This window comes from Neurospora tetrasperma (genome assembly GCF_000213175.1).
Source record: "Neurospora tetrasperma FGSC 2508 unplaced genomic scaffold NEUTE1scaffold_2, whole genome shotgun sequence".
Classification (NCBI taxonomy): Eukaryota; Fungi; Ascomycota; class Sordariomycetes; order Sordariales; family Sordariaceae; genus Neurospora; species Neurospora tetrasperma.
Window position 1 is genome coordinate 5,478,969 of NW_009799100.1, and position 66,759 is coordinate 5,545,727.

Below are 66,759 nucleotides of genomic sequence, written 5' to 3' on the forward strand. Positions count from 1 at the left end.
ACTGTCTGTCTCAGAGAGGTTTCCGTTCTTCCCTCTTTCTTCTTTGTTGTTGTTGTTGGTTGGTCGGTACCTGTAGCAATTCTTCACAGAGGTCCAGTTGATCCCTCTTTTCCTGTACCCTCTCTCTCAACGTTCCCCTCCCTTTCCGTAGAACACCAACCAACCCTTCCTCTGCCAGGACATCTACTTGGTCCTGACAATCTTCAACTTCTTGGGGCTATACAAAAAGTTGTTGGCGTACGCCTTGGGCGTAAAGTGGCGCTGGTTCGGCTCCTGCACAAAGTACTCGTACCCTTGCTTCTCGGCAAACTGAATGGCCTCCTCCTTGGTGCGGAAGGTCAGGTGCGTGCCCTGCACAAAGTCGCCCGACGATTGCCAGCCCATCAGCTCGTTTTCCCAGCGGTGGCCCTTTTCGAGCACGTCCCAGTCCATGCGCCAGAGGACGCGGCTGTTGGAGGATTGGGTGGCGGGTTTGGAGGGGAGGAAGATGCTGGTGCTTGGTTAGCCTGTGTTATATGTACGGAAGGAGAACTGTGGTTAAGGGGGAGTGGAAAGATGGCATACCGAACAGTGCGGGCTTGCAATTCCATGGGAGCGCCCGAGACGACGGCGGCTGGGAGGATGCCTTCCTCGGAACCATTCTGGATGTGTTTGGGGACTGGGGTCCAGGTGCTGCATTTCAAGCCATATTGTCAGCTTATGGACCCAAAGCTACATTATGGTTTCGTCTGAAGAATATGCAGCCATGGTGGTGGGTTGGTCCTCCATTTTCGGTCTTGCATTGTATGCTTGTTTGATAAAAGATATATGGTGTAGTATTTGGTGTCATTCATTATGGTGAAGACCGGGGCAGCGCATACGAAGTGGCTTTGTCAATGGGAACATTGTAATCGGGCGAGTTCCGCTTGGGCGTGGCCAGAGGCGAGTCCTCCTTTGCAAGCTTCTCGGGTACGCGGGCGGACTCGACAGAGGGCACGCGGGCGGGTTCGGCAGAGTCGCTGAGTGCTCGACGCTGAGCAGCACCCATGACAGAAGGCATCACGGCATTCGAAGTGCGCAACATGCGCGCCGCCGAGGCGGTGGTGATTCGTAGCGCAGACATATCGTGGGATTTATCAACTATACCGAGCGTCGGTATCGATGGAGTCGGAAGAGGAGTACACGGTGGATTCGGGGAGGGAGCTTGTCGTCCAATTCCCACCGCGAAAAGAGGAGCCGCAATTGATTGATTGATTGTGACGGACTCGGAACTGACGATATCCCAGTCAAGCAACCGAGAGGTAGGTAGGGAAGTCGGGGAGACCTAAGCACTGACCACCTTGGCTTTACTGCTGTTGCTGTGTCGTCGCGGGTTGACGCTGGAGTGTTGCTGAGGCTCTCTCAGAAGTCGAAGCTGTCCGTCAATGCCAAGCCCAACCCCCACCATCTCCCCTCCAATTGGCTAGCCGGAAACAACCGCGCAAGAACCTTTCCTGCCGAAGAGACTCACTGCAGTCCCCTCTGTGTTTCCCAGACAGTGCCAGTGGCAGACGCTGAGGGCCCGTGCACGCACCCAGCAGAGACGGCAGCCCGGTTCAAGTTCGCCAAAAGAGAAGGTCCTTGCGTTTTAACAGCTCAAATCCGTGACAACATCGCCAAACCCGGAACAACACCTGTGCAAGTGCTGAACCACCCCCCGACCGCCAAAATGAGCTTCGTCACCCGCCGTGCGCTCTCTACCCTTATCCCCCCCAAGGTGAGTTGTGTTGTTTGTAGGAGCTGGGTGAAAAGTGGGGAGGTTGGTTGCTGACAGAAGCTGTGTGTGTGCTAGGTCGCCTCTCCCAAGGTACGTTCGATTTTGATGAACCTGCGATTCCGACGAGACAAGAGACGATAGACGAGATGGATTGGGCAGCGCCGAATGCGACAACTGCTGCGATGGGCAGTGATGGGGGAGAGAGAAAGAGCAAGGAAGATTGGGAAATCCGGCAATGGACGAGACATGATGGGGAAGTGCGACAACAATGCGGACACAGCCAAAATCCCGGCTCGGATCATACGGACACGACAACAACGAAATGGAGAGGACTAGAATCAAAGCAACACGAGCAGGAAGACCGGATCGACAGCAAGGGAGGGAATGTGAAGGAGCAGGATGATGCGATTGGCGGCGATTTACAGAACGAGGAGGTCCAGTGGCTAACTCGACAACCCCCCAAATCCAGGCCATTGGCGCTGCCCCCGATGCTGTCGTCATGAAGCGCGTCGTCTCGTTCTACGAGAAGCTTCCCCGCGGCCCCGCTCCCGAGATCAAGCCCCAGGGCTTCTGGGGCAAGTACCAGGCCAAGCACTTTGGCAAGAACCCTTCGGCTAAGCGTACGTCTACCATCATCTACATGCTGTCCCGGTCCGAGAAAAAGCCTGGCAAAGGTCCCAAAGGAGGAAGGGGACGGGTCAGGAAGGAAGAGAGAAAGAGAGTGGGAAAGATGCTGACAGAGGAAAACAGCCATCGTTCACGCCATTGTCGGTCTTCTGATCGTCGGTTATGCTCAGAACTACTACTTCCACCTCCGTAAGTTCAACATTGCCCTCTGTGAAGATGGATCAGAAGAGAAAAGGGGACAGATGCTGACATGTGACAAAAAGGCCACCACAAGAACCACGCTCACTAAGCGGGCGGAACATAGTTCATGAGATATCCCTTTTCCCTACTTGGCGATGAACAATCAAAGAAATCAGCCGTGTACATAAGTGCTATCTAATAGATGGAATGCCGTGGTTCCCAAGGTTCCTCCCGACGGCGGATGATGATTTAACGTGGTACCAAATGTGGCTTAATGTGAAACGAATTATATTCAGCGGTGTGGGGTTGAATTCACCAACGTCAGTTGAATCCACCAACGTGAAGACATGAGGAGATAGAAGTATGGGGAGTCAGCCGGAAAATCATCCACGTGGAAGCTGGCGCCGGCTTGAATTAATCAGACTAAGACAGCATCCTAGATCATGCCATGGCATTTCCAGATGAAAGATACCCGGGGAGTCTGCGAAGTCCTGAGTTTGTCAGTTTCGGTCCAGTAGTTTATAACTGAACAAGCTCGAGGAGGGGTTGCGAGAACCCCAAAGACTGGATTCAACAATTATCATGAGCCATGTAGATTGACTCCACCGCACCGACATGGCAATGGCAACCTGATATCTCACGGATATGTCATGCTCACGAGCTTTGCATGACGCATGGACGTTACTTGTAGTCGAGGGGTGTGGCTGTTGTTGATGTGAAGAGAACCCCTGGTTTCTTGCTTTGTAGCCTTGCCATTTGATAATGTCCGTGCCGTGTTGTGGTCCTCAGTCTGGAGAAAGCGGGAGGTCCAAGCTCCCTTTTGGTGCGTGCGGGTCGCGGGGGGGGGTGGTGGCCGGCCGGGTCTGCGCTAGGCCGGAAACAAAAAGGAAGCATGGGTGCCACCTGAACAACAGGCAGTGAGTTCCCCGTCTCTGCAGTGATCTTTCGACGGCACCTCACACCCACTCAACTTTCCACTGTGACAGACAACCGCAGTCCACCCCTCGTTCGTCCAGTCACTGGCTTTGTGAACTGAACCCAAGCAAACGGCGAGACTGTGAATAATCAATCTCCTCCCAAGTCCAAGGTGAGTAAGTACCTAGAGGTAGTTTTCTCTTTTTTTGTTTGTTTGTTTAACGAGGTAGAGTCAGAGACACTTCATCTCAACAGTTGCTTGTTTCATTCTCGTTAGAGCCACGGCAGTCAGTGCTGTTTGGTCGAGTCCCCTGCCACATGAGAAAAAAAAAAAAAAAAAAAAAAAAAAAAGAAGGACGACTCAGCAGGAGGAGGGGACCTGAAACCCGACTGCTGATGATCGCTGCCTCGCTGCCGGCTACCTACCCACCAGTAGTCCCTCTGCTGAGTCGTCTCAGCCCAGTGACCTACCCAGTGGCCCAGTGACGGGGACCAGACAGAGTGCGTGGTCAGCCAGTGGGTGTGATCCACTTCCATTTTCCATCTTGTTGCACCTCCATCGCCTTCACTGGAGTAAAAGTCCCCCCCACGGCATCCCGTTACTCCTCCCTACCGAAACTCTACCTACCTCACCCTCACAACGAGCCACCACACAACCTCAACGTCTCCGTTGGCGTTTCCTTCCTCACCTCCTTACCTACCTACATTTTCCCTTTCGTTCCCTCTCCAACGACACGGCAACTCAGAGGCTCAACATTACATTGTACAGTAGTACCAAGTCTAGAGACTCGACACTCAGCTGCCTGCTTTCATTCAGTTCTGTCCCCAAAGCGACATCAAGGAGGGGTACGTACCTACACCTGCCTACAACTTGCTGGCCCCTTCTTGCACTTCACCTCACCTTAACCTCGCCTGCCTGTTCTCTCCCTCCCCCCTCCCCTCCGTCCTTCGCTTCCCCCCGCACCCTTCTTTCACCTCCGTCTCAGCTCTGTCTGGTCAGGCCTCTTGTTGCGCAAAAAGTCGCATCGCATATTCGGCGCGCGCTCTTTTGTCCCACGGCAACATCCAGTACATATTCAGCAGCAATACTGACGGAATCTTCACCCCAAACAGTCTACCACCGACTTACCCCACACGACAAACGACGTCTTTCTTTAATCTCGAGATACCCCGGCGCATTACGCGAGCCCTTGCGATTCCAGTCCTCCCCCCTCGTCGTACCGACTATTACCCGAAATCTCACAGCGTATGATGGCCGCTGAGGTAGCAAAGGACCGATCTGATGATGCAACACACGTAACTTCCGAGGCCGAGCCTGTGAGTACCTTGGCCCAACGCTCTCCGAAGCCCCGCCTCTCAACAACTGCTTCACTTCACTGACCCGCTCACCCTCTCACCAGACGATCAAGATCGATGCTCCGGACGCGCAGAATGCTCCACTCGACCAGTCGCAACTAACAGGCGAAAGTGCCACCCCTGCTGCTACGGAAGAGATCGAGAATAAGCACATCTCCGACATCGCGAATGAAGTGGTAACCTCGGCCGAAGTCAGTGTTAGCGGAGGATCCGACAATGAAGCCACCAAGAGCAAGGACGACAAGCCCCGCAGTTCGTCAACCGTTAAGAAGCCCATTGCCTTCAAGGCCATCAATGTCAACCAAAAATTTCTCACCACAAAGGCCACTACGCCGGCCGCCCCGGCCAAAGTCGCCGAGAAGCCTGCGGCGACAACGACCCTCAGCTCTACACCTGGAAGTCTGACACCGCGGCCCAGGCTCATTGCGAAGACGGGAAGCGGGTCGGTCAAATCGGCCACCGGTGCTAATGGCAAAACGGGTAGTGCGCCAGATCCAAATGCCGTGTGGAACAAGAACAGACGTGAGCATATATCCATGCCAGACGAAACGGACTTGTGGATGGCTAACTAGCAGGCAGCTGTCCCACCTCCCGAGCCGAAAAAGTATACCGACGAGGAGCTAAAGAAATATGGAATTCACATGGCGAGCCGTCTCCAACCCGAAGACACCAAGGGTCAGGCGAATTGGGCCGACATTGACGACGACGACGAAGATTGGGCACCGGAAACGATCACATGGAAGGATGGCACTAAGATTGCTATCCCACATACCGAAGAGCAACCCCCGGCACCCCCCACGCCAGCGCCAGCGCCAGCGCCGGAACCGGAACCCGTTCCAAAACCTGTCGAAGCCATCAAGGAAAGTGTGGCTGCGGAGAAACCGAAATCACCTGCCCCAGGCCACGCGTCTATCATTAAGCCTGGAGTTCTAGGGTCTGGAAAGGGTCTTATTCTCAAGGGTGCCCCCGAAAAGCCTACCCTCGTCGCAAAGCCTCCGCCCCCGCCAGCGCCCGTCAAGTCACCCTGGGCACCGATACCAAAGGTGGAGAAAGTTTCTCCCATGGTCGTTGAACCGCCGCCGCCGAATCACCATGCACCGAGGTATCCCCCGAGAGATGGGCCGGCTCAATATGCTGGTTTTCCTCCTGCGGGGCCGAAGGAAATCGCCGCGGATGATTTCAGCAGAGGACCGTGGAGAGACGGGCCAGGTGGTGGTGGAAACAGAGAGCTATATAATTCACATTCCGGACGCTACGAACCCGTTCAGGACCGCCGTGGATCAATACGCCCAGAGCCGCAGTACGGCAGACAGCCTTCTGTCTTGCAACGCCCTGCCCACAACGATCACCACGGCCCGGCCGAACCCTCTGCCGCTTTCCAAACACATAGGACTAGCGACCAACATGTGCCCTACGGCCGTAGGCGCGGCTCGTCCAACGTTAGTGGCGTTAGCAGCGGCTTCTTGAACCGTACCAAGGGCTTTGAGCAGCCATTGCAACCCCCCGAAATTCTCAACGCCAGGCGCGAATCCATGACGGCCGGTAGTGACGGCCCTGGGTCACCGAGGAACTTCTCGCCTTCTGGCATGCAGCACGGGCCTCGTCACCCTCACCCTCACCCTCACCCTCCCCTTCACCCGCACCACCAGGGCTGGCCTCCGCGGGTTTCCCCAGCCGTGAGTCACGCAGTACCGGCACCACATCATCACGGTCCCGATATGGTTGGGGTGCCCCCAGTTGGCCCGCCGCCGCCTGTCCAGGAACAAGTGCCGTTGGTTACGGATCAAGAGATTGAGCTGCAGAAGAGGTTGATGCGTGAGAAGGTAGAGGCTGCTCGGAAACGGCGCATGGAAGAAGAAGAGCGCGAAAAGGCAGCTCGCGAGGAGCGTATCCGGCTCAAGTTGCAGGCGCTGGGTCCTGCCCCCAAATCCAACAGTGCCAAGAAGGCTGCAGCGAAGGAGCAACCTGCTTCTACAACGGAAGGTGCCGCCCAGACAGGCGCGGCGACTGACGAACAAAAGGCTGTCGAGAAGACCGAGGTGAAAACCCCGCCTACCACTCAACCTGAAAAAGCTGAACAGCCACCAAACGGTGTGCCTCTACAAATCCTACCGGACTCTGAGCCCCTCGAAAGCCGCCAGCCTCTTTGGTCTAGCAGCAGTGCTAAGCAACAACAACAACAACAACAACAACAACAACAACAACAACAACAACAAGGGCGGTACACAGCTACTACTTGGGGTTCGCAGACATCAACCAAGAACGTCTGGGGTCCTCCTACCAACAACCGCACTCTAGGAAACGGCACCTTCAACCCCGACCTAGGCACATCACCTCCTCCGGTTTCGAACAAGCCCGGACCCGGCCCAATTGCACCTCCCAGCCGGAACACCACCACCATGGCCACCAAGACCAATCTGTTCCCTGACGGTGCTCCCGCTCGGCTGCCACCCATTGCCCCTCCTAATCACTCCAACGCACCCAGCGGCACTTTGTCTACAGGCGAACGACAGGCCAAGGCGAATCAATGGGTCAGTGCTGCGCGTCTCAATGACGAGGCCTTCGAGAACATGCTCAAGGACAGATTTGCTGAGCAGGACCGTCGCCGGGCTGAAAAGGGGCTCACGGCTGAAGACATCCAGCCTGTGGTCAAGGATGTCTGGCGTCCCACCAAGCTTGACGAGAACGGCATGAGGATCGAGGCTGGTCCCCGACAAACCGTCCGGGTTGGCAAGGAGAACCCGTGGGCTGCCTCTCAGCCTTCTCAGCAGACACAACCCCCGGCCGCGAATACATCTATGCTCGGTAATGCCGGCGCAGCACCACGGACCTCATCTAGGTTCTTCCCTAGTCGCCAGCAGACCATCGCTGCTGCGGAATACCAACGCCCTCATTCCCCTTCGCCTCCTCCCCCCGATACGGAGACGACGGGTCATCCGGCATTCGACGGCGATGTCAAGCACCCCCACGTCTGCATTCCTACGCCCAGGCCCCAAGTTCGCCTACCACCCCCCTCTCAGGCGAGAGAGGAACCAAAGGTACAACATCCAGAGGCTCCCAAGCCGCCAGGTCCGTCCTTCTCGTGGGCTAACACGGTTGCGTACAAGGGCGAGGAGCGTTCACCAGCACCCAACCCGGGTAGTCCCTGGCAAGCTCGGATCGACAATCTGCTCGGAGCTCGTAAGCCTTCTCAAACACAGCAGAAGCCAGCTGCGGGAGTGGACTCGACGAGCCGCGCTGCCTATGAGCACCCAGAGACGTCTGTTACGGTGTCGCTTACCGCCGCTATGATCGCCGAAGCATCTCCTACAACGAAGGACATGGATGAGGACTGCTTTGAGGAGCAGGAGATGGGTTCCTTACCTACTGTCCGGATTCCTACTGAGCTTCCGGAGATGGCCTGGTCGCCTACATCCGCACCGCCACCCAAGCCTCTCCATCGGAAGTTCTTCCCCCTGACGACCAGCGCCGAGCCAATCCGCATCGACACCAGCTCGAACGGAATTGGCAGCGTCATTCGCATTGCATTCCCCGGGACTGACCGGCACCCGCCCTTCGTCACCGCGGTGACTATTCCTTTCAGCAGGACTCGCAGCAACCCTCGTCGTGGCGGCGGTACATCACGCGGCGGTCGCCATCCCGCGGCACCTCACAATCAGCGCGGCATGCCTGGAGGTCGTGGCAGTAGTAGAGACGCTTCTTCACCCAATGACCAAGGACCCACCGGTCCTCCTACCGGACCTAACGGGTCGCACCAGCAGAGTAGGGGCCGAGGTGGTGGCTACAGGGGTAGGGATAGTGCCTGGTCGAGGAGTGCACCAACCGCTATTCAGACTTCCTAGAACGGGGTCCGGTTGCTTATAAGGCAGAAATCGCGAGAGCCAACAGTCGATTCCTGGGTTGAGGATCATGAGGTCAGCTCGGATACCTGTCTGAAGGAGAAGAAACCTTCGGCGGATAACATCCGGAAACTGGCGAGGCAGTTGTCTGTTTCTCTGGCTTGTCCGGGCGGCAAGAAACCGAAGGCCAACAAAGTGAGAACGGTTACGTTGTAAGCACATATTTTATTTCGGTCTGGAAGTTGGTCGGCATGGTATGTACCCAACTGTTCTTGACTTGCGCTCAAGATCGGTTACAGATCGAATTTTTTGTTATGGAATCAGCCAAAGCATGTGAGGAGCCAAAGTTCTATGAGGAAGTAGTCAACATGGGAGTTACAAACAAAGTGGAGGAGGAGAAGCAAGCACGGCTTGAACGCAGGTGGAACAAGCTACAATAGCTAAACAGGGTGACAGTAACACGGAGACACATAAGGAGAAGGGAGGCTCAGTATCTAGGCTTCACTGCAGTCAGCGAACGGGCTTCAAAAAGCGGCTTCCACCACTTCACTCCCTACCAAGCATAAGGGAGAGCGGCAAGAAGCGCAAAGGGTTAATACGATCACACGATACGAATGGAACGACAAAAAATGTCACAATTCACGCAGGACTTTTTGTTTGTTTTGTGAACGAACTGAGATGGGGAAAGACAAATCTTTGATCTTTCATCTTTTTGTCGTGTATTGATGGGGGATTACCTAAATCCACATGGAAGCTAGCTTAGTGCATGCATGTACACTATGCAAATTCGCGTGTGCGAACAAGTAAAATGAAAGCAAACAATGAGATATATCTTGGTCCATTCTTGATGGCCGTTGAACGTATCGTAGACGTTGTGGGGGGCAAGGGGTTTTTATCGAAGAAAAGGTTGATGTTGCTTTTGATGCTTGCCTGCTGACGAAGTGTGTAGAACACAAGAAAGATGATGCGGGGACTACCGGTTGCTCTCATGGTTGTTGCTTTCACTTTTTGTTTCCTCCTTTGCTAGGCTGAAGAAAAAGTGTTCTTGTTTCTCTTTTGACATGGAGTAATATCTTTGAACAAGCAAGTTATGCAAACGTATAACTTACATCTACCAGTTATTGCAGTTTCGAATTGTCCGAGTAGAGAACCAACCGCATTGCTATGTTCGTTCTGGTCTGTACAACTACCTGGGCGTTAGACTGGTAGTGTCACGAACAATTTCTGCATCTGTAAAAGGATAAATTCGTTTCCGTTCAGGCATTCAAAGCAACAAAAAAAGAAATATGGCTAGTTAATGAACTGACAAACTATGTAATCTACTCCTTCAATCACCGGTGAGTTTATTCAAGATTGACCAAAATTTGTTCCATATTGCATTAGATCTTGATCAAAGGTTGGCCAATTCCATCTACTTTACTGCTATAAATCTGTCTGTACCGGAGGATGCATCACTCTGTTATGTGATCTGGGCGAATGACCCAGTGAGCGTTGAAGTATGAGATCGGGGTACTAATCCAGACTAGGTTGTAGTCTATGTACACGGCAGTATCATGAACTGCCACAATTAAGTTGACTTGGCATTCGAATCGCCCTTCCGAGGTAAACGACCACGGCATGGACGATACCTGCACCAGAACACGCATGTGTAACACATTCAAGTATTCATTGACTTTCCCAAATCAACGCTATCCAAACCAACCCAACAAACCATCAATCCCTCACTTAAACGCCTTCAACCCCTCCCCCCCGGCCTTCTTTACCTTCCCCCCCTCCTTCGCCTCCTCCATCATCCTCCTCAACACCCTCCCCAGCCTCTGCACCCCCTCCACCAAATCCTCCTCCTCCTCCCAACTAAAACACACCCTCAAATGTCTCGGGAACCTAATCCCCCCTTTTTCTTCCTTCGCTACATGTACTCCCTCCCCACTAACCTCCGCATTCTCCCCCGGACTAACCACCAGTCGTTCCTCTTCCAGCGCCCGCTCCGCCACTTCCTTCGCCGTGAACCCCATCTCCTCCGGCAACTCCAACCACAAAAAGTACCCGCCAAACAACCCCTCCCTGTTTTTTTCCTTCTCGGCACCAGTCCTATTATCCTCAATCACTCTCACCCCCAACGGCCCCACTAATTCGCGCTTGATTGCTTCCATCATCACTGCATGTCGCTTCTGAAGTCCGGGGCGAACTACCTCACTTAAGTGCTTATCTAACGCGCCAGACTGGATAAGTTCGTGAATGAGCGCCGCGCAGAACTGGGACGGGGCGCCGCCTGAGCGGGTGCTTCCCGTCTGGGAGAGACCGTAGGCGAAGGCAGGCGTGGAGTGTGTCCAGCCTGTGCGGAGACCGGGCGATAGGAGTTTAGAAAAGGAGCCGTTGGAGACGGCGTGGCCGAAGTGGAGGGAGGAGATTGTGCGGGTGGGGAAGAGGGGTTGCATGTCTTTTTCCTCTTGTTCGTTGGGGATATCGGAAGGTGAAGAACGGGTGTAGTGTGCGGAGAGAGATAGGTCGTGGAGGGAGGGGCCGAGGGAGATGTCGATGTCGGAGAGGCGGGGGAGGGGGGTGGGTAGGGAGAGGGGGTTGGAAGGGGAGGAGGGGGAAGATGAGGAAGAGGGGAGGACGGGCCATTGGAGAAAGTCGTAGACGTCGTCGGAGATGATGAGGGCGTCGTATTTGCGGGCGAGTTGGACGAGCGCGTGGCGGCGGGCGAGAGAGGTGGTGATGCCCGAGGGGTTGGCGGAGGTGGCGACGAGGTAAATGATGTGTTTATAGCATTTGCGGTGGGGGCCGGGGGTTTTGTAGACCTGGGTGGTTGTTAGTTGTGATTCTGAATGGGGGTATAAAAGGTGGTGATGAGAGGGGTGGGAGTGAAAGTCGGACTGAGAGTGAAAGTTTTGGGGATGAGAAGCAAGGTAGAACAGTAGAGTGAGAGCAAGAAATCCGAGAAGAGGGTTTCTCTCCCCCTTTCTCGATTTCCTCCCGCTTACTCCATATATTCCTTTCTTTGCTTCCTCATTCCTCACTGTCATCCCCTTCCATCCCTCTTCTTCCTCCCCTATCACCCTTTGCTCCCATTCCCTAAATCAACAACAGAAGACAAAACTCACCGGCTTCCCCGGCCATTCCCTCCCCCCCTCCACTTCCAAAATCCCCCTCTCCAACTCCTCCAAATCCACTCCCTCTTCATCCTCCCTCACCCCCTTCAACTTCCCATTCCCCACCGCAAACCCCGCATCCTCAAAAATCGGCACCGCCAAAAAATAGCACGGACTAACCGCCCACACAGCCCTCGTATACGCCGGGTCCGTGAACCCCTGCAGAATATTCGCCAAGTTCTGGCTCGCCCCGCCTGTAATACAAATCTGCTCTGCCGTTGTCAAGGTGGGAAATCCATGGGACGGATACGTCTCGTGGGCGGTATAGTTGTTCGTCAACCAGGCTGCTAGGGAGTGTCGGAGGGGTAAGTAGCCTGGGTCGGCACCGTATTGGAGGGCGGGGACGTTGAAAGAAAATTTGGATGAGGGTGGTTCATCTGGGGGAGGAGAGGTGAGGAGCGAGGTGCTGGCGGAGAGAAGGTGGGAGGGGGGAAGGAGGTGGGGGGAGGGCCAGCCGCGGAGGAGGTTGATTTGTTTCTTCATGTTTTCGCCGGGTTGGGAGAGAGGGGTTGGGACGTCGGGGTCGGAGAGGGCGGGGGGTGTTGAGGGGGGCATGTTGGCGGTGGTTGTTGTTGCTGTTGTTGATGTGTAGATGTTGATTGTGAGTGATGAAGACGTTGGAATGTTGACTTGTTGGTGGGATGAGTGGAATCTGGGTAAGGTCGGTAGTGGTTTTGGGACCATAGCTTTGCTATCAATATGGCGGGTGATTTTTACATGCCGTGGTGAAACCATTTAGTTTATGTATATCAGCCCAACCCATTTGTCCGTCGTGATCGCCGTCGTGAGTGATGTCGTATTGCGGGGAATCTAGGTTGCGGGGCCGGCCGGCCGGAGGTGTGGGGCTGGACGGGGCTGAGGTGACGTCTGGAGGTCTCACTACCGAACACGGCCCGGGAGATCTCCGACGACTAGCCGGTATAACCATTCACAAGCTTCAGTTGGCGAAAGCGGTCTGTAAGATCGGGGAATACACCCACGTTTGATGACGCCTAAAGCAGCCATGCTCTAAATAGTAAAGTCGGGGAGCTTGAGCTAAACTTTCATCAAGATTTTGTGTTATATCAAACAGGCTTTTTCGCTGATCATGAGTAGAGATTATGACTAGCCTCTACTTCGCTATTCTGGTAATTATATTCCTAATCACTTGAGAAGAAATGACAAACTATTCTGGTGCTTTTGGCCGTAATAGTGATACATATGGTGTACCTTTTTACCCCTCCTGTAAGCCATTTTCCCCAAGTACCGTCCAAAACAAAAACCAACGCCATATCATACTAACCAACCCGCTTGCTACCCATGCAATCTTGTTCTCATGACTATTACAACGAGAATAACACAGACGTCCAAGCAGAAACTCTCGCTCTCCAGATATAAAATGATATACCAAGACGACACACCACACGTAGTCATGACCCAATAAATTAACGAAACCATAGTAAAAATCCAACAAAGTCAAGTGCACTTTGCTACCATTTTAATGCTCCCTGTGTTTCCATACACTACTGCAGGATTTCCAATATCTAGTCGATCCAGATATTGATCTTCTTTGGTTGGCGCAATGCTGATAGTTTCGTATTTTTATTGGGTCATGAATCTGTGTGGTGGTGTCACGAGTGTGTCGTCTTGGTGTATCATTAATATTTGGGAGGCGAGCGCAACTACCACCCCCACGTCCGATTAAGCGCCGTGAAGACCGGCGGCTTCCACTGGATCCTCTCGGGATCAATCAACCTCTTTTGCTTCGCCTTGCTCTTCTCCCTCTGCTTGATCAGCTTCTCCGGCACCACAATCTTGTGCTCGCCCTTGTGGTACACCTGCATCTTGAGCGCCTGCAACGTATGCTCCACATCCTGCGTCGTCATGGCTAGGGCCACAGCAATGTTCTCAATCGTGCAAGCTTCCTTTCGCTCGTTATACCCGAGCAGGATATCGATAATGTTCTCGGACCAGTACTGTCTATATGACAGCAGACCCAGATCGGACAGGGGCTTCTCGGGCGAGCCGAGCTTGCCTTCGATTTTGGACAGTTCGTACGAGAATTGAATGAGCAGGCGACCGTATCCCTTGCGTTGGTACTGTGGGAGGGTCAAGATACAGGCGACGTTGTACCCGTCTGTAGACTCTTTCTCTTTGGAGAAGTACCCGATGATGTGGCACCCCCGGTCGTCGCGGGTGGTCATGACGTAGAACAAGAACGGGTCGACGTCGTAGTAAAGGGTTTTGTGGTCGAGAAACATCTTGGACAGCAAGCAGAGGTTGCGACACCAGGTGCGCTGACGTCGCCCGTCGATTTCGAAGAAGGAGACGTAGTCGTCCCGATAGATTTCGTTTCCGGGCGGGTGGTGTAAAGTGCACTTTTGTCGGTGACGCACAAAGGATTTCAACTCGCCGTAGTACGAAAGACAGAACTCGCAGATGTAGATGCAGTCTTCTTGGTCAAAGATCTGCGGGTAGGGGGAGAAGTACCACGGGAAGAGGACGTAGCGGCCGAATTCCACCTTGGAGATGTTTCGAATGCGCGAGATTTCCGTGGGGTTCTGGGTCATGGAGCCAGATGTTCGCAGCTTCTCAATCTCTTGTTCCCTGGAAAAAGACGGTTGGCGTTGTTTCTTAGCGGCTGGTATTTCGTCCTCATCCATATCGATCTCGTCGGCCTTCCTCTTGACTCCCTTGTCCCCACCAACCTCCAAACTGGCGTTGACGTCGGTTCCATCTTCCGTCTTCCCCCGTTGCCTGTTATTCTTCCCTGGCTGGCTATCGACAAACTCGGTCCATGGGTGTGGTGTCTGCCCGTCCGATGCGACTGACTGCTCCCTCTTGCTGGCCTTCTTCTGGTTGTTCTTCTTGGACGGCTGTTTCTTGGATACTGTCGAGTTGTTCTTCTTGGTCTTGGCGTCCTTCTGCTTATCCTTGTCCGGGTTGGGCCACTCGACGTCCTGCTCAAAATCGATTCTGGCGGCCGGCACCCATTCGTCGAGACGCTTGTTGAAGTTGTCAAAGTTGCAGTAGAATTGCCGGCCGGATTTGGTGTCCTTGATACTGAGGATCTCTGCTCGTCGTAATTGGCCTTCTTTCATTACCATGGCAATACATCCCATTCTGTTTGGGGGTGTTAGTACCAGGTTCTTCAACGACGATGGGGGGTGCCGTGGACAATGATGGGACGGAAACATACTTGATGGTATCGGGCGTCGCCTTGCCCTTCTGTCGCTTCTCGTCGGAGCCGACAGTGGCATCGCCACCTGGGGGACTCATGATGGCGGTGTTGTTGTGTTCGATTGAATAAGGTTCGGTCAATAAACTGCGATGGTTTGCAACAAGAATTGATGGTTGTGGACAGTGAGCGATTGAATGCGATCAATTTAACGGGTGACGCGCGAATGTCGGTCTTGACGTGTTTTGGAGTGTTCAGCGACTCTTTCAGTGGACGCTTCCCGAACATTTTGGAGGGGTCCTTCAGTGGCGAGCCCACGTGTTTGGGCCGTCATTTCAGCGGGGATGCGATGGGACACAGCGGCAGATCCCTGCATGGCTTGTCTACCCTGTCAATCGCCCAGGAACCGATTTCCCCAGTTGAATTTTTGAGTGAACACCAAAGTGGGGCCCATGTTCAACATCCACTTTCACGTTCATACAAAAAGTTATCACCTTCTGGAAATCTTCCGCTTATCTCAACCTTTTGTTTACTTTCTCTCACTCCAAAAAAGAATTCAGCACCAATTGGACTTCACATAACCTCGGCCGACATTTCTCAATCGGACATACCACAAGTGACTCCTCATTGACAGTGACACCCTCACTTGTCTGTCTTCACTCAGAACTTCACCACCACCACCACCACCACCAAAACCACCAAGGCAGGAGACCCTCCTGTCACCAACCATGGCCCCGGAACTCTCCTCCAACTGGAAGAAGTTGCAAGAAAAGCTCAAGGCCCCTCAACCAACCAAATCAGCTCCCATCAGCCAAGAAGCCGCCTTCAAGCAAGCCATTTCCAAAAAGTCCATCTCTTCCGAGACCCTCAAGCGCAAGGCCGAGGAGAGCCAACAACAACAGATTTCCAACCCTTCCAAGAAGCCAAAAAGACAAAAGTCCCAAACCCAGTCTCAACCCAGCCAGAAACCAACAGAAGAAAAAATGGGCGGCAACGTCCAATCCAAGCCCACCACCTCCTCCTCTCCAAACAGCACCCTCCCCTCCCTCCACCTCTGGGCCGACGAACAAGGCATCTCCTCTGAATCCCTCGCCGAAGCATACAACCTTGGTCTCCGCAGCACCTCCTCTTCATCTTCACACATCCCTCTCCTCTCCACCCTCCCCCCCGCCATCCCCAACGCAGGCCTCACTCTCCCCGGCCAATCTTCTTCTTCTTCTTCTTCTTCTTCCACCTCTTCCACCCCAAGCAACAAAAATGGCCTCCCCTTACCAACCGACCTTCCCTCATCCCTCACCCTCTCCAACGGTCTCACACTCGACACCTCCACCACCACCGACCTCGCTCTAATCCTGCAAGCAACCAAATCCAACACGCTCGGCAAATACCTCTCCATCGACTGCGAAATGGTCGGCACCGGTCCTTCCGGCGTCACCAGTGTCCTAGCGCGATGCTCCATCGTCGACTTCCACGGGCACCAAATTTACGACTCGTACGTTCGCCCCACTGCTTTCGTAACCGACTGGCGCACGCACGTATCAGGCATTTCCAAGCGCCACATGGCGTCCGCTAGGTCGTTTGAGTCCGTACAAGCGACTGTGGCTGCCCTTTTGAAAGGTCGGATATTGGTGGGTCATGATGTCAAGCATGATTTGGAGGTGTTGGGGTTTGAGCATCCGCATCGGGATATTAGGGATACGGCCAAGTACAGTGGGTTTCGTAAGTACGGACATGGGCCGAAGCCAAGTTTGCGGGTGTTGGCCAAGGAGGTGTTGGGCATCGAGATTCATCAGGGACAGCATAGTAGTGTGGAGGATGCGAGGGTGGCCATGTTGTTGTTTAGAAAGGAGAAGCATGGCTTTGATATGGAGAATAGTAATCGGTATGAGGAGGGGCAGGCCAAGAAAGGAGGTAATGGTGGTGGTGGAGGAGGAAAGAAGAAGAAGGGCAAGAAGTGAAGAGATGGAAGGAGGGAGGAGTCTATTAGGTCTAAGGTGCCTATCCGCCTTTACCTGGATATCATGTTTGCATCCCCAGATTCTCTTGTGTAGGTATACCCATTCCTGCTTTCTTCAGCTCTTCTCATCAGCAACTGATCAAACAGCAGAAAGCAAAATCTATCTTGTCCTTGACATCGATCGTCGTTTTCTTGCTTCGCATACAATCCGAGTGAAACTAGCAAACGGACGCCTAAAACTCACAAGATGCCATGCCGCGGTCTATATGTTGCTGCCCGAAACCATCTCTAACGATCACCAACACCCGCCCTTTCCTTACTGGTCATGATTACCACAATGCTTTGCTGTACACGAAAATGGAGGTAAAATCATCAGCACTGCGATCCTCAGTAACGATCACAACGGAATACCCTCCATCAGCTCAAGCGCACCCTCCCTGCCAACTGTGATAATCACGTCTCCTAACGTCTTGGTCAGGAAACCGGCCTCACTATACGAAAAGTAGTACTGGGCCATGTGTCAGCTTCGTCAACTCCAATCACCGGAAGAATAACTCACCTCCCACTTCCGCTTGAACACTTCAACGTCCGTCTTCGTCATGCCAGGATGATCCTCCATCAAAGCAGGCGCGATCCGGCTGTCGAACTTGTCCATAAAGGCCTCCCTCCACAGCCTCAGCGCCTTGACATAATGTGGGCCGATGTTCTTGATCTTTTCGACAATGAGCGTTCCGTTGGACTCGGCCGTGATGTGGTTGATCAACTGCGTGACCGATGGGAGGTATCCTCCAGGGAATATGTAGTGGTTAATGAAGCTACAGCCGTTAGCTGATGATACACCCCACAAGGGACCGACGACTCACTCTTCACGCTTCGAATAGCCTTTATGTCGTCCCTCCGGCATGGTGATGCACTGGAACACGGCAATCCCTCCGTCTTTCTTCAGCAGCTTGTCAACGCGCGAGAAAAACGTGGCTAGAAACTTTTCGCCCACGGCCTCGATCATTTCGCAAGATATGATTTTGTCGTAGGGGACCTCCGGGTCAGGCAGCATTCGGTAGTCCAACAGATGCACTGCAATCTTGTCCGAAAACCCCGCTGCCCAGATCCTCCTCTCAGCGAAGGTCTTTTGCTCCTGTGACAGGGTTATAGTCGTGACGCGGCAGCCTGTCTGGCGCACGGCTTCAATAGCCATGGTGCCCCAGCCGGTTCCAAATTCCAGGACATGGTCGGTTCGCTTGATTTTGGCTGCTTCAATGAAATAGTTGATCTTCCTCATCTGAGCACTTTCCAGACTCTCCTCCTGTTTGGTGCGACTGTTGGTCGTGTGGTTCCAGATGGGACACGAATACATCATATCTGGCGACAGAAAAGCAGCAAACATGCCGTTGCTGACGTCGTAATGCCTGACGATGTTCAGACGAGCATTGTCCATGGTATTTGCCAGGCGAGCGAGACCGGCGATGTGGGAAAATAACCCAGAGAACAAAGTCGTGCCGTTGTTCAGCTGTTCACGGTTCAAGATGAATAATTGGAAGAAGGACGTCAGATCATCACACTCGAACTCGCCGAGCATGTACGACTCTGCAAAACCCATGTCGGTGAACAGAAGTAGTCGCAACCAGAACGCGTCGTCCTTCACAACCAGCTCCGCACCAGGGAGATCGGTGGCCTTACGCTCGTCCTCAGATCCGGAAGGGCGGCGGAGGCAGAGGACGAGGTTGCCGAGCTCGTCAGGCCCAGTGCCGAATGATTCGCCGTGCACAAAAACCTCGTCGGACACTTGGTCAACGAGAAGAAAGGTGCCAACTTTGAGGGAAGCGAACGTGGTTTGGGCCATGTCTTTGGCGAACTGGACGGCGGGACCCCATGTCAAGCTACCTAGCTTGTAGCGCAGATGCGCAGTGCCCAGGTAGATGATCTCCGTGAGACCTTCGTGAATGTTGGCAAGATGTTGTAGAGGGTGTATCTCTCTGAACTCCAGGCCTCTTGCGAAGTGATCCATGAGACTTTCTGCTTTTTCGTGATTCGATTGAGGATAGATGCGCTTGTGGACTGCCTCAGGTTGGTTCCACTCGTACCTGGAAGAGGGCCGGTGGTCGTTAGTGCAAGTAGGGGGGAGAGAAAGTTGATGAGAAGCGCCTACTCTTCGGGATCCTGTTCCTGGGAAGCTATGAGATCGGGAGTTGGCAGAATTTGTATCGAGGAGGAAGCGTTGGGAGCTAATCTGAGTCACCAGAAAAGGTTGGAGTCTGGGCTAGATTGGAGGCCGCAAGTCCGAGTGAATAGCAGACGCGCTATTGTGTCTGACGCGCGAATCTGCGCAGGTATATCAGAAAAGGGGGCTTTCAGGTTTGCAAGAGTTGGGACGAAAGAGTGTCAGGTCCAATTGGCAGGTCAACAATGGAGCGCAGCCAACGGCAATAGGAGAATTTGAGTCGGCCCGGAAGGATGAGGCCGAAGACGAGAATCACGAGTATAGGAGCATGAGCAAGGCTATCACGGCCGATGCTATAGGATGGGAAATGGTCAAGTGAAGTGTTGAAAAGTGCTGAGATATCCAAATATTTGTAGCGCCGTCCGGCAGAGATGTGAATCGGCAATCTTTTGCCCCTCGAGAGTCTCCAAGTTGGCGGTGAGGACTCCAACCAAAGTCCAGACTTGAAGGATCTTTCTTGTGCGAATACGGAAGGCACTTTTAGAAGCGGGAGACCGCGTCACTTCCACTTTGGTCGCTACAGGTGCGGTTGCGGCAAGCCTTTCATAGCCGAAGGACTGATGAGCAACTTGAAACCGCAAGAGCGACCTCTCTCAGATGCGGCAGGTACCTGACGATACTTATCAATCACTCGAAACCCCAAAGACAATGGATCACGGGAACCTCCGTGGTAGATATTCTCTGTATGCTGATGCCCCTGGAACTGAATGGATCAGACAGGGAAGATCGTAGGGCATACTGGTCCTTGTGAGATTTGCAAGACCTGTACTGATTACGCCGCTCGCTGACCTTGTACGGACAATACCGGGCAAGCCAGGCTCTTACTTGAGTCCTCACCATGTGTGTCGAAGCGCGGTCCGCCAAGATTCGATGATCAGACTTGCCTGGCGAACCCGGATCAGACACTCCGAGTCTGTTAACCATCGAGTCGTCCTTTCCAAACTGAACTGAAGCATCAGCGGACATACTTCCGACTTGCCTGTGTTCTGCTCAATCCATCAGCAGGAACTGGAAGTACTGAAGTCAAAGGAAATGTCGTGCTTGCCATAAAGTGCCATTTGGCGAGGAAATGAAAATCACTGCAGCCACTCGACTGCACCTCATCAACCCGAGTCTCCAGCTCTTCACAACAACCGACCACTTGCCCAAATCCTCCCCAGAAGAGGCAACAATCACTCTTTCTTCTCCTCTCTCCCCCAACTCTTCCTTCTCGATTTCTCGATTTCTCGTCCCCAACCCATTCCCGTTGCCCATCCCTAATCCATCCCAGCATCTGGGGCCAGCCAGTCCCAAGGCTATATAACCCCCCTCTCCCCTCTCACTTTTCCTCTCCTCTTTTCCCTTTTCTCTCCACGCCGACTTAGAGAGGCTGACTGCGCGGGAGCTCAAGATCCCTGCGTAGTATGGCGGCGGCAGCTCAATGAACAGTGCACTGCATATGCGAGAGTTGTCTGCTGTCATGTATCTCTGCTTCGGAGGGGATCCGGCCATAATTTTTGGCTACTCAAATTGAGCCCAAGTCAAGCTCTGATTGACTTTCTCTTTTTTTTCACTGCGAAGACTGCCTGAGAGGTGGTGTCGTGGGGAAGAAAAGTGAACGAAGGCGTTGAGGTTGGTGGACTTGTACATGGCTGTTTTTTGACCACGCAGTGTGACGACAATGACTTTATTTGTTAACTTGTCTGCCTTTCTCTTTCAATTACGGTCATGCAGCAGCGACAAGCAAGGCGACCGGTCTTGACCATGTAATCATTGAGTGTCTCCCTCCAGTTCTCGTCGCTGACGGGGTTGAGCACGCTCCCTACTAGGCTGCGATTCAACCCGTTAGAATGACTGTGTCCCATTCTTAACACCCAAATGTATCGAACTTCGCATGGCCTAACATGCTGAACTGCTAAACTTGGCGTCAGTGGTGCATGTTTCACGCTCACTACCAGTCACCAGAATCATCATTCAACACCACGACATCCAAAGCTTGAATCCACCCGACGTCTTCCCAAGGCCAAACCACCATTCACACCTACGCGGAAGTCTCTCGCCGGTATCTGAACCCTGGATCTAACACCAACTGACCCTAACCGTCAACCCTGATACTGACTGCCCTGACGCAGGCCCAAGGTACACAGTTGGTTAGAACCCAGTCCCGCTAACAGACTCGGCTATTCAACGAACACCAAACTCGCGAATCGCGATGCAGTCTCTCCTTAGAAAAGCAAGCGCCAAGTCTAGCGACATGTTCAGATTCACGGCCATCAGGGTTCAAATCGCGGGGTTTTCAACATCAAGAACCCGACCGATCTCAAGGTGAGTTGCACTCCAGATCTCGAGTCACATCATCATCAACACGTGGGATAAAGAGAGAAACTGTCCTCCGTCGGAAGCGACATGGGACAATGGCAAGGGCTTAGAACACGACAGAAGCCTCTTATTTGTTTCCTGTTATGCCTCTTTCCGTCCCCTCAAGGCCTTGAAGACTGGACGATATGCAGTAAAGCTCTAAACACCACACTAATCATGGCTTCTATCGCACAGTTCTCCAAGAAAGCCAGGATCCATCGCCCATATCAGAAATCCCTGGCCCCTTTCAGAGCAACAGAAGAAGATCATTGCAAAAAATCCGCTCGGCGGTACTCTTGACAGCGTTCGCGAGAAACTGCGCGACTCTAACGAAGCCGACAAGACGCATCGAAAAAATATCGCAGACCTTATACAGGCGCTTTGCGGTTCTTCAGCGGGTTGTGAAATTCTCATTTCCGACGAAAAAGGTAATTATGATGGCATTCCATATTTGCAACTACTGCGTCTGCGATTGGAAGTGCGAGATGGGAAGAAGAGAGCAAATCTCACCTATTTCGCCCTCTCGTCCGAGTTGTCGTTGACGACAATACCAACGACAATGCCATTTGGGCTGCCGTCTTTTGCCTCCTCGACCCGCGCGCCACCATCTCACAAACGCCTGTTGATACCAACTCGAGTTGGGGCATCCAGCTACCGCCGTTGACAAACAAGGACAAAGACCTATGGGAAGAGAAAATCTATAACTGCCTCGTCAGCCCACCAGCCGGGCATGTTATCAGCAGGTTTCGTACAGTCAAGCAACTGCTAGAATCGATGCGAGATGCAATCAAGGCGCACCGATATCTCTACTTCACCCGCAATATTCTGCACCGCAATATCTCTCCAGACAATATTATTATAACGGACCCCAGTATTACAAATGGCCTCAAGGGCATACTGAACATAGCGGCCAAGGTTTAGAAGGACGACTAGGACCCGAGCGGACAACCAACAATTAACATACTCCCGTTTATAGCGATTGAAGTATTGCGCAAGGTTAATTATATATACTATCACAATCTCGAATCGTTCTTCTACGTCCTACTTTGGATATATGCGCGCCAATCGTAGTCTAATGGATTTTCCGGCAAAGACGAGCAAATACCTGGGAAGAGCTTTCTTGATCGATGGGAAAACGGCAATTTGAAGAATATTGCTTTGAACAAGAGAGGTGACATGTCGTCCCAAGATACGCTTGGAGACCTGATGGTTCAGTTCCCAAAGTCGTTGGGCCCTGTGAAACCGCTTTGTTTCCGTATCAGGAAGATTCTTTTTGCCCCGTATGACCAAAAGGTACGAATGCTCTTGGGAACACCCGAAGGAAACCCGGACCAACTCTACAGGCCTATTATAGAAGCTTGTGATGAGGTTATTGACAGATTGTAGAGATTATACAGTGATGAGGGGAAAGGCGATGGAAAATGTGGTTAATTCTTTAAGTTGTTGTTTGTAGAAGATGTAAAGAGAAGGAGGAACTCAGTCTAGAAAGAAGGGCAATTCGAAGTTCGATGAATTTAGATGCCTGTTCAGGGACAGTCGTTTAAACATGGGACACAGTCATTTTAACGGGCTCGATCTTGGTTGGCCATTTCAGGGCACGGGTATCTCCTTGTTGCTACTAAACGCAAGCACTTAACCAAGTGATCCGTGCGTTCCCCTGCATTTGATCCTCATCCGTCGCGTTTTCCACTTCAACATTCGCGTCTCACTCATTCATTCATCACCAACCATCAACTTCATCACTCTGTAAAAACCACCTCACGAACTTCCCGAACATTCAACAACAAACCCAGCTCAGTGAAATTCTCCAAAATAACAAAACACCCAATCAGAATGACCCAACAACCCATCCTCGCTTTCACATCCTCCTCCAACTCCCCACCAAAAACCACACCCAACCTCCTTCCCTGCCGCATCCACCACTCCGGGTCCGTAGAACCTACCGACTCGTTTTGGAGCCCTCATCATGAACAAGGTACTTCTCACTCCCACTCTACCTGTTTCTTCCCAGTACCCAGTAACCCTGAAACTAACACCCTCACCTAAGATGGTAATCTCAAAATAGCCTACTTCCGCGGCCGCAAACTCCACGGCAAGACCCTCCCTCTACCAGAAGGATACAAGGGTGTAGTTGCTTCCAAGGTCTCCCCTAAGCAACAAACCCAAAATCAGAAACCAAGGCTAGCGCATGAAATGTCTTTCGTCATGGAGAATGATGAACCGGAAGTCATCGACCTCGATTCTGAAGCTGGGAGTGGTGGGCAAGAGCCGGAAGTGCAAGTGCAAGTGGGAGGGGCGATGGAAGTCCAAGCGGAGTTTGAGGAGGTGGTGGTTTGGGGACATGAGCATTTGGCGGATGCGGGCGGGGATGCGTATGTGAGGGGGGTGGAGGAGTGGGTTGGGTTTGCGGAACGGGTTCATTCTTTTTAAACTGTAGGGTAGGGGAAGGGGGAGGGGGGAACACAGGAAGAGGAGGGGGAAAGGGGGAAAAAGGGGGGAGAGAAGAAGTGAAAAGGGAAGATGGAAGGAGGGGAAGTTGTGGGAAGAAAAAGATACCTCGTTTGGATGATTACAATCAGACAATGATGCATACCATTCATTACTCTAGATATTCCATTCGTCATTACTATTCATATACTTTTTGTTGGTGCTAAACAAGCCTGCTGCTGCCGTCTAATGTGTCTTCCCATGCCTGTCCCCGTCCGTCTCCCATTCACCTCTACAAAATAACAAACCCTTGTTAACCAAACCCACCGTCCTTCCCATCTTTACTCTTATTCTCATCCCTCCCGCTCGTGCTCGCCAGCCTCGCGGGAATTAACGGCGGCAGCGGCGCTGCTGGCTCCAGATCCGCTGACGATAATACCCTGGATGTTCGAACGGCCATGCTTGCCTTTCGCGGTCGGGTGGGACTATGTCCGCTACTGGGCCCACTGGTGGGAGTCGCGTCTTCGAAGCCTTCTGGTTGTTCATCACCTCCTCGAGTTGTTTCCGGTGTTGGGGACTTGGAAGACGCGGTGGGTGTGGGTATTTGCGGCGGTCGTGATGGTAATTGTGATGACTGTCCGTTAAACCCGCTTTGCTCCACGTCCACGTCCACGTCCACTTCCGTCTGCGTGTTGTTGTGGTCGGTAGATGCTGCTGCTGTCTGGTCGTCGGCCTTGGGTCGGATCGTGAGGTTACTGCTTTCGTCGAACTGCAATCCCAGCCCCAATCCCTCTTCCCCTTCTCCTTCTCTATTACCACCGCCCTGAGAATGTCCCCCCTCAGCCTCCAATGCCTCGGCGTACTCCCTTGTCACCCTCAACCCCTCTCTGGCTGCCTCGTTCAACCCTGCCAGACACTCGCTGGCTCCGTTGAAACCTTGCACGCCCCACTCGCTTGGCAGCAAAGAGTACATCCTCCTTGCATCAGCCAAACACTTTTGTGCCTGCAAGTACTTGCCCATGCTTACCCACGCCTGGGCGGCAAGCACGCTCCACATTGCTGACTTGCGTCGCCTGCTGCCCCATAGCTGGGAACCGGTGCCTCGCTTAGAGGCATAGCAGACTGCGAGTCGTTCACGGAGCAAGGCGTCGCCGACGGGACCAAAGAGTCGCATTTCGAGGAGGCGCGTGCCCCAGCGGACGGATTCATCTATCCCGATGCCGCCGCGGAGTCGGAGGAGCTCCAAAGAAAGGAGCGTGGCCCGAACGGCTCCGTAAAGAGATGAGCAGCGCGTGTGGTAAGAATAGAGAGCCTGTTCGACCATGGGGTTAATGATTTCCACTCGGTTCTTGGAGAACATGGTCTGCGGCATGATAAGCAGAGACAAGGCGGCCATTTCGTTGGCTGAAGCGTGGTATTTCCACGCTTTGTCGTTTTGGAAGTCGGTCCTCAGCAAGTCGTAGGTGGACATGGCCAGCTTCCAGTCGCGCAGCATGAAGGCAAAGTCGGCAAGCCGGCGCATGATGGCTTCGGGCGTGTCGGGGCGGTAGTAACCTAGGGTCTCGAAACCGTTGTTTGAACTGCTGGTGGAGCTGCGCGAGGAGGAAGAAGAGGAGCCAAAGACTGTGAAGCGTTTCGACAAGGACATGAAGCGCCCAGAGATACCGCGACGCCGGGACGCGACTTGGTCATTCCATAGTGAGACGTTGCGCTCCATGGTCGGGATGATCGATTGGATAACCATTTCGCGGATAAAGGTGCGGATGGCGGTAGCGTCGGACTCGAAGATGTACCGGTTGAAGAGGTGCGGGTCGTCATCGAAGGAGTCTTGGAGCTGTTCGGACCGTTCGATGTCGGCGAGCTCTTCGGAGGCGGACATCCAGTCGGAGCGAGGGAGCGGGATGCTGTCGTCGTCGGTCTCGGCGGCTTGGGAGGAGCGGATGCGGAGTAGGTGGCAGTGTAGGCCAAAGTGGCGCTTCATTTGGTCAAACAGCTGCATGGACTTGGTGATGTCGCTGCGTTCTTCGTCGTGTACGAGCACATAGTAGCGCAAGAAGTCCCCATCTACCCACGGTGGTATTCGCTGCTCGGCGGGGGTAGTTTCGCTGTAGAGTTGCCGGAGGGCTTCGATGGGGGCGGGATGTCGCGAGCTGATGGCGATTACGCAGGCGACCGGGTGAGAGAAAGTTTCGTGGGAGGCCATGGGGATACCGGATAGTAGCCGTCGGAGGTAGAGTGCGTAGTAGGGCGATGTAGTGTCCGTGTCGAGACCTTGCCTTGTGGGCGTCGTCGGTGTTGCTGCCCCCATGCTTGCCTCCTCTGCGAAGCCCAAGTGCTTCTCCACCACTTGTTCGACCTGTTGAACCAAGCTCGTCTTCTTCCTCGGCATGTTGTATTGTGGTTGTCCGTTCGGTGGAGGTCCCCTCAGTGAGCGGGGATCTGGCAGCGTATCTGGATCCTCGACCGCTTCGCCGAACCGTGTAAATCGGACTGAGAAGTCGTCCCACGTGCGCGATGCCCCGTTGCTGTCGCGAATGGTAACCCTTCCCTGAACGCGCTCTCCGAACGGGCGGAGCAGCTCAAACAGACCTCCTTTGAAGCCCTTTTCCTTGACCAAATGTTCGACATCTTGCGAGTCATGGATAGCAATGTGGGGGACGAAGCTCTTGAGGATCAGGTTGAGAGGATCGCCCGGGTTCTCGGCGGCCGCGGTGTCGAGGAGAGATTGCTTGAAGCCGCCGCTGCCAAAGACGGAGCCGGTCAGGCTGCGGGCTGGGGACCCCATGGGTGCTGGTGACCCGGAGCGGGAGCCCGGTGGTGTAAGTGTCGACCTGAACAGGGAGGCAGCCGAGGGGTTCGTTCGGCGTTCGCGGACAGGCGTGGTCGGTTGGGCTTCGGGCTGGGAATGGGAGCGGGAGTCGAGGACCAGCGGCTGTCCCCGTTGCTTGGAGGGTAGGGGTTTCATGGTGGGGTTGGCCATGGGCAGCGACGCGAGGGGGTCGTTGGGGGGCGGCGCATTGTTGGCGGACTGCATGAAGGAGTGGAAGTGTATGCCTTCCTGTGAATAATATGTCGGGGTCGGCGTAGGTAGTGGATCAGCTATGCAAGGTACGTTGGTGGTTGCTGTAAGGTGGTTGTGATTACGGGTGACGGTAGGTATGTTTCGACGGGCGGGCTGTTGTTACGGTGCAAATGCTGTGACGACAACAAAGTGTCTCTGTAAGCTAAGTCCGTAGACTACTGTGGTGGACAACTACTAGTAGCAGGGTGTGGTAGTAGAGGTATCCGTCGGGTGTCCGGCGTGGAGCACGGTAGAGGTATCGGCGTAAGCAAGGTTACGGCGGCAGCAAGCGGGTGGACTTGTGACGGCCTGCGGAAGATGGACGGGGACGGAACGGGGAAGGTGTGGAAACAATCAGTGAGATCAGTCGGCGCCGCGGCCCTGAAAGCGACGTTAATCTTCGGGGCTCCGCGTCCTCCGCCATCTGACGTCTCGGTGGTCTGTGCTTCCATCTGTGTTTTCCTATCCTCTTATGCCAGAATACTGTAACCTATCACGTGGAGCTTGTCATGATACCCAAGACGTCCTTCATCTGCGGCTTTTCCTCTTTCATCCTTCCCCTGAACAAAGTAAACAATGGCAGCCCCACCCACGTTCAAGCATTATCCGATTTGCGGAATACGGTGACGCCTGTTGACAACATGCCTCCATGGCGACAATGTCACGGACACTCACAGACGGTGGCTCATCATTAGCCATCTCGGCTGAATGTTCCGGTTGGCTATAGTGTCAGGCCGTGTTCGTTGTGGCAGGGTTGGAAGTGATCCCTTTACTGCACTACTGCCACAACGAACACGGCCTCAGTGGCCAGCCAAAGGTAACGTTGACTGCCATGTTGTGGCCTTTACGGAAAACCGAGTCAACATGAGAAGCCAACAACGGCTCGATCCGACATGGTACCTGATCTCCGCCGGCCTCTATCACCGCAATGCTACCCCCGGCTGCAAGCCAAGAACACCTCAATATCAACCTCATCAACTTCCTGGAACATACATGCCGAAAACGTTCCCCTCTTTGGTATATGAAAATGTCCTCATCACTCTTCTTTTCTGCGGATTAAATCCTACCCTCTTCCCGTTCCATATACTAGATCCTCATCTTTCTGGAGGCTAAACATGTCAACTCGGATCTCACCTCCATTCGGGTGCTCATGTATCTTTCCGCTCACCGGGCCTTGCATCGGACCTCATCCTTCACCAGCCTCGTCACCAACCGACTGAAGCTAGAAAACGCGCTACAGGTCCATGATGCTTCTTGAGCCGAGTGGCTTGAACTTCGGGTCGAAAGTGCTCGATTACACCATGCTATCGGTATCAAAAACGAACACAACATCCAGGTCCCAAGTTGAGACTTGCAGGTACAGGAAGAGCTGTTCAGCTCATATACTACCTTATTGTTACATAGCATACACGAGCTGGCCAGTTCCTGGTTTACCATGGGCAGTAGTGCCACATGAACCGCGGAACACTGCATCGTAGGATTTTATCCCTTTTCTTTCATTCCAGTCTCCGCACTCCATTTACCCAACCTCGGGCGTTGGTTGCGTAATCCCATATGGCTGTTCTCTTCTTAGCAATATCTCATACAACGGTCGCGGAAGCCATGGCAATTCGAGTGACACGCGCCCCAGTCGGGTAATATTGCATCCTCGTGGTTGATCACTCCTGAACAGAACGGCCGGCCCATGTCCTTATGCTTCTCGACCATCAGATCCGAAAACACATATAACTCACTGCACGCAGTCATGGCCTATGTCGACAGAATGGATTGTAGCACCGATCTTCGGAGAATTGACTGCCATGTTGCTCGATCGCCGTCTTGTAACCGTGGTTTCTGGTCTGTTAGCCGTCTCCACGGTCAGCGCTGCCTGCACCGACCTCCTCATCGACGACTTTTCCAAATGGGTTGAGGGAACAAACAATCTAAATTGGCCCAATGGAGGTCAGTCACTCTTGTACATGCAAAACAAAGCAAAGAAACCTGTAACTAACACAAACAGACGATGGATCCATGACCTCGATTGCTGCCGCTGCGGGCAAGGTTCAGTTCATTCCCAAAGACGGTGGATCGTACTTTTACGAATCCTTCTCATGCCAACAAGCCGTCACCCTCGGTTATGGCGGAATCCAGTTCACTCTTCAGGGGCCAGCTGGAGGGTCTGTTGCATTCGAACTACAGACATCTGCGAGTTGCAACGCCAGTGACACAGGCAATTACACCAGCTCCTACAATGTTATCAGCGGCTTGACGGGAAGCCAGCAGACCATCGACTTGCCACTACTGGGCTTTGACAACAATCCCAACTATGATGCCATCGTTGGGCTTGTCTGGTCCGAGTTCTCTCAGACGAATGCCATCTGGTCCGTCGGCAACATCAAGTTGACTTGCGGAGCTGTGGCTGTTCCAACCACCACAGCTGCCTCTACCACTACACGTATATCTTTCCTACCCCTTATGTTTGGCTATGAACACTAACGAGTAACGACTTCATCAGTCTCTTCCACAACCCGTTCCATAGTACCAACCTCCACCACTCGCTCTGTCATCACAACGGTCACTAGGTCATCCGCCAGTCCGACAGCTACTGCCTGCTCGAACTTGCTGATCGATGACTGGGAGTCACAATCCCGCCTGACCTTCCTGGGCTACAATGCCATGAATCAAGCCTCGAACGATGACGGCACCATGTCCTCCATCGTGGTCAGTAACCACCGCGTCCTGCTGACCCCCAAGAACCAAGAGTCGTACTTTTACAGCCAATTCGGCTGTCTGAACACTAACGACAAGTACGGCGGCATCTCCTTCCGCATCCGCGCCGCACGCGGCACCACCTTTACCGTACAAATGTCCTATTTCGCAACCTGCGGCTCCAGCACCGGGCGCAAGACCATCTCCATGACGTCCACACAGCTCAAATGGACCTTTGACGGCACCGAGCGACTCTACTGGTTTCCCTTTTCCGTCTTCACCGGCCTGGACACGACAAAGCTCGATATGATCTACTTTTCGTCCTTCAACGCCGCCGTGATCCTCGGCCCCATGTCCTTCTACTGCGGCAGCACCGCCTCCGAATGCATCCTCCCTTCCCTCCCGCCGCCTGCCAACACGGGCGCGTCCCCGACCGTGCCGGCCCCTTCCTCCAACGCCAAGCCCTTTGTCATTGACACCTTCGCCAACAAGGACACCAACAGTCTCGGCCAGTGGCACGGTGGCGACGACGGCATGACAGTCACTTTTGGCAAGAACTCCATCACCATCCGCACCAACGACTCTGACCTCGGCTGGAACACGCAGCTAGCAAGCACCTGCTTTGACATGACGCCCTATTCCACCGCCTATCTGCACGTCGCCTACAGTGGGAGCAACAAGTTCTCGATTGCCCTCCAACAACACAATGCCCACTGCGACGACTCCATCAAACCCTACCCAGAAACCTGGGACTCGCTCGAAGCCGCGCGCTACTCCTTCATCACCACCGGAGGTAAATCCGACATTTACATTCCCATCTCCCACTTCCACATCAACCTAACCCGCACCATCGGCTTCAACCTCCGCGGCTTCTTTTCCCCTTCCGAATCAACAACCATCACCCTCCTCGAAATCATCCCCTCCATCCCCTCAGGTATTTCCATCCCGCACAAACTCCCCTCCGGCACTCTCGTCTTCGCCTGCACGCGCCCCAACTCCTTCGCCTTCGCCATCGACGACGGCGACCCGCACCTCGCTCCCCGCGTCATGTCCATCGTCGAAGCCGCCCAAATCCCCGTAACCTTTTTCACGGTGGGCCTACCCCTACTAGACCCGTCCACGAACTTATCCAAAATCTACCGCGACATGGCATCAAAGGGCCACCAGATCGCTTTACATTCGTATACCCATCCGAAAATGGAAGGGTTGCCTACCGTACAAGATATAGATTGGGAATACCAAAATGATATAGGGGCTGTGCGACAGACGTTTCCATCTAGTAAGATAAGTCCGTATTTTCGGCCGCCGTTTGGGACTGAAGGGGCGAGGATGCGGCAGCGGTTGGTTGAAAACTTAGGAAATGAAAAAGCGTATATAGTGGGCTGGAGTGTCGATGTGGAGGATTGGTTGTGGGCGGAGAGCGAGACGCCCGAGAAGCAGCTGGAGGCGTTTAAAAGAGATTTGAAAGCGGGGGGAAACTTGGTGGTGATGCATTATTTGTATGAGAGCACGGTGGGGTATTTGGAGGAGTTTATACAGTTGGCGAAGGCGAGTGGGAAGCGGTTGATGAGGGTTGATCAGTGCATGGAGGATCCAGAGGCGCCGCCTTTGACGTGATTGTGTAGGTAGGTATTGGGTGAGTGGGAGTAAATGCTAAATTGTAAGGAGGGGAAGTGGTGTCCTTGTCTCTGTGGTATTTGTTTCCTATCGTATAGTAGGTTATCTTGATGACATTGATTGGCTATGTCAATGTTCGGTTATGCATTGAATCAGATGTGTGTAAAAAGTTCATTGTTCATACTCTGGGGTAACAATAAGCTATACTCCGGTTTTCCTGACCTGGTAACGTAGGTAATGACCTTCATGAATGCCACGATACAGACCCCCAGTCCTAACCTAACATCTATGCAAAGAGCCGTCATTCAACCCTCCATAATGAACATGAACCAATTCTCAGCCTAGAAAAAAAATGCTATACCCTTTCCCTTCCATTCCAATACCGCAGCCTTCTCATCCGGAAGTTAACGCTGCTGGTATAGAAGCCCATAGAGGTAGCCAACTCCAACACTGAATATGTGCAAAAGAATAGTCAATACAACCTTCCCCCCTGTCATACTCCATTATCATTACCCCAAAGTCCTTCCCAATCCCCAACTCCATCCTCCCTCCTTCCTCATCCTCTCCCTCGCCTCTCGGTCCCTACACACCTCCTCCTCCGTCAACCGATCCTGACCTTCCCAGTTCGCGCTGCTCGTTCTGGCCCTGAACCGGTGATGTCTGCTCTTGTCCTTGCTAAATACCTCCTCCATGTTCAGCGGAGCAGGTGGTCCAAAGATAACCATCGGATCCAGCTGCTCTTGTGCCAAAAGCTGCGCCTTGAGGTAAGGGCTGTCGGTCCAGTTGCCACCATTCAGCGACGAGCGGAGGTTGGGGTTGGAGGTGGATGGACGGGGCGTGTCGACCCCGTCTTCGTCGTCCGTTTGGATCTCAGGGAGCTCGATGGAGTCGCCGGCGGCGATGGCGGCGAGGCGGGGAGAGGTGCGAGTGGGCTGGGTGGCGGATGTGAGGGCCAGGGCGCGGGCGGCAGTAGCACCCGGACGCGCTGGGGTTTGGAGCGGATGGCGGGACGATCCGACCTGAGCAGCAGCGGAAGGACCGGCGCCGTTGGGGTTGGAGGCAAAGGGGATGTGGTTGCCCTTTTGGAATTGGGCCGTGTCCAGTGCGTGGCCCGTCTTGATTTGGTTGACGGTGGTCTTTTTGAAGAGGTCGACTGTCCGCGAAGGAGGGGGAGGGGCGTGCGGAACGTTGGTATAGTTCGAGGCGAAAATCGACTTGCCTGTCGTGGTAGTAGTCGACAAATCCTTCTTGAACCCAACTGAGGGTTGTCTAACGGCTGCCGACGGCCTCACGCCCGAAGGCCGGACTGCAGAAGGTCGAACGGGCGCCCCTCTGATGCTCCTCTGCTGCTTGGTGTTACCCTCAGCCATCTCGATATCCGCATCAAAGTCCTCAGACACGCGAATCCGCTTCGAATCCTGATGGGCCTCTTGCACCTGCGTCAACGGACGCTTGGAAGCCGCCTTGCCCAGCACAGCATTGACTGGTCGGCTATCGTGCATCGTCGGCCCAAGACGAGAATTGGGTCTCGAAGGTTGCCTACTCTCCGCCAAGTGATCCGGAGGGCCATTAGGCTGGGACCTCGGCGGCGGGGGCGGCGCACGGGTCCGTTTGGCTTGCTCAATCGCGGCCTTCTTAGCTGCCGCAGCTTGCTTGCGCTGCTCTTCCTCCTTCATCTCGGCCCTCTTGCGCTCATTTTCCGCCTTCTGATCACGCCTGCGCTGGATCTCGCGCTCCTCTTGCTCCTTTTGTTTGGCCGCCAGCTCCAACGCTTTAGGCCGCCCGACAGTCGAAGAATAAGACCCCTTAAGACTCTGAAGGGAAGGCTTCTTGGTGAGCGAAGACGTGCTGGCCTTGCTCACAAGTTGCTGCCTTCCGTGCGACTGACCGAGGCTCTCCTGGCTGGTGGTGCTGAGAACACTGTTGGTCGAAGTGTGGAATGCCCCCTGCTGGGAGCTGGTGGTGTTGACGCGGATGCGAGTCGGGGCGGGCTTGGCCCTCGTCAAGGCCTCCTTCGTGGGTCTAATAGGTCGCTTGATACCCGTGCCACGGGAGGCTTGAGCAGATGGAGGTCGAGGAATCGATTGAGGTGCCTTCGTGGAGATAGTAACGTCTCCCATATCGACATCGGCTTCCTCCTTTTCGGCTTCACCCTGCTTGGCTCCTCTGCGAAGACTAGTCCGAGTAGCTTTCTTGGGGCTCTTGGGTGCCGATTTGGAAGGTCCTGGTGTCTCGAACAACTGCTTGGACTGCGGTCGTGCCTTGGTAAGCTTGTGTTGTTGTTCCTGCTCCCTCTGTTCAGCAGCGCGTCTCTCCATCTCTGCCTGTCTCTCTTGCTCTTGTTGGAAGAGACGGGCCTTTTCCGCTTCCTTCTCGCGCATCTTCTCCAGCTTCTCATTCTGCTTGACATATGTCTTGGCATATTGCTTGGCCTCCTTCTCTTCCCTCTTCTTTTCCTTCTCCCTTTCCTCTGCCTCCTTTCGTTCCCTCTCGGTCGACGCTCGGGTTTTTCGCGTGGGTCGGATGGGGGTGGCGGCTACGGGGGCTTCGGCCTGTGCATGGTGAGATAGATCAGGATAGACGACATTATCGGCTGTCTTGAAGGAAGCTTCGGATAAACTGGGATGTTCTTCCAGTCGAGCAGTTGAGGGAGTCGTGAAGAGCCCAGTCAGTTTTGCTTCGGCATTTGAATGTGCACTGGTTGGGAGAAGTCCCTTGGATGATTTCATAAGGGAGGAAAACTTGTTCTTGACCCTCTCCAGCGTGTTCTCGCGGAATGCCTTGGAGGGGGACTTGAAGGGCGAAGCAGGTTCGTGCGCTGGCATTTCGGGGAGGTTGGAAGTAGAGACAGATGCCTCTTTCTTGGGGCTGGCGGTTTTTGGCACGGGAGGCTCGTGCAAACTGGGTAGCGTGGGAACAGAAGCCGATTTGACATGTGTTGTTGAGGAAGACGCAGCAGGTGGTTCCTGGATGATGGGCGCTTTACTTGGTGACTCGTGCCTGTTCTCCATGAAGGATTCTCCAAGGGTCGGAGATGCCTCCCTTGCGAATAAGTTCATTCCTTCCATTGGCTGACTTAACCGTGTGTCTTTGCGCGCGTTCCACACCATGGGAGTGGACATATCCGCTCCCTTGCTAGGAGGTCCAATCCAGTCATCATCATCGTCCAGTGGGAATGCTCCCGGTGTGGGAAATGCCCTGGGAGTAACCACGGGTGGCTTCTTGGGTGAGGATCTGGTGGGCTCCGGAACGGGCTGTGTCGTTGGTGCCTGTGAAGTGGATGCGGGTTGTTGTGTCGGCAAGAGGTGGGCTATCGATTTCGATGGTCTCGGTCCCATTGACTGTCCCTTGCCCAGCATGTTGATCTGATCCTGCAGTCGCTGCGTGTATGATTTGGCAGTCCTGGGTTCCTGAGTGTGATCACCATCAATGTCCATCTCGTCGTCGTCATCATCGAAATTCTGTCGGGTAGTATGTCCAAGACTCTTTCCTCCCGTCTGGCGATGGTAGAAGGAGGTTCGCGTTACGTCGACATGGCTCGTCCTCGACATCCTAGTACCGAGGCTCTTCTTAGAGGTCATCGGCTCGCGTGCGGGAAGCGATGCAAAGTTCAGACTGCTCAGGCGCTTAACCGGGCTAATGGGGCTAGAGGCTTCCATGGATGAGTTGGCGCCATCGTCCACCTTGTCATCCGCTTGGTCGTCCGCATGATCATTCTCTGACTGGGCGTGTACAAAGGGCGCCGGAGTCTTGGGTTGCTGTTCAGTAACTGGCTCTGTCTCTGGCGATCTCTTTTTTGGTGACAGGACGGGAGCGCTATCCACAGGTGATTCCTCTTTTTCAAGCTCCAAAGTCTTCTCGGGGGAGGGAATCTTTTCTGGTGAAGGAGCCTTCTGGGGGGAGGCCACCTTGACCGGGGAAATCCTCTTCTCGGGGGAAAGGCGCTTTGCTGGCGATGCGAGCTTCTGAGGCGAGGGGGCCTTAATGGGCGAGGCAGCCTTTTGGGGTGAAGGCGCATGGATAGACCTGGTGGGCGACGGAATGAGCATGTGGACTGGGCTACTAGACCTAGCCACATCCAGCACGGGCGAGAGAAGTCGTGGGTATTGAACGGTAGGCTCAACAGGTTCATCTGAAGGTGTTGTGGTTCGTAGTAGTTCGGCCGTCTCCTGTAATACGGGACTGCCGTGTTGCTCCGGCTCGGTGGGGGCTGGCTGAACTCCAAGATCCTGTGACTCTATCTCCTGCTGCTCTGGTTCCTCCTGCGTCGGTTCCTGGTTGAGCTCATTTGACGGCTGTGTTAATTCCTCTGTCTGCTCCTGTGTGGGCTCTTGCGGAGGTTGTTGTTGTAATTGCTCCTGCGCCGACTGCTGAGTCAATTCCATTGTCGGCTCGTGCGCTGGTTCTCCCATATCGACATCGACATCGACATCGGCATCAGCAACCTTTTCGACCTCGTCCACATCCATGATATCCAGCTGCTGACTGCCATAGTATCCGGAGTCGGTGGCCTTGACCGGGGTAGGTGACTTGGAAAGAATTGGCAAAGGGGAGCCATTGAGATGTTTGATCGGGCTTCTGACTTTGGACGGGGTAGCGGCAACTGGCTTTGCTGGACTTGCGGGTGGTCGCATGGGCGTGGTGTTGTTTGGCTTGACTGGGCTCGGCTGTCGTGATGGCGCGGCAACGCTCTTGACTGGGCTTGGCGACTTTGCAGTAACTGATTTTCGGGGGCTCACACGGCGCGTCGAGGGAGTCGTGGGATTCTTGGGAACATCATCGGCTTCGTCATCAGCTTCGACATCGGCTTCCGGCGTATCGGGCCTGATCTTGGGCGTCCATGACGAGTTATTGGTGGGCGGCGCGAGGACGAAAGGGTTAGGTGTCCCCTGGGGTGTTGCCGAGAAGATGCTGGCCAAGGGCTGCTATAGGTTAGAATAACATCAATCAATCTTTGTGTCGCCCGTCGCAGAAGAATGGGCGCTGTCTGGATGCTTACCACTCTCACTTCGGTATTGGGTCCTTTGCGAATTGTTCTCGGTGTCTTGCCTCGTGGTCGTGCTGGTGTTTTGAAGATTTCGGCAATGTTCCTGTTCCTGGTCAGCGAGACAAAGAGAGAGAAATAAAACAAAGACACGCACATTTGGTTCTCGCCCAAGAAAATGTCCTCCATGTGCTCGTTCAGCCAGTCCATCTCGTTGCGCGCAGCATACGAGAACTCTTCGACTTCCTCCTCTGCCACCTTGAGCGCCGATGCGCGCTCTTCTGCAACCCACGCTGCCGAGCCGACGGGCAGACGTGGTGCCTTGCGCATCGCCATTTTTGCTGTTTGTTTACTTTGGCGCCAAAAGTCAACAAACCGGATTTGGGGATGTGGGGAAAGCTAAAAACCCCAAGCAATGATTGAAAAAGAAAGGAATGGCAACAAGTGAGATGTTCAAAGCATTGGTATAATTAATTGGTCAAAGAAAGGGAGGGAGGTGGGCGACGAGGCTGGCGATGTGGTATAATGGTGGTTGTCGGAGGGATGACGGGATTGCGTCGATCGAGTCAAAGCAACAAAGTGAAAGTCAAAGTGAACCAAGCAAAAAGCGAGGGATTGGAGACTTGACCTGGGATGGAGTTCCTGTTGCCGGAGCAAATTCCCTTGTCTTGCAGTGGTTTCAATTGTTACCCAATCCGCTCCAGTCTTTGTTTTGATTGATGCCCAAAAGGGAATAGTCTGGGCTGAGCGAAGAGGTGGGGCTTCTGTTTCCACTGTTGCAGCGCTTTTGTGCCTGGAAAAAGGCCCCCAGAACACCCGCTGCACGCCTCCCGTCGCCAATTCACGTGCAGGCCCTGTCATTACCGTATCGTGGTCACAATCAATACCGTCATGGAGAGGTCAAAGGTCCGTGGAAGGATGGTCACAAAGAGATGTAAAGGTTGGATAATGACAGTGGAGATGCTTCAAAGAGCCATGTTCAACTTTAGACAAAAGCATCAAGCGAAACAGCAATCCTCATGGAAAAGATCCCGAGTGTTAGATACCCGGGTCACTCTTCGGTATCCTTCCTGACCCTCGGCCAGTTTGTGTAAATACAGTGTAATGGAATTCTCCTCCTCGACAAAGTCGCGACCAGCCTCGTCCGACCTGCAGACATCGCGTCTCACATCTTCCGTCTCTTCTACAATCCTACTTTCAGGTAGAACGAAGGCAACCATCACCACCACCAAAGCATTCGGATACTCTTCAGTACAACCGACATTATCATGGACGTCTTTGGCGATGATGCCTTCAACGTCCCCGACTCGACCGACTGGCTGGGCACGCCCCTCGCATGCCTGATGCCCGTCGAACAGGCTTTCCGCTGTCACGTATGCAAGGACTTTTACGACTCTCCCATGCTCACATCCTGCAATCACACCTTTTGCTCATTGTGCATCCGAAGATGTCTGTCCGTCGACAGCAAGTGTCCGCTATGTCGCGCCACCGACCAGGAATCCAAGCTCAGAGGCAACTGGGCTTTGCGCGAAGCCGTAGAAGCCTTCAAGAACTCCCGTAAAGTCCTTCTCGAGTTTGCTAGGACACCACCGACCATTCAGGCGATACTGCCAGACCAAGCAGGCCCCAGTTCGCCATCAAAACGAAAGGCGACCGAATTGGAGGGGCCGAAAGAAGAGGACCCAGAAACCAAGAGGCCAAGGAGGTCAACCAGATCAACAAGAGCCCGGGCCGCCGAGTTGACAGCAGCAATACTACAAGAAGAGCAAGACACCACACCTTCAGCCGACCCAGATTACGTTGACCAACCACCCGGTTCGTCCCCCTCATCTCCCCCTCCCACTTCCATCATCATCATCACTAATTCCCAACCAGACGACGGCCTAGTAGCCTGCCCCATCTGCCTCACCCGCATGAAAGAACAGCAAGTTGATCGCCACCTCGACACCTCTTGTCCCGGTTCTCCTCAGGCCGCATCCAAACGACGACCGATCCCCGCTCAAACATCACAGCCATCAACCTTTCCATCCTTCAACAGCCGCCTCACATCTCAGACCAGCATCGCCAACCAAAACCAAAAACCACCCGAACGACTCCCCGCCCTAGCCTACTCCATGCTGCGCGACACCGCCCTGCGCAAGAAACTCTCCGAACTCGGCCTCTCCACCCACGGTTCTCGCCAGCTCTTGGAGAAGCGCCACAAGGAGTGGATCACGCTTTGGAACGCCAACTGCGACTCTTCGCGACCCAAAAAGCGGTCCGAATTACTTCGCGATCTAGACGAATGGGAACGGACAGTAGGGAATCCCGGCACAGCAGCAGGAGGAGGAGGAGGGCAGCAGGGACTCGGACTTGTGGCGAGGGCGCAAGCTACGGGAGCGCAGATCAAGGACAAGGAGTTCGATGGCAAAGCTTGGGCAACTCGGTATGGAGGGAGTTTTGGGGATTTGATCAAGCAGGCCAGGAAGGGGATTAAGAGGCAGACTTTGGATGGGAATGGGGAGAAGGCGGATACTAAGGGTGAGGGTGGGGATGGGAAGGAGGATATTACCCCAGCTGAACTTCCAACATTACAAGCGAGAGAGGGGGAAAGCAGTGCAGCGCCAACACCGATGGATATTGTCCCGCCATCAAGTCCACCACGACTGGGGAAAGTGGATGACGCGGGTGCAGAACACGACGGGCAAGCCCATGGAAAGGATGCTATAGCAGAGGATACCGCCATGGGGGAACAAGTCATTCCCGGGACACCAGACAAGGAACGGTGGGAGACGTCACAGCAGCCACCAATACCTGGGGATGACTAACTTGAGTTGATGAAGAACTGACATGCTAAGGTCGATGAATATATCATGACACTCACTCCTTTTCCTTTTTGCCGATTTCCCCTGCGTGCTACATTACGAAACTTTCAGTCACTAGCGGCATAGCTATGTATTAGGGTACTAGTTACTTCTGCTGACGACCAAAACAAGATCCAGACACCAAGAAAGAAATCCAGATATCCATCCCCCCTTCACTCCTCACACCAAAACTGCAAAAAAAGAAGACAAACATACAACACCTGGGATTCGCTGGTCGTCACCGACCCAACTACTAGTCAGGCCCTCACTGGCTTATCTATGGGAGAGCGGACGGGATCCCGAGTTTTCCAGTAGGTATGGTCGTATGTGCTTGTTCGTTTTCTGTCAGTTGTTTATATTCTTCTCTGCCTCCTGATGCATCATGGAGAGAGATGAAAGAAGGCGGATAGGGTAGTGTAGATTCCCTGTGCGATCTCCGCTTTCCACCTTCTGGACCCATTTTTCGGTCCTTGCTACATTTCGTGCAATTCGACATCATATGTACTCCTTCTTCCTCTTTCTTACACAAAAGTCTTTACATCTATTATAGGCGTCGTAACACCAAGCAGCTCGATTACCTCGCAATGAGCATTCGGGTTGACTTATTTACCTCCTATCTCCGTCTCTCAACCTCTCTCCTCCATCTAGCGCCGAATCTCCACTGCACCGCCAGCCCCAGCAGCGCGACGAGCTGAGCCACGACGCAGACGGTGAAGGCTAGCCCGACGCCAAGGGCATTGACCATGGGCATCACGGAGCTCGTACCGGCGGCGGCGAACAGGCACCGGGCGAGGTTCAGGCTCGCACTGGCGGCTGCGCTGCGGTCGTGGAACACATCGACAAGGTAGGTCATGATGACGGATTGGGTGGCGATGGCCGTCCAGCCCGTGATGAAGGTGGACACAATCGGTACCGCCATGTGCACCTTTTGCGGGTACTGGATGGTCCAGCCAAACAAAGTGATGGATGCGCACTGTAGGAGGGCAAAGATCGGGACCAGGCGCAGACGCGCCTTTTCGAGGGGGAAATCATTGCCGTCCGAGTCGTCACCATCAATGTTGGCGTTAGGGGCCGAGTTTGACCGAGACTCATACCGGGCTTTGATGCGGCGATAGTCATTGTCAAGGACCTTTCCCATGACCAGCGTCCCAACCATGGATCCCACACCATTGGCGATGAAGCTAAGACCAATTTCGGTTTCCCCAAGCCCATACCGGTCCTCAAGGAGAGTGGACATGGCCGTGATGCTCATCTGCCAAACAGCGTAATAAACAGCGAGAAAGACGATGACGGGCGCGGCTTGTTTGCTGACAAGAATCCGAAAGGGACCGACAAGGTCGATGCGTTTTCTTGCCGCGGGCTCGGTGGCGACGTCCCATTTGATGCGGCTAGTTCTTTGGTAGACGACAAGCGGATACCGGGCGATAGGGTTTGACGGAATCCGGCTCCCATTGCCAACAACCGACCTCAGTGTCTCGGGCATCAAGAGAATCAAGGACACGACGAAAACACCGCTGTAGATGGCCAAGAACCAAAAGATGGCCCTCCATCCCAAACAGTCCGCCAGCGCGCCCCCGATGATCGGTCCCACAGCCACAGGCACGAGCAATCCTGCTTGGAAGATGCCCATGAAGCCGCCACGCTCATCACGTGTCGTGATATCTCCAATCACGCCCGAGCCGATGGCGATGGTGCTCGCGCTGCCCGTGCTCTGGAGGCATCGTAACACGAGCACCGCAGCATAGCTCTTGGCCTCTCCCAGGCCAATGCAGGCGCCGAGAAAGACCACAAAGGTGCAACAGTACGTGATCCGGCGCCCCTTCACATCCGAGATGGGGCCCCACAAGCTTGGCGCTATGCCTTGGAAGATGAGGTACGAGGTGACGGTCAAGTTGACGAGCTCGATGGAAACATTGAGGTCCTTGGCGATAGTAGGCAGAGCGGGAAAGTATACATTCGACGCAAAGCCGGAGACTTTTTGTTTTTTTTATCTGTCAGACCCCAAACATACTCGCCAACCACGCTTGGACAGAATTCACCACTTACATGTTGCAGCGACAGAAATTATAACGACGATTAGGGCTTTCTGTCGCTTATCAAAGATGCTATACGGTTGCTCCGCGGCTTCTGGTGGAGGAAAGGTGGCGGCAGAAGTGCCATCAGGGAAAGGCGGTTGATTTTGAACTTTAGAGATCATGGTCAATGGCAAGCGCCAACTAACTTTGTCATGGATCGGATCTGGATACTGCATGTGATCCAGGACATGTTGTATGCACACATAAGTCTGCTCTTAAGCAAATACGGGCAGACATCGCAGGCATAACGTCGCCTTACGGAGTTCGGAGTTGAGCTTTCCACTTTCGGACTTGAGAGAGATCCAGGGGTTTCAACTCCGGAGCAGTAGCCAGACCAACTTTGTGTTGGTTAGGTATGTAGAGCTTTTACCGGCATTTGGAGTTGAGGTTTCGATTCTTATTTCAACAGAAAAAGACACCATTCATCTTCATCTTGCGTTGATACTTACCTACCTACCTAACTGTCATCTTGAAAATGGATCCGCAACGAACAGAAAACGGCCGAGAGCTTTGTTTCCTTTGAGCAACGCTACGCCATTCTCAACCTTGACCTATGTAATGTCGATTTTGATAGACGCCGCGATTGAAGCATACCTACCGACGAAGGAGCAGCTTTCATCTCTAGGTAGCTGTGTGCGGTGGAACGATGCTGTGCACCGGAAAGATCAATCCTCGGCTGCTCACCACCATCTTCACCAGGCAGTCTGTTCTTCTCAAATCCGTCACAACCCGAACTGGCAAAGGACAATAGCGTGCCGTTTACCATTGAAGTTGGTTCGAGCCTTTGATAGAGGTCCTGCTTTTGAGCTAGGTTCCTCCGGAGTGCAAATCGATCCTCACTTCGTGGTCGATGAGCAGGACATCATTCTTCAGAAGACGAGATGGTAGGTACGCTGGCGCAGGAAATGCCCCCCCGCGAGGAGATCTTAAGGTCACAGAACTGCATCGATACCGTTGTCATTGTACGTACCTCTAGGCGGCCAGCTGATTGCCCTTTCTAAAGTGGATTGGACTACCTACCTAACTGACCAAATTCTCCCCCAGTCCGGTCTCACTCTCTGGTGTTGTGTTGAGCACAGTTTATCGGTTGTTTGATTTGGACTACAAACAAGTTTATGTCATTTTGAGCAATGTGTTGGACCTGCCAGCAGGCCATGACGGAAGCAAATTTTCTCTGCTCTTCTTGAATAGGTACTCTCCTGCCCAAATTGAATCTGCGGGCAATCACGATTGAGCAAGCGCTTTGGGCTCTGGAGCAGTCTTTGTAGCGAAGCATATTTTCTTCTCGCCTAGAGGTGGTTAGTAGTTTCCACCAGCTGCACGAGGGCATCGTATGAATGAATCAATTAGAAGCTCACTGAGAGGGAAAAATTGCAACAAGAAATTCTTTCAGCAAGAATTAGCCTCCATGCGTGCAACTCGTCACCGCATACATCATTGTCCCAAACTCATCGACACCCTCCAACCACTGGTCCACTCTCCTGCGCCTTTCAACCAAGCCCGCCTCATCCATGTCTGCTGGAACTGCCCAAAGCTCATCGATGCAAAGGCCACCACCCTCAGGGTACCACTCGGCCAAGTGCAAGTTATATGCCTTTTCCCACTCATCCCGAGCTGATGCCTGCCACAGAGCTTTGCTTGCTGGCGCCGGTAATCCTCGCAACTCGGTGCCAAGAAAAGTCGGAAGACCCTCTTTAGCAGTGAGCATGTTGTCCAAAAGATACATGGTGTAGAGCGTTCGCCGTTTCGTCTCGGCCACGATCCACGTTTCCCACCTTGGCCGGGCTCCTTGTGCTCCGTCTTGTTCGGTCGAGCACACTAGCCCCCGCGCCGAACAGGCGCATGCAATCTCCTGGAGATGCATCATTGCTTGTTGTAGTCGGAGGAAGGGGTAGTCCGCAGCATCCCGGCCGACATGGAGTCGATAGTACAAAACCAAGGTGTACACCAAGTAAGCCTGGAATGCCGCAAGCAGCGCAGCCGAATCATCATCATCATCATCATCGCAAGTTTGAGTGCCGTATTGCTCGTAGAGCTTGTTCATCTCGCGCTGCAAAACCTCGGCAAGGACTCCTTCGCTGCCAGGCAGCGGCTTTTCGCAGCTCCGAATCAGGCTTAAGCAAGTCGAGAGCGCTGGTGTGTTCGGTAATGTGTGAAGCACATGAACTGGGTGTAGAAATGGCGGGATGCTATCATGGCCGCCTCGAACCGCAATAGCCGCGTACGATTTGAGGATTCTGTATGTGAAGGCTGTGATGCTCGGGGAAAGCGTTTTGGCCGTCTGCCCGCGGACAGCTACAATGTAAGGTTTGAGCCAGCGGTTTTGGATGTCATTCGCGTTAATGGGACACACGAGATCGACATGTGAGAAGTCGAGTGCATGTGCAGCTGACCCTCCTCGGGTGGTATGGGATGTAACTTGGTGCCGTCTTTGATGAGCGGACCGGCTCGTGTCTGCAAGGTTTTTTGAAGCCGGGCTGACTAGGCCATCGAGACTACCAGCCCCAGGCTGGATACATGTAGATTCACCGGCAAGACTCGAGGTCTGTGTTGTCGGTGACATGGCAACATTCGGCTCGGGAGTTGAGCCATGAAGCGGGAGGCTCCCCGATACGGAAACCAGGCTGCCTGTTGTCTCCGTTTTTTCGAGAGAAACTCGGGAACCTCCAGACAAAGATGCCTGGGAGTACGTGCAAGCTAGTCCTCGTAGCGCGCATCGGCTACATGATGTTACCTTGCGATCGCATTTCGCTTTGGCGTTCGAGCATGGTTGGCATGATTTTTGCCGTGATGTCGAGTATCTCGTAGTCTTCATGTATACCTAGGTAGGTAGATGGTAAAAGAAGGATGAGAAAACAAGCTCAAGTGTCACGGTGGGACAGGGGGTAGGTCTAAGAACATTAGTATTCGGAGTAAATTACAGTCTAGGCTCTCTTCCGTCGGGTACGGCAGGCTCTATTGTCAAGACGTAGCTCGAGGAGGTCTCGCGGTAGCAGCGATGTGTATGGTAGCATCTTCAACTTATAGGGGCCGTGCTTCTCCACGTGTCGGGTTCCACCGGGGCGATCACATTTTCCTTCCGCAATTACGAGACCGAACGGGATCCCGAGTTTTCCAGTGGGTATGGCCGTATGTGTTTCTTTATTTGCTTCTCAACCAATTTAAATTGTCTGTTCGTCTGTCTGTCTGTCTCTCCGTCCGTCCGTCGGTTTCCTATTCTATACCGACGGACGACGTGTCAAGATACTACTGCTAGCAAACTGCCAGCGCTTTTCGTATGTCTCAGATGCAGCATCTCTATTCCACTTGATAATCAACTCATTAATAAGATACTCTGTTTGTTCGAAGAGTCCTTTACTTTCATTAAATAGGTATCCTGTGTGAGTCTCTTTGTGACGAACAAACAGTAGTTTTGTCTCCTACTATCTCTCTCTCTCTCTGCGTCCCACTACTACCAGAGACAGTTAACGAAATCGTGAACATCATGGCTTCTTCTCCTTCTTTGCGCCCACCCTCCCATCTCTTGGATGGGCCTGGGGATACCTCGGACCGCATTTCAATGCAGGATCCAAAACCTCACTGGGAGGCGAACAATGTTCCCTTTTCAACTCCCTGGCTTTCTACTAGCTCAGACATCTTTCTTTTTTTTTTGCCATGCACCTCCCCATGAGAGTACAGTGACACCTCTTAAGGACAATGTCTCTTCTCCACCTCCCGTTTTCTTGTAAATGCGGTTGAAAAGGAATGTACAAAAAAAAAAGAGAAAGCAAGGACCTGCTCAGTCGATCCAGTCGCCGCCGTGAAGAAAAAAAAAAGGTGCACCTATGCTGTTCTGCGTCGGCGCAAAACACACAAATGGTGCGTAAACAAGATTACAATAAGTTCCGTTTGGTAGGGTATGGTTGATGGCGCTGCCTGTCGCTCAGATGAATGCATGCTAATGGAAAAGAGAAACCGATGGGAAGCAAAAGCAAACCTCAGGTTGGCAACGTTCCAAACGCGCGTGAACCCTAAGATATGATAAGAAACAACAACCGCCGCCTTCGTTGCTGTCACCGCCGTGCTTTTGCTAGCCGGCTAGCTGGACAGCTACCACCCCTTTGAAACGCCGAGTCATGCAAGAAGGGAGACTTGGTAATATTCTGAACGCTGTTGCGAGAAAGAGGAAGAAGATGCGTGAGCGAAAAAAAGGGTCTTTCATCATAGAATACCGGAGTCTTTAAGGGCGTTATTGAGAATGGTTTCCTTGACGGCAGCAAACACGAGACGGATGTTGGAGGTATCGGTGGCTTGTGTCAAGCTGTGACAATGTTAGCATGAGGTGCATACACCAAGACAGGATGATGTAGAGGACATACTGAGGATATAGGTTAAGGTGAGCCCTGTTCACCTGGTTGAACCGCCACAGTAGATACTTGGCGGCCTTGTTGACGTCGTTTCCACCGGAGTAATCCGGAAAGTAGTTCCCTAGAGGTGACCGCCCCAGTTTCTGCTTGAAAATGTCGACTTTGTTAAGAAACAGGATGATACTCGTTCTCATAAACCACCGTGAATTGACGACCGAATCGAAGAGTAGCAGACTTTCCATCATGCGGTTCTGTTACATGTTAGCACCATCTCTGTACCAGGCGGTGACGTGGTGGGTGGACATACCTGACTGCTCTCCTCGAGCAACACTTGGTCGTACTCACTCAAGGCAACACAGAAGATGATGGATGTGACGTTTTCGAAGCAGTGAATCCACTTCTTGCGTTCACTACGTTGCCCGCCCACATCAAACATGCTAGATCATTGTGTGAGCTGAGGGGCACGAGGGTAACAGATGTCCATCAGGCACACTTACTGGATACTGAGCTGCCCCATCTTGAATCTCGTTTCGTAGATACCCGTCGTCTTTGTTCTGGCGCGAAGTACATCCATTTCATTTGGTCGGTAGTCTTCGGCCACAATCCTCGTGACCTCGGTGAAGAAACTGTGCCAAGTCAGCAAACGTGAGTTCTTGAAGGGAAAAAAAACCGGACACGCACTATTCTGCAGAGTCCATAAGGTAAAACTCTGTTTGCCTCTCCATGAGTTGCTCCTTTGCTGGATCATTCCATAGTGCCTGGATAGCTGTGCCGACTTTGGGGTCTATCGACTGTCCTGGTGGACACCCCTCCATGTTGTAATCCTGCAAGAACTCGACGTAGGGCCGTAGCGACGGATCTGCTGGCTGGATATCGAACTGGTGCATAGCATTCACAACCGCCTTTGCGCATTCCAACAGATTCTTGTAGACGGTTGGTCGGTAATTTGTGAGCTCCTCATCTGAATAGCCCTTGAGATGTATGATCTTCATCTGCTTCACAATGGTCGATTTACCGCTCTCGCCGGAGCCTGTACGCGCACGCATGTTAGCAGAAACGATTTTAGGGAAGGACAACAGGGGTACGCACCCAAAAGTAGAATCTTGCATTCTTTCCGTAGCTTCTTGGAGTCCTCCTCTAGGTCGCGATCAATCTTCTGGCTCCTCTTCTTCTGCTCCGTCTCCTCGTCGTTCTTGCTCATGCATGCGCCCATCTTGATCATCAATCCCTTTCGACTGCGGTGGCTAGATGAGGCAGCCGATGATGGCCGGGAACTTGGACCTGGCGGATAAGAAGATGCTCGTCTGTTCACGGGTCTGTTCTAGAAAACCATGAAGACGACTTTTTTTCCGGCGAATGTTTGGTGTGATGTGCAGTTCAGCTTCGTCGCTCGGATAACCCTTGCTCGGCCTTCACTTTTGTCGACCAGGGGCAGACTTGTTCGTCGTCGTCCGTCAATCGCCTTGTAGCTGGGATCTCCGGAAATGGGCGACCTAAATAATGCGGGTTCGAGACGATTTGGTCAACTGACGCAATTGATGGGCAATTTTATGTATGGTCGACTTTGGCGACTTGTGTTCGGTGGGAGGCTCTCCAAGTAAGTCGACACAACAGGGACCACGGGTGGTTGGAGTTGGTTGTGACGTCTTGAGTGGATGCAGTCCGAATCGTTTGGATCGTTAGCCGTTCGTCGCCTCTCTCTCTCGCTGGTTGAATGGCAGTCTTTCTTTGGCTGGCAGTCGCCGATTCCGACAGTTGGTTGGCGTACACGCGCGCCGTCGGTAAACGGTTTCGAAAGGGTCGGCGACAAAGAAAATCGACGGACGCCGCAATGGATTGAAAGGCGAGATGGGTTGTTGTTTGGTTGGTGGTGTGTCGGGAATAATTGACGGACGGGAGGTAAAGCCAAAAGCCAGGTGAGGTAGAGGTGAATTGGCAGGCAGGCAGATAGGCAGCCAGTACCTTTTGTTAAGTTTTGCGGGACGGGGGAGATGGGGGCCCAGGATGCCCAGGTCGCGACAAAAAACGGGGGGGTTGCTGGGGTCACTGTACACTATGCCCTGGATCCCCGAGTGTTCCACGTTGCCCGGCGGCCAGTGTGTAAAGTGGTCCGGGTTCGTGTTATTGTCACCGACCACCCGGTCTAAAATGCGCAGATCCAGAGACTTTGTCAATACGATGGTGAATTGCCAGGGCAGGCCGCTTTAAGCGAGTTGACGCCAGCCAAAGTGGAAGGATGCCGTGACGCTTGTGCTGTCGGGTTTGGATGGTTTCAAGTCGCTGCAGACTGCAGTAGGCAAGGTACCGTCCTTTGCCTCTAGTTTGACGCCTTCTCGTCGATGTGCTTGTTGCTCTGTGCAGTGTGGGAGTCCCCGCGCGGATACAGACGAAGCAGGTCACGGTGCCCGGATGCTGGAAGAAGTCGAAAATCGTGAGATGAGGCAGTGAAAACCAACGAAGGAGGAAAAGCAAATAATGGTGGAAGGCAGCCGTACTGTAGCACCGACTGACTGCAGTGAGCAAAGCGACAAACGCTGGATTGGCTGGAAAGGCTCATTTGGTTTGGAACTGCGGAAGGCTTGAAGAGGCCAAGAGGCCATGGAGCCAATGAGGAGCATTGTGTTGGGTGGTGCGGCAGTTGAACAGCAGATCCACCACTCTCCTCCACTCAGCTTCACTTCTCAGGGCAGTGAGTGAGTGCAGCCCTCCTGACGAAAGCCTACACTACACTATGCTAAGCCGCAATTGTGCTAGCACTTCGCCCGCTTGCTCAAAGTGAGTGTCACCAGCACAGGGCTAATTACCTGAATGAAACAGCACTACACTATTATAGGACCTTTTGTCTACATAAATCCCAGCTCTGTTGGGGAAAATACTTGGAAGCCAAAGTGGAAGGCAGGCCTTTTGTTATTGGATGTAATTCCGAGGTGTCGCCAAGACATAGTGGGGGCAGCGAGCTCCGCCTGGCGTAAGCCCCGCTAGACCTCATACGGCATTCTGGCAACAGCTACTCGTCTCCTCGTTGGATGAGGGGAAAGACGCCAATGTCTGGAAGGAGCCGCTAGAAGAGGAGTGCAGGAGCCACATCTTCGGGAGTCAGCTCCACCGGTTATAAAAACCACCAGTCCCCTTCGTTGCTCTGAACACTGCCGATCTCACTCCACTGCCCATTAAATCCTTAGCGTGAACCATGACAGTGACCCCGACGACGACGACGACGACCCCGACGACGACTACAACGACCGGGCAGGCCAGTCTGTGACCCGGCGATATTACTGATTTCCTGATCGATACCCGAATCCAATTCTCGGGTCACGCAAGAGTGTCCACCATTGGTCTCGCCTTGTCAGGTCATACCTAGCTAGGGAACTAGCTGTGGCTACATATTGAGTTGGGGTCCGTTGGGGGCTTTCTTCAGGACAGCTCTGCCACGAGGCGACAGGCATGGAAGATGACTTGAGGTAGGTAAAGGGGCGCCGAGTGGTTCTCGTCCGTGTCTCGCAACTCAATGCGCCGGGTTTTGTCATGAACTTTCACCTTGCCCCCTACGCCGCCTCCGCCCCCGACAACAGACAGTCAGACATGACCGTGACGACATTCATGTCTCAACTGACTCTCTACAAACACTTGGCAGATCCATACCAGGATCCAAAAAGACCGGCGTCCTCATAGTTGCTTTTTACTCTCTTGGCGGTTGACCGTTTGCAGGCAAAGCAATGATTGTCGACGGTTGTCAATCTTGAGAAAATCTGCGTCTAGTGTCCGATCAAAAGCCATAATTGGACGACATCAAGACCCAGCTGGTCCAGCTGGTTACGGAGCCGATGGGCAAAACATCCACTTTCCGAATAGCCTCCAGTTTCTCTCCTCGTTGCTCCCATTGCCTGAAGCACCTCACCATTTTCGGGCCTTTTCCGTCGTCAGCTCACTCATATCAATCAGTGCTTATGGTACTACACTGTTCCCATGAGACCTTTTTGCTCTTCAACTTATGTCCAAGGTCCCCCAATGTCAACTCCAGCCGTTGATTGAGATGGCCCGTGCACTCCGCTCCTTGGGGAAACGGTTGGCGGGTGTAAGGTCAAGGGAAAGTGGATCCATTGGAGATTACCTAGAAGGAGCTCCGTACTCGGCGGTTTTCCTCCCTTCTCCCATCACAAGTCTCTTCATCCTCGACTCCTCACTCTGGCGGCCTCTGGCGGGTATTCCCACCTCGCTCATTTCCACGGTCCGGGGAAGTCCCTGATTGCCCTTTCGCATCTCCAGGTTCATTTCGTCCGCTTCAGGAGCTTTCACATACTTTGTACCACCTTCACACGTGTGTCCGCGTTAAGGCGCGCAACGTTCTCTCTCAAAAGAGGAAGAAATTCGGATTCGATGCAACACAGTACTCGGCTACTCAAGTCACTGTCGTACCAAGCTGCACTAATCACCGTGAACTCGACTCCACGTGTTTCCATGGTCAATTCCAAGGGGATACATGATGAGACCAAACACTGGCTGCTCAAACACTCGTCTTGCCCGTCTCTTCATGCAGACAAGAATAGCACTGACGAAACATCATACTCTGGAGAGCGAAACATGCTTCGGAGTTTATGCTGGCGATCTTGTTTCTTTTCTCAACAGAAAGTCCATCGAGACGAATAATCCATGCGCTACTTAGCAATCACATCTCACTCACTTATCACTCATGGGAACCCTAGATCACCATCCAAGTCTACCAGATCCCCGACCCTAGCACCCCCGACCCAGCCAAGCTACCACCACGTGTATGCGAAGAAGCCAATTCCCGTTTTCCGTCATTTGGTATCCCAAAAGCGAGGGCAACCTGGGTGTTCCCAGCAGGGGTGGCCATTAGGTTCGGTGATGAATGAACTAGGGGCTTTGGATGAAACCCTAGTTGGTCGTCTTTATCCAGGTACTACCTGACTTGATTGGAGATGGCGACTTTTGGCATCTTTTCAAAAAAAGTTGGACAAACTTCATACATAATGGAGGTTCCATTCGCAATATCCCTGGTTTATAATGCCATTGTTAAGGTCCATTTATTTGTTTTTTTTCTCCGGCGTTTGCTGCAATACGATACTGGATGGAAGCGGCTTATCGATCTGGATATGTGACAAACATGGTCTGGACTCCCGTCTTTACAAAGAAAGCGGAAAACCCTTCTTGAGCGGTTCAATGATACAATTGTGTTCCGCGTCTTCCACTTTCAAATATAGAACAATCATGCGTTATGCGTACATCTGTCACAGTACATCACAAATTCCATCATCTACAGAATACGCTAGACTGGCCTGGGACTGGTTCGCGCTAAAAGTGTAGCAAAGAATCGGTCACTTGTCAGTTTTGGGCTTTTTGTTCCTTGCATCCCCCCCCTTGACCCTCTTCACCAAGTCCGGTAAAACGAAGCATCCAGACCCCCTGCCTTGGCTGCTTGGCCTGTCTAACTACATTCAGACCATCCAAGGAGATTAGCTACACTACATATCCCTTCCGCTCTTCCGCCCTGCCAGGCGAAAACGACTCCTTTCAGATTTCCGGAGAACTCTCAGCGGTTTCATGTTATTGTCGTTTTCTTTTAGATGTTGGTCCAAAACTGTTGAAAGTTTCATTGTCTTCTTTGACAACCGGCGTCATCAACTGGGATCCATTCGCGGCAGCAGAAGCCGTAGCTACACCATACGGCAGTTTCTTTCCATGCAGTTGAATGGATATGACTGTTCTGCAGTCGGATTATTTCCCGATGGCTTATGGTCACACATACACGGCACACACCACATAGACACGCCGTTGGTGGTATTGGACGAGTCACGGTTGACGGTTGCGCCACGCAGCCTTTTCTTATCGCTTTCTCTTCCGGTTCGATTCCGCTCTTCCTGCGGAACGCATGGTCACTGCTCGGTGGACAGAACGGGACAAGGCTCTTTGGCTCTATTTATATATCCCACCACTGTTGGCTGCACGAGTGTTAGCTAACACGACGACGACTGAAATCAACAGATTGGCGTTGTGCTGATGTTCGAATCTGGGATCTGCGGGTTCGAAATCACGGAACACTAACAGTCAAATGAAATGCTTACTGCTCACACAGTACCATCTGCAAACCCAACCTCCGCAAGTAATAACCAAGCAGGAATTTCCTCGATATAATCTGAAGCCAACAAGGAGAAAACAAAACAAGCTAGCATCTACTTGGAAACGCTTAACCAGACCGACCTCGTCATTGTTACCGGACCGCTAAATGTTCAATGGCATTATGCATCTACTGATCGCATATTGGGAAAGACCAAAGTGACGACTACTGATGAGCGATCAATAACCCGGTCCCGAAGGTTTGGTTCGTGGACAGGGGTGTCATTTGGCCTTCGGAGATATCGCCTTGCTTCTCTACATTTATACCCTACCTTTACCTATACCCGCGAATCTGGATACACCCAAAAATATTGCGTACTCCTTAAGCTGATCAGAACTATATGCGACCTGTGGAATGTAGCACGGCGCTCATCTGCTCTCACTCCCACATTGACAAGCAGGTTTAGGATGCCAAAACATGTCAATATCTATTAGGGTTCGACAACCAACAAATACAACCTACACCGGACACTTGACCGGTTTCGAAAGGAGCATACCAATTCACTCACACTTCCCCTTCTCCACGAATACTCTCGCTAACCCATGCTCCCTAAAATCGATCAGTGGACCAAGCTAACCCCTACTGAACTAACAACACTGCACCACACCACAAACAGCTACCTAACCAACAACCACGGGCCGACTGTCGAAAGACTGGACTGTACTGTACATGTTATGTGCACCCGGCACTGTGCCAAACGCACAATGACTCCGTCGCCTTCTAAGTCTAATCGAGCCCATACTCCGACATCACCCATCGTAGATCATCATGGGATAGGACTTTTTTTTCCGTCCAGCAAAACGCACAGCACGCCCACAGCACATGACATTGATCTCTCGCTTATTCTCATGCTAAAAGAGCGGAAAAGGGACTAAAAAGGCTTAAAAGGGATTAGACATAGAATAGAATGTCTCAGATGTCGTAATAGCAATCAATACTTTACTACATACATACGCAACTCTGTCGCGGAACCACCAGACGCTACCTACCTGACGAACAAGGGATACAAACCAATATAAAGGTTGGACTAGCTAGCTAGCTACCTACCTAGCTATGTGGATATTGTACGTCCATTAGGTACTGACGAGTAACTCCGTTTCCGCCCCTCGTTTTTGGGATTATGAGAAACTAGGTAAACACTAAGGTAAGTAGGTGCCTGACTGGACTGGACTGGACTGACTGTCTCGTGGAGCGAGCGAGCGGAAACGAATCCGAGAAAACACTACACTAGGTAACTGACTGACTGACTGACTGACTGACTGACTGACTGACTGACTGACCCATGGAATACAGCGGGCGGAAAAGATCCCGTCCGTCCGAGTAAAAAAGAGAGAGGAAGGGAAGAAGGAAGGACGGAAGGAAGGACAAAAAAAGGATTACATAACTTAGTACCTACCTATGTAGTATGTATGCCACTGATACTTACCTCTACTGTAACATGGAGACTCTAATTAGATACCTACCTACCTACCTACGCTAGGTAGTAACACAGCAACCGACTCCCACCCGATGATAAATAGGTACCCAACACCCAACACCCAACAGCGCTCACCAAGGGGCAGTTACCATAGTTACTATAAGTTGTTTTGTTAAACAAATCTGGTACATGTATTAAACATGTCGTCCAACTATCTTGCTAGTAATTTCCTACCTTGGAAATCCACCCAGTCAGTTCTCGTCGAGTTGCAGCACAGGGACAGACAGTTTCAATTATGCTTAGCTGCCAGTTACTGGTTAGTTAGGTAGTGTATCAACCACAAAGGTTCGTTTCCTTCCTCGAGTCCAAATTTCCAGAAAAAATAGCCTGGTTTGGTGGTGCTGGTTGGGGGGAGGGTGAAGTGAATTCTCCTATCCATTTTGTCACTACCTCACTCCAGCCAGCAAGAACAAATAGTCAGGTATAGTTAAGTATGTCTGATCTGTAATGGTATTCGTCATTAACTCTTTGTCCTTCCCTTTCCCAAATCCTTCTGCTAATCTCTATTCTTCTTCTTCTCAACTTCTTCAACCTTCCAGCACACCCTCTCTCTCGCTTGAGATCACAAACTAACAAACAAAGCACGCTGGTTGTTCAATACCGATATGTGTGAATTCTATCGAGGCTAGTTAATTCGTACTTTTTCCGCTTGTTCATTGTTGATTTGTTGACCCCGCACGTAGTTTCTTCGGATGATAACCGCTTCAGTACCCAGACTTCCACGTTGGTAAGTTCCATCACTAAAATCAGAGAACACTCAGGCAAGATACCCAAGCTCATCATCCTCCAACCGCTCCAAGTACTCTTTATCGAGCAAGATCTCAATGCACTTCTTGATGTCGCCAATCTTGGGCATGAATCGGGCCTTGATCTGGTTGATGGTTTCCGAGACAAGTTGCTGGTGCTTCATCTTCTTGCGCGCCTTCATAATACGGACGATAGCGGACTGTGGTTTCTGCGTTAGCTTTCTGGTCAACATGCTTACTGGGTGTAGGGGGTCACACACCTGCAACAACAACTTGCGATCCTCCTCAATCGTCTTGTTCGTCTCCGCCTCCTCCTGCTTGGTCTCACTCTTCATGCCCACATTCAAATTGATGCGATACTTCTTGTTCTTGAAGTCGTAGTTGAGCGAAAACGTCGCTCCCGGTCCAATCTTGCCACCTTCTCCACCCTCCGCGGTAAGAACCTTGGCCTTGACCAATATGCCTAAGGCGCCTTCAAGCACGTCCGCGTTAAGTTGAGTGATGCTCGCAAGCTCCTCGAACGTGTACTGGTCCTTCTCGTTGAAAAGCAGTAGAATGGCCATCTGGTACGCCGACACGCTAAAGATATAGGGCATCTTAGCGCCCTTCATATAGTTCGCCTTGATGTCGCCCTTGCACAGCTGCCACAGCCAAGTGAGCTTGCGGCCTTCGTGCTTGTTCTTGTAGAAGCGGGTGAACCGATCGCAGTCGGCCGAGATCTCGGCGGGCGCAACAAAGCTGGTGTTTGGCGGTACGAGCGGCCAGAAACCGGTGCCGAGGATAGAGTACGTCGAGTCGAGCGGCTTGCCGTCCATGTTGAGGGAGGCGACGTGCTCCTTGAAGCCTGTGTTGAGATCCTTGGAGATCTGCATGTCCTGGAACATGCGCTGCAACTTGTTGGTGTATTCGAAGCCGCAGGCCTCCTTGAGCTTGGAAATCATCGAGGTCTCGGCGTCGTCCGAGTTGGAGTTGCTGTGTACGAGGCGGCGCGCCAGCATGCGTGAGTAGAACTTCTGAAACACGTCCTTGTCCTGGATGTACTTGAATACAGTCATAATCTGCGTCAGCGTGTTCTCGAGCTCCGCCTCCTCCACGCCGGTGCTGCTCTTGCGGAGAAGCACGTCCGTGTACTTGGCCAGCAGTTCCGGTGACTTGTTGGAGCCCGATTTGCAGACCTCGTTCCTGTTCACGAATTCCTTGCAGGCGTTGTCTAGAGATCTCGTGAAGTCAGGCTCCTTGTTGAAAGCGCGCTCAACTAGCCCCTGGTACTGAGTGTGGATCTCAAGCAGAGCGTCGACGTAGACCTTGGGCTCCAGCTTGTCGGCGTCTGCAGCCACCTTGGCAACAGCCGCCAAACCAGCCTTGCGAACATGGGCCTCGAAACGAGTCCGCAGAGGCTCCAGACCGTCGGGAATGCGAGACAAGAGGCTATACATCCGTCTCATGTCGTCCTCTCGGTTGTTGTCCAGCAGGGCCTGGAACTCGTCACGCAACAGGGTAGAGTGCTCCGCGATGAGGGCCTGGTTGCAAGTCTTCTTCAGATGTAGGGCAATATCTGGATGAAGATACATGCGTACGCGCTCCTCCTCCTCAGCCAGGCGAGCCTCGGCCTTCTTCATGTACTCGACAACGCTATTTTCAGCCACAAACTGTTTGCTTTCGTTTTGGTAGAAGACCTTGGTCGCCTCCAGGAATGGTCTTTCGAAGTGGTACCTGTACACTTCCAGCGTCGTCTTGGTGTTGTCACCCTCGTCCATGCCGAGTGAGACGAAGCTATCGACCACCTGTTTGATCTGGGTGTACTCGATGGTTTCACCGAGGCGTTGCCTTTCCACTAGCTTGAGAACGGCGTCCATAACTTTCTTAGAGACGGCTTGGAACAACACGTCACGCCACTGAACAAGGTGGAGCGTGTAGACGTCGTAGATGTTCTTTTTCCCTTCGTCCATCTCGCGCTTAACCCAGTGTCGGTTCAGGTATTTGAAAAGATGGTGGATATACTTGGCGGCGTTGGTGTAGCGTTGCCATTCGCGAATGTAAAAGGCCAACAAGGCCTCGTCCTTGTGAGCCTCCGCTTCAGAGACCAGGTGCTTAAGGTGGTCTGTCAGGTAGTTGGCCAGCTTCTTATACAAGTCCTCACCAAGCAGATGGGCTGGTGCATGTTAGTCCTCTTGCTCATCTGTTCATCGGGCAAAACGCAGGGAAGACAACATACCCCCTCTCTGGGCCCCGATTCCCGGAAGGTGATTACTCGGACTGCTGCTACCGCCGTTAGCCTTTTGCGATGTGCAAAAGTTGTGCACCGCCCTATGCCCGAGTTAGTACCAAGTTGAAGGAATGCATAGATATAGAGGGCATCCGTCCAACTAACGTGTAGATTCCCATGTACTACAAACAGCGTGTGTTAGCGGGGGGTAACGTGGACGGATGGGCGGGGAACAAACATACACTACTCATGTCGAGGCCTTCTTGGAGGTTGGTCATGATCTTGTTAATACTAGACTGCAAGTATGGCCAACTGATGGCAGAAGGTCAGTACGGCTGTTTGGAGGCAGAGGGGCCAGCAGCGAAGTGAGCGAAAACATACGTGCTGTCGATACCATCACTGCCAGAAGGCTGCTGCCCGTACGCCCCCGTCATCATGGTTGCCGGAGGCATGTTTGTTGTGTCTATATGTGTGTTCGTTTGAAGAGCGATCGTGCGCCGGGAATCGAAGAAAGAATGCGATGTTGGGAATAATATGCCGGCTGACAAGTGGTGGTGGACGAGGGGCGTAATCCGTCAGAAAACTCAAGCTGACCAGGTCGTGTTGGGTCGCGTGTGTTCGTCCAGAGACTGTCGGGGGGCAAGAACGAGTTTGATCTGGGCGACCGGTCGTTCTTGAGGTTGGAAGCGCGTTGTCTGCGACCTGACCGGTGACGAAGGGTGAATGGACTGGGTGACAACCAGAGGAGTAGAAGTAGAAGTTCGTCCTGAGCGATGAGGCGCGCCACAGGTCTGGAAGGTCGGATGGATGGCGGGGGTCACCACGTCGGTGTCGGTTGGGAGAAGGACCGTGACCGTGAGCAGACAGACGGGTTAATCGGAAATCGGGTCGGGTGAAGGAAGGATTGTTCCCTTGGAGTGACGGGTGTGAGGTCGCAGCCTAGAGGTGAGGTGTAGAGGTAGGTACCTTGGCTGGTTGTTGTGGTGGTGGTGTTCTGACAGGTTTCAATGTTCTATTCTGTAGGCAATCAAGTTGAAGAGTGGAGTTTCCAGTTTCCAGATTGGCCCCCCGAGGCTGCTGCTGCTGCTGCCGTGGTCGATGCCCGGATGATAGAGCGATGCCGTCGTTCGTTGACGGTTTTCAGGCTGCAGCGGCGTGGCAGGCATCGATTGACACTGACAGCAAGCAGACAGTTAAGGCAGGCAGTGGCCCCCCGCCAGTAAAAGACCACCGCGAACACGCAAAATTGTGGGGAACCGACAAAGTGGCGGGGATGGAGACGATGCCCTGCGATGCGGGACGGGCGACCGGGCATCTAGTGTACATTCCGTCATTACCGGTACCTCTAACATTGGCGGCTAACAGATCTGGTGCAAGTATGTACCGTATGTTGATATAATACCATGTTCCTTTTCAAGGTAAATATTGTGACTCGGACCAAAGTCTGTACATGTGGGAATGGCACCCATGTACAACTGACGGGGTACTTTACGTACGGGAAAGCAGGACAGTGACAACGCTGTAGCTAGCTACTTGTAGGTAGAGGTATGTCAGCCGTTTACAATTCCTTTAACCGTTAGTGCTAGAGGAAGACACCATTTGTGGTTAGAATTCGATTAAACTACATGTATTTTCCTGCTGGAAGCTCACGGCAGGCAATATGATATCTCCTTACACCAAATCTTTCGCTATCCGTTCCCCTTTTCATGTCTCATAACGCATACACAATCGAGTAATAATCATCACCATCCTTGCTAATATCAACATCACCAACACCACCAACTGATCAAACACTATTTGTTACCGCTGTATGCTAATCTGCTAATCCAAAAACCCCACCCAATAAACACGGAGGCAGAACCGTGCTGAGGTATCGACAAAGTACGAGAAAATGCAAGTAAGTATGCTACCATGCGGGACTGAGACGTTCGTCGTTATTCATCTCCCCCGCTTTGTTTTTCTTTCCCTCTCAATATCCTTCCGGGCTTTACCGCCCATTATAATCGTCGTCACCTCCCCCTCTGAGTCTCCAAATCGTCTCCGCCTCCCAGCTTCACTACCAGCCTAAAAACATTAACCGTGAAGTTGGTCAACCAGAAAAATAGCCCAATCAGCTGAAACGCGGCCAGTGCCTGGCTGAAATGGTCCGTGAAGCGATCTTGACTGTTATGATAAACCAACACCTCGTACGCCAACGCCGTGCTGGCAGCCTTGAACACGATGAAAAACACATCCATCAGCACCAACCCGCTCTTCTGCGTCACTGGCCTTAGCCCCAATGGGCGACCCGTGTATTCGTCCCAGAGCATGTACCCGATATAAGGAATCGCTATCGTGTCCACCGCAATCGCCACTATCGCTTGAGTCCGCTCTGACGACCCGGGCGAGATCTGTCTTATTAGGGAAAGCTCTTGGTCGACGTATCCTTCGGAATTGGAGGCTGAATGCAGTGCTCGTAATCGAGCGAGAATCTGATTCTGTAGTTCTTGCTGGTTGGAGCGCCGCCGACCTTCGAGCTGGTAGATACGAATCGCAAGGGCAAGGGCACAGATGGAGGTGATGAGGACGAGGGACCGGAAGAGTAACGGCACCAAGGGATGGCGGAGGACGTGCTGCCATAGCCGCTTGTACAAGGCCGACCTCCTCCCGGTGCGAGACTTGTAAACGTCTTCGGGTTCGGGCAGGTGCACGGGTAGATTCAAGTTTGGTTGCAGCTTCTCGAGTGTTTGGTAGTCGACCACTTCCGACTGCTCATTCGGCATGTGGCCCCACTGCGACGAGTGGATGAATTCGGACCAGGGCGAGTTGGACGTGTAGTGCGCATTCCGGTGGAGAATGACGGGTTCGTCCGTTCGGAGGTGGTCCCATTTCCGGCCGCGCTCCATGCCGTCCCCGCGTCTCAGAATCCGCCGCAGTTTCATCTTGGAATCGTTCCTTCGCTCCAGCCCATCTGGTTCGTACACAAATCCATCTTTTGATACCCTTCGTGGTTCGGTTGGCGTGCCGTTGTGTTGTGGCTGGACTGTGCGTGGGGGTGGTCGGTTCAAGATTCCCCCCTGGCCGGTGGACGGTTGTCCATATCTCTCTTCATACGAGTCGATCCATGCTACATGACACGGGTTAGAATTCGGAACAACAGAACCACATATTCTGACTCATTATTGCGAGAACGATGATGCTGGGAAGTTGATGTCGGGTGGGGGGTCCATACGAGGCAACGTCCTTGTCTTGGGACGCAAAGGAGGAAGCAATGTGTCACCATCGGTGTTATCGGAAGAAGGAGTGGACTGGTTCGAGCGTGGAGGAGACGGATTCGCGGCCGTCATGCTGGCACTCAACACTACTTTTTTTGTTTGTTGTTTGCCGAGCCCGTTGGGGGTGGCTGATGGCGGGCGGCTTGGAACTAGAGTCTCGGATGTTCCAGTCGTAATGGATAAAGTTGTAGTAGTAAGTAGTAGTGTTGACGTGATGATGGGTAGAGGTAGCTCGGGATGTGCAGTCGAAGTCACTCCGGATCGGCCGCAGAGGTATTATTGTAGGTGGGGTGGGTCAGGTTACTGCACCCCTCAGGTTATCGGAGTGGCCGGGCACCTCAGCGGCAGCAGCAGCCGCGCATCAGAGACGGGAATTGGCGACAAGATGATCCGTCTTTCTATCACTCAGCTATCGGAGGGCAACGGATTGAAACCCCAAAAGGCGAGGAGGAACTGGAGGACGAAGAGTTGGCGTGGGATGGAAGTGGTAGTGCCAGTGGCGGTGCATAGCGGTGTGGTTTAGCAATTGATGTTAGTGATAGGTCAAGATGCTTCAATCTCCTGGCATTCCACTTCCACTTTGCACAAGTCCCGATCCGTTCTTCGTTCCTGTTGGCGATTCCAGGTCTCGTCGGGGGGTTAGTCGACTAGGGGGTGTTTTGTCGCAGGGCGTCAACCTTTTGTTTCCGTCAATGGCCGCAAGAGGTCCCGTCCTTATCGGTCGGTCCCAACGAGATGGGATGGGAAAAGGGCACAGGAACCTGACCTCCACTGAGCACGGATCGATGAAGATGAAGAGGGGGAAAGTCTTTCAAAATGTGGAAATGGCTGGGGAAAGGACGTCTCTTTACAACAGCCCGGTTTTCCTGCTTGTTAGTTGCCGTGATCCAATCTCCCTGCTTGGCTCCCCAGGGGCTGCCCTTGTCCCTGCCCTGCCTTCTGGCCTGCCCCTGGTCCCCTCCGGCGGCTGCTGAAGGTCGGATGATGGGGTGTGAGGTGACGCCCAGAAAGGGAGCCGATGGGATGGTTGCAGCACAACTGAACTTGAGCCCAGGGGCTGCGCTTTGACGCCCCCAGGCCCCTAGAGGTAGGTACCTAGAGGTAACAAGGAAACGCCGGCCGGCCTGGACTGCCTTGGTTTTGTGGGCATCTCTGTTAGTGCGCGTGTTAGTGCAGAGCCTTCTAAGCCTGCAGCCCCCGGCTATTCCCTGCCGCCCCCACTAGCGAACCGCTCAGGAACAGCAATGACGACACTGCGTCTGGTTCAGGGGACAGAAAAACCGGGGTGCGTGGAGGGGCCCGTTGGTTTCCCGTTTCCCATTTCCCGACCAGATCAGTGTCTTGACACGTGCCTGCGTGCAGAGGGGACGTGTCGTGCAGCAGTAGGGCATCTGGGAATCCCTTCATGTATCAAACGATACCCGAGATACATATCAGAGTGACCTTGGCTGACCTATCTTTTTTTTCTTTGAGGCTTTAGCCAAGGACAGTCCTTCTGGAGATGACGAGATACAATCTCCAGAAAAACTGGGATCCCTCTAAAACAGGGACATTGTGATAGGAGTGTCGGTCAAACAGACTTTGTCAAGAAGCTTATCAGGTTGAATCACGTAACCCGGTACAAAGGTTTCAATTACAGAGGTACAAAACATTAGAAAATCGGACAACGTTGGGCTGAATGCCATTTCTGCCGTGACACTCGGACGGCCCGTCCTCTCGCTGTCGGGCCGGTGGGTTCTAGGCCCATCCCGACGACAGTCTGCAATACCTCCCGTCTGCCTGCCGGGCCTCCCATTGCGTCACTGTTTCTTTCCCGCGCTAGCTTCACAGACTGAACCATCCACTCACCAAAAAAATGTAACCCAATCCAGGAACATATTCAATTCAATTCTAACTGACGAGCAACTTACTTCTCACGAACCTCAACATCCAATCCCTCCGTTAGTTTACTGTTGGAGTTTCACCATTAGCGCCCCTCCGAAGTTTTTGTTGGGACCAGGCAGTCACTTTATACCCATCGACATCCCGGCCATTGGATCCCACTTCACAGCCAGTTCTGCTTCCAATTTGCCTTCGAAGCTGCTGCGCCCGGACAGAGAGGCCTCACGATTGCGACGCTTGGGACGCGGTGGCGACAGACGGGAGTCAGACATAATCGCAGACTACAAAATCCCGCCGTCTTTGTGCATAATTCGATACCGAAACAAACCATCACCAGCTTGGCGCCGACTAGCATACATAGTACCTACTCGAACCACCACTTCTTTCCCACCACCTCGCGCGCCATCACGCGCAACCACCCTTCTCTTCAAAATGCGCATCTACCTCCTCCCAATCTCCACCCGGCGCACCCTCCTCTACTGCCAAAAGCTCCAGCCTCCATCGTCCGCTTCTACGTCCACAACAAAACAAAAGCAATCATGGGGCGACTACATCCAAACCAAAGCAGCTCTCACCTGGGCCTCCTGGGAAAAGAAGGAGTCCGGCTGGCAAAAGGCCGTCGCCAGCTACGGAAACCAATTGCTTAGGAAGCTGCCATACGAAGAATGGGCCTTGAAGAGCATGCCACCCTTGACAAAGTCGCGGCAACGACAACTCGAGGCCTTGTTACAGCAACAGGCGCAGGCGGAGGGAGATTTCGAGATGGAATCAGGGGAGAAGGGAGGCAGCAAGAGGGGGAAAGCGGATGTGGACAAAGTAGAGGTGGTGTATCCCGGTGGACTGATCAAGGCGGAACAGGTGCCGAGGATATTGCACAAGCTGGCGACGGAGAGAGAGGGCCATCACAAGAAGTGGTTCTGGTGGTGTTTGGCGGGGATGCCGGTTACTATTCCCATTGGTATCCTACCTTTGTACGTTTTTCCCTGTTTCTTTCCTTTCCCTCTTTTTTCTATCCATTACAAGTACTAACAGGTTTTTCAACAACAGAGTCCCCAACCTCCCCTTCTTCTACCTCGTCTACCGCGCCTGGTCCCATCACCGCGCCCTTGCCGGCGGCAAACACATTTCTTTCCTCCTCCAACACGCCTCCCGCCTGTTATCCTACCACCCCTCGCCCATCCTCGACGAGATCTACTCCACCCAGCGCTTCCCGCTCCCTTTTACTTCTGAGCCGACCACGGGGCCCGAAGCGGAAACGATCAAGCACCCAGATCCGGCCAAGGTAGTCCAGGCGGTCAATGGTGGAAACACCACCACGGAAAAGACGGATGGGGTGAACATGGGTCATGTCCTGGAACAAAGGGAAGTAGAAGACGGTGAAGTCTTGCTTTTGTCTCAGGAGAATGCAAAGAAGATGGTCCAGTTGCTGGAGGTGCCTGAGCTGGAAGTGGAGTTGGAGAGAGCGATCTGGCAGGTTGAGACGGCGGTGGAGAAGAAGAACAGGGAGATTGGGGCGGAGGCTAAGGCGGATGATACCAAGGAGGTGAAGGAGAAGGAGAAGGTGAAGACGCAGTGAGGCGTCATGAGGAATCAGATGGAAGAAGACGTCTATGATGATGTATGATGCGTGGATGAAAGATTAAGTTTAGCATTTGTATGACTATAGAGGGACGGATGATGGCAGCATTTATTAACGAGCAAGCTGGAGTAAACGGTTAGAGGAGAAGGTGATGATTTATGAACAAGAGATTACGAAAAACCTACTACTTTGTTCTATCCACTTCTTGAAGATGTTTTAGTGTAATATGGGATTAGTACCTGGGAGTAGACAATTCGCTTTGTGACAACGACGCTTTCAGACTCATAGTCCCAGGGGCACCCAACTTCACCCCTTCAGCTTGACCAAACCGATTCCCGTGTCCTCCCATTTCCCATCTCGAAGTGTCCAACCTCAAAAGTCCTTCCCTTGTGCTCCTCCATTCAAAAGCATCGTGATCGGGATACGCATGTCGCTACAATATTTGTACAGCTACCATACTATATAGAGATATGTACCCCCCTGTGCATCTGGCAGTTCATTTATCTGTTTGATTCCCTATCTTTGCGCTGTTGCCGTCGTCGCTGTTTCCGTTGTCACCGAGTCTCGTTGTATATGTACTCCTGGAATTGGATGCTGGTGGTCTTGGTCAAAGTTGAGTCTGCAAGTCCAGTCCGCCCCCGGTACCCATTCTTCCGAGCTCCCTACCTACTCCCCTACAATGCTGCCCCTGTGTTCGCACGTCGTAAGTCACCCTGGTCACCGCAGCGGCAAACTGTAGAACGGGCGCAATTCGTGTCCTGGTGGAGTTTCGCCTCTTTTCACAAAAGCGGATGGAAGACAAGACCCTTTTCCTCCATGGTCTCTACATCTGTCGCCCACGGTCACCCACACGGCAATCCTTGGGGTCTGAGTATGGACTGGGCTGCGTTGCAAACGACCTTTTGCGATGTCACGGCTCTGATCCTATAGGCATGGAATCGAAGGAGTGCCTGTCCAGCAAATGTTTTGCAGTCACTGTCCGTTCAAGAAAGGCCGGTCCAGTCGTCCAAGAACCTCGCGTCCTATAGTCTGCCAAAAGTCACGTTGGTGGTAGGCTGTGAATTACGCAGACACTGTTGGAAACTCTGGAAGATCTGGAGGAGGTAATGACTTCCATATCGGTTGCGAGGTCACTCTCAAACTCCGGGCTCGGCATCGCGGGTCTAGAGGAGGTGTTGTAGAATCCCCACAACGTTGATGGTCCTTCGTAGACGACTCTGTTTTGGTAGTTGAATGACTCCCCGAACGCATATCGATTGTCTTTTGTAGGTGCGCTACTAATTTGGCCAGCTTGATGGCGTGGGTACATGCCCTTTTTGCCTTTTCCCGAAGGAAACTCAAACGCAGAGGGAGGTGTTCATTTTTTCTCCCCGAACTTGGGTCGTGCTCCTGTTTTGGCTTGGTTCTGATAGGAATGGTAGAATTTAATGGTGACGAGCCTGGGATGGGAGCATATGATGTGTCTGTGGTGTTTCCGGGCAAGGGACGGCCCTCGTGGTCAAAGTAACGACGTGGCCGGATGTTCCCCGAGGGGTCATAGTAGAATCCCGCATCTCCGGCTGGTGAAGACATTCGGAGTTGTCGTTTGAGAGGGGCATAGAATTGGTCATTGGATGAAAGGAGAAGAAAAAGAGAGCGAGAACCAAAAAGTTGAGGCTCAAAGCACGATATGAATCAAGTTGGCTATTTTGATCTTGCTGCTTCATTGTCCAGAGGTAATTAGCTGGCAGATGCAAGTGGTAGTTGGAAGCTGGTTTCGGCCGCCTTCATGTGCAGCGATGTGGTGTTGATACTTGGCACCGGTGCCTGCGCGGACATGTTGCTGACATATTCTGTCCATATTGCATTGAATTGTAGTTGCTTGATCATTCTGTCATTCTTCAGCATTATTAATCTAGATTTTGACAAGAGGCAGTGGGAGATATTCACAGTTTGCACCTGGCATTTTTCGTGTGAATGATTTTCGGTAAAGCCAGTAGGACGACATGTCGAAACACCTGCATAAATGAACTGAACGGGAACTGGAGTAGGGAAAGAAGACAGCCCGAAGGCCGGGTGCTGGTCGACTCGGTTCGCAACGGAAATATGCGGACCTCCAAGCCGAGGTTAGATGGGCGAAAAGTAGAGAGGAAGGAACTATCAAAGACACGGTACTTGCCAACGTCGGTATGGCAAGAGGGCAAAGTCCCACAAACACCGTCCATGCCAGAAAGTCCCGGGTGGCGACACAGCTTCTTTTTTCTTTTTGCGATCACAATTGGCGTACCAAATGTCGAGTGTCCCTCTAGGGCTGAGACCGTTGTTGATGATAATCATGGCAAGTCACCGCCATCATCATCTCAGTCAGTGCTAACCTGTCGGGCATTCCGACGGGATGAAGTACAAGCTGGAGGTATATCTCGTTCCATTTCCTTCTCTGGCTCCCTAGTCTTCTTCTCCCAACAACGAAAGCCCAGTCTACTTTGAGTGTCTTCGCTACATTCCCTCCTTACATTGGTCCCTAGAGGTCGCACAACTGCGGACGAGTCAAGCATGAGGCAACAGTCATTCCCGCCCGATGCTGGTAGAGGAGGTCGTCTTAACTCCGATCGCCCAACATCAATCTTCACCTTCTCCGACCCCGTCCGATCAAGGCCACGGCCCGACCCGACCTCTTCCTCCAAAGAGCCACCGCCAAACAATGAAATCCGCACCCTCTTCAACGGGCACATCAAATTGCGCGGTCGAAATGACAATCTGCCTCAGTGATCCACTCTCCCTTTTCCCTCTCCCACCCTATTCACCTTCCACACCGACCCAACTGACACCCTTCTACCGACATACAGGAAATGGTGGCCTGCTTCGACCGCCATCCCCCTCCTCGTCGCCACCATCGGTCCGCTCTCCCACGTTCTGTCCATCGCTTCACTGGTAACCACCTGGAAAGTGACTCTTCCCAACTCCGGTATCCTGCCCGATGGCAAAGATGACAATGGAATTGGCATCCCGGACCCAAAGTGGGAGATCAACGCAAACATTGTTTCGCTGATTTGCGGATTTGCGGGCAACTTCTTCTTGTTGCTGAATTTCACAGGGAGGGTGAGGTACGTGGTTGCTATACCGGCGGCAGTGGGGGCGTGGATGTTTAGTTCGGGTATTGTGAGCTGTCCGTTTCCCTGAGTTGAGGTAGCGAGGTGGCTAACGGAAGCAGTTGGTTGCGATCCTCCTGGCGATGCATATTCATTCGCCGCCGGTTTGGCCCGAGATATACTCCCAGGGGTATTATCATGCCATCTTCTCAGCCTTCTTCTATGCTCTGGGGGCTTTTTTGTTGGCGATCAACATGCTTGGTTATCTGAGGGGGTATTACCCACAACAGTTCGACCTCGACGACGACCAAAGGACACTGATCTTGCAAACCATGCTGTTTTTCGTTTGGTTGGCGGGCGGAGGGGCGGTGTTTGCGTGGTTGGAAGACTGGCCTGGGGGTTTCTGTGATGGATTGTATTATTGTGATGTTGTGAGTCCTTCCTAACCTTCTCCCATGTACTTCTGTCAAAGGCTGACCATAAAAAGACGATCCTGACCATAGGCTTCGGCGACTTCGCACCCGCTACGACCGCCGGCAGAGCATTCCTCGTGCCTTTCCAAACTCTCGGTCTTTTGTTTCTCGGTCTGGTCATCTCCAGCATCAGCCGATTCGCCGCCAACATCTCGGCCGACAAGATCATCAAGCGACATCAGGAACACTCGAGACGGTCGACGGTGGGCATGTCAGTGACGAATGAGAAGGAGCTGAGAGAGAAGTTGGGTTTGCCGCCCAAAAGAAAGGTGAGCAACGCAAGGAGGCAAAGTGAAGGGAGGAGGGCGTTCAGTGCGAGGAGGTCATCGTTGGCGCAGTATGGTCGGTTGGTGGTTGCGGGCAGGTTGGTCACTTTTCGGCGGCATTCTCGGGCTGGGATCGGTGGTGCAAGCGAGGGCCAA

General features: G+C 52.9%; 20 protein-coding genes across 20 annotated transcripts in view; 9 read left to right on the top strand and 11 right to left on the bottom strand.

Moving 5' to 3' along the window:
- The window catches only part of NEUTE1DRAFT_80538 (NADH-ubiquinone oxidoreductase 21 kDa subunit, mitochondrial), a gene marked incomplete at both ends in the record, with an annotated part of 1,428 nt that extends 96 nt beyond the window's left edge, over positions 1-1,332 (bottom strand). The window contains 3 exons of the mRNA XM_009851853.1: positions 1-490; positions 565-672; positions 861-1,332. The exon at positions 1-490 is cut by the window's left edge and continues 96 nt beyond it. Of these exons, the coding sequence (XP_009850155.1) occupies positions 184-490; positions 565-672; positions 861-1,102 (657 nt within the window). The remainder of the gene's footprint in view (positions 491-564; positions 673-860) is intronic.
- Positions 1,333-1,537: 205 nt separating this feature from the next.
- NEUTE1DRAFT_116720 (uncharacterized protein) lies at positions 1,538-2,983 on the top strand (the record flags this gene model as incomplete). The annotated part of the gene is made up of 5 exons (XM_009851854.1): positions 1,538-1,735; positions 1,811-1,825; positions 2,205-2,355; positions 2,486-2,551; positions 2,626-2,983. The coding sequence occupies 5 exons, from the start codon at positions 1,688-1,690 to the stop codon at positions 2,649-2,651; spliced, it is 306 nt and encodes a 101-aa protein (XP_009850156.1).
- A 1,725-nt stretch (positions 2,984-4,708) lies between these two features.
- NEUTE1DRAFT_80543 (uncharacterized protein) lies at positions 4,709-8,772 on the top strand (the record flags this gene model as incomplete). The annotated part of the gene is made up of 3 exons (XM_009851855.1): positions 4,709-4,774; positions 4,858-5,335; positions 5,393-8,772. The coding sequence occupies 3 exons, from the start codon at positions 4,709-4,711 to the stop codon at positions 8,653-8,655; spliced, it is 3,807 nt and encodes a 1,268-aa protein (XP_009850157.1).
- Positions 8,773-10,373: 1,601 nt separating this feature from the next.
- NEUTE1DRAFT_145853 (uncharacterized protein) lies at positions 10,374-12,362 on the bottom strand (the record flags this gene model as incomplete). Its single annotated transcript, XM_009851856.1, has 2 exons — positions 10,374-11,456; positions 11,760-12,362. The coding sequence occupies 2 exons, from the start codon at positions 12,360-12,362 to the stop codon at positions 10,374-10,376; spliced, it is 1,686 nt and encodes a 561-aa protein (XP_009850158.1).
- A 563-nt stretch (positions 12,363-12,925) lies between these two features.
- On the bottom strand, positions 12,926-15,065 carry NEUTE1DRAFT_80548 (histone acetyltransferase esa-1; the record flags this gene model as incomplete). The annotated part of the gene is made up of 2 exons (XM_009851857.1): positions 12,926-14,909; positions 14,986-15,065. The coding sequence occupies 2 exons, from the start codon at positions 15,063-15,065 to the stop codon at positions 13,469-13,471; spliced, it is 1,521 nt and encodes a 506-aa protein (XP_009850159.1).
- A 435-nt stretch (positions 15,066-15,500) lies between these two features.
- Positions 15,501-17,121, top strand: NEUTE1DRAFT_80552 (uncharacterized protein; the record flags this gene model as incomplete). Its single annotated transcript, XM_009851858.1, has 2 exons — positions 15,501-17,011; positions 17,072-17,121. One exon carries the CDS (start codon positions 15,693-15,695, stop codon positions 16,920-16,922), a length of 1,230 nt encoding a protein of 409 aa, XP_009850160.1.
- A 197-nt stretch (positions 17,122-17,318) lies between these two features.
- NEUTE1DRAFT_40251 (uncharacterized protein) lies at positions 17,319-18,926 on the bottom strand (the record flags this gene model as incomplete). The annotated part of the gene is made up of 3 exons (XM_009850542.1): positions 17,319-17,429; positions 17,481-17,736; positions 17,836-18,926. 3 exons carry the CDS (start codon positions 18,924-18,926, stop codon positions 17,319-17,321), a joined length of 1,458 nt encoding a protein of 485 aa, XP_009848844.1.
- Positions 18,927-21,330: 2,404 nt separating this feature from the next.
- Positions 21,331-22,397, top strand: NEUTE1DRAFT_109424 (uncharacterized protein; the record flags this gene model as incomplete). Its single annotated transcript, XM_009851859.1, has 3 exons — positions 21,331-21,443; positions 21,672-21,904; positions 22,009-22,397. The coding sequence occupies 3 exons, from the start codon at positions 21,331-21,333 to the stop codon at positions 22,395-22,397; spliced, it is 735 nt and encodes a 244-aa protein (XP_009850161.1).
- A 1,408-nt stretch (positions 22,398-23,805) lies between these two features.
- On the bottom strand, positions 23,806-27,663 carry NEUTE1DRAFT_121665 (uncharacterized protein; the record flags this gene model as incomplete). The annotated part of the gene is made up of 3 exons (XM_009851860.1): positions 23,806-24,712; positions 24,767-26,802; positions 27,640-27,663. 3 exons carry the CDS (start codon positions 27,661-27,663, stop codon positions 24,217-24,219), a joined length of 2,556 nt encoding a protein of 851 aa, XP_009850162.1.
- A 1,311-nt stretch (positions 27,664-28,974) lies between these two features.
- Positions 28,975-31,269, top strand: NEUTE1DRAFT_80559 (uncharacterized protein; the record flags this gene model as incomplete). The annotated part of the gene is made up of 2 exons (XM_009851861.1): positions 28,975-29,398; positions 29,459-31,269. 2 exons carry the CDS (start codon positions 28,975-28,977, stop codon positions 31,267-31,269), a joined length of 2,235 nt encoding a protein of 744 aa, XP_009850163.1.
- Positions 31,270-31,612: 343 nt separating this feature from the next.
- NEUTE1DRAFT_80560 (uncharacterized protein) lies at positions 31,613-36,589 on the bottom strand (the record flags this gene model as incomplete). Its single annotated transcript, XM_009851862.1, has 3 exons — positions 31,613-36,194; positions 36,269-36,365; positions 36,483-36,589. 3 exons carry the CDS (start codon positions 36,587-36,589, stop codon positions 31,779-31,781), a joined length of 4,620 nt encoding a protein of 1,539 aa, XP_009850164.1.
- A 932-nt stretch (positions 36,590-37,521) lies between these two features.
- On the top strand, positions 37,522-39,114 carry NEUTE1DRAFT_80563 (uvs-2 protein; the record flags this gene model as incomplete). The annotated part of the gene is made up of 2 exons (XM_009851863.1): positions 37,522-38,068; positions 38,129-39,114. The coding sequence occupies 2 exons, from the start codon at positions 37,522-37,524 to the stop codon at positions 39,058-39,060; spliced, it is 1,479 nt and encodes a 492-aa protein (XP_009850165.1).
- Positions 39,115-39,709: 595 nt separating this feature from the next.
- NEUTE1DRAFT_80564 (uncharacterized protein) lies at positions 39,710-41,293 on the bottom strand (the record flags this gene model as incomplete). Its single annotated transcript, XM_009851864.1, has 2 exons — positions 39,710-40,956; positions 41,143-41,293. 2 exons carry the CDS (start codon positions 41,291-41,293, stop codon positions 39,710-39,712), a joined length of 1,398 nt encoding a protein of 465 aa, XP_009850166.1.
- A 1,277-nt stretch (positions 41,294-42,570) lies between these two features.
- On the bottom strand, positions 42,571-43,948 carry NEUTE1DRAFT_121670 (uncharacterized protein; the record flags this gene model as incomplete). Its single annotated transcript, XM_009851865.1, has 2 exons — positions 42,571-43,559; positions 43,906-43,948. The coding sequence occupies 2 exons, from the start codon at positions 43,946-43,948 to the stop codon at positions 42,571-42,573; spliced, it is 1,032 nt and encodes a 343-aa protein (XP_009850167.1).
- Positions 43,949-45,371: 1,423 nt separating this feature from the next.
- NEUTE1DRAFT_80570 (guanine nucleotide-binding protein alpha-3 subunit) lies at positions 45,372-46,918 on the bottom strand (the record flags this gene model as incomplete). Its single annotated transcript, XM_009851866.1, has 6 exons — positions 45,372-45,471; positions 45,530-45,768; positions 45,825-45,954; positions 46,015-46,143; positions 46,199-46,547; positions 46,607-46,918. The coding sequence occupies 6 exons, from the start codon at positions 46,737-46,739 to the stop codon at positions 45,372-45,374; spliced, it is 1,080 nt and encodes a 359-aa protein (XP_009850168.1).
- Positions 46,919-53,551: 6,633 nt separating this feature from the next.
- On the bottom strand, positions 53,552-56,534 carry NEUTE1DRAFT_80573 (uncharacterized protein; the record flags this gene model as incomplete). The annotated part of the gene is made up of 4 exons (XM_009851867.1): positions 53,552-54,076; positions 54,137-56,028; positions 56,092-56,183; positions 56,464-56,534. 4 exons carry the CDS (start codon positions 56,532-56,534, stop codon positions 53,888-53,890), a joined length of 2,244 nt encoding a protein of 747 aa, XP_009850169.1.
- A 1,332-nt stretch (positions 56,535-57,866) lies between these two features.
- On the bottom strand, positions 57,867-59,408 carry NEUTE1DRAFT_80577 (uncharacterized protein; the record flags this gene model as incomplete). The annotated part of the gene is made up of 2 exons (XM_009851868.1): positions 57,867-59,188; positions 59,294-59,408. 2 exons carry the CDS (start codon positions 59,406-59,408, stop codon positions 58,092-58,094), a joined length of 1,212 nt encoding a protein of 403 aa, XP_009850170.1.
- Positions 59,409-59,446: 38 nt separating this feature from the next.
- On the top strand, positions 59,447-59,767 carry NEUTE1DRAFT_116721 (uncharacterized protein; the record flags this gene model as incomplete). Its single annotated transcript, XM_009851869.1, has 1 exon — positions 59,447-59,767. A coding segment is annotated over one exon (255 nt), but the record flags the coding sequence as incomplete, so codon positions are not given.
- A 1,733-nt stretch (positions 59,768-61,500) lies between these two features.
- On the top strand, positions 61,501-62,947 carry NEUTE1DRAFT_80580 (uncharacterized protein; the record flags this gene model as incomplete). Its single annotated transcript, XM_009851870.1, has 2 exons — positions 61,501-62,188; positions 62,265-62,947. The coding sequence occupies 2 exons, from the start codon at positions 61,650-61,652 to the stop codon at positions 62,791-62,793; spliced, it is 1,068 nt and encodes a 355-aa protein (XP_009850172.1).
- Positions 62,948-65,328: 2,381 nt separating this feature from the next.
- NEUTE1DRAFT_40414 (uncharacterized protein) overlaps positions 65,329-66,759 on the top strand; it is a gene marked incomplete at both ends in the record, with an annotated part of 2,711 nt that continues 1,280 nt past the window's right edge. The window contains 3 exons of the mRNA XM_009850551.1: positions 65,329-65,540; positions 65,622-65,879; positions 66,405-66,759. The exon at positions 66,405-66,759 is cut by the window's right edge and continues 272 nt beyond it. Coding sequence (XP_009848853.1) covers positions 65,329-65,540; positions 65,622-65,879; positions 66,405-66,759 — 825 coding nt within the window. The remainder of the gene's footprint in view (positions 65,541-65,621; positions 65,880-66,404) is intronic.